The sequence below is a fragment of the Podarcis melisellensis genome (genome assembly GCF_964234715.1).
Source record: "Podarcis melisellensis genome assembly, chromosome: 4".
In the NCBI taxonomy this organism is placed as follows: domain Eukaryota; kingdom Metazoa; phylum Chordata; class Lepidosauria; order Squamata; family Lacertidae; genus Podarcis; species Podarcis melisellensis.
Window position 1 is genome coordinate 91,281,747 of NC_138531.1, and position 50,794 is coordinate 91,332,540.

The 50,794-nt window shown below is 46.4% G+C and overlaps 1 protein-coding gene across 4 annotated transcripts; it reads right to left on the bottom strand.

The window, feature by feature from the left end:
* Window positions 1-3,992: 3,992 nt before the first annotated feature.
* On the bottom strand, window positions 3,993-33,589 carry PRSS23 (serine protease 23). Of its 4 annotated transcripts, none has more exons than XM_081909994.1 (2): window positions 33,546-33,589; window positions 3,993-5,142 (listed from the first exon to the last, which is right to left on the bottom strand). In XM_081909994.1, exons 1-2 carry the CDS (start codon window positions 33,551-33,553, stop codon window positions 4,011-4,013), a joined length of 1,140 nt encoding a protein of 379 aa, XP_081766120.1. In that variant the 5' UTR covers window positions 33,554-33,589; the 3' UTR covers window positions 3,993-4,010. The 4 variants fall into 4 exon arrangements, with proteins under 4 accessions (XP_081766120.1, XP_081766122.1, XP_081766121.1 ...); XM_081909996.1 differs by lacking the exon at window positions 33,546-33,589 and adding an exon at window positions 22,799-22,805; XM_081909995.1 differs by lacking the exon at window positions 33,546-33,589 and adding an exon at window positions 22,623-22,645.
* Between the last annotated feature and the right edge of the window lie 17,205 nt (window positions 33,590-50,794).

The window sequence follows — 50,794 nt, forward strand, 5'->3', positions numbered from 1 at the left end:
ATGGAACAGACCTCCTGGTGAGATGGTATCTGCATGAGACCCTCTCCTACCAAACGATATTATTACGTACTTTTGTATTTTACTTTACTTGTATATCACTTTGAGACTCCCTATTTGTTGTGAAGCATTAAATAAATTTGATAAACAAAAGGGATGGGTCTCATGTGATAGGCTTTTTTTATAGTGGACAGGTGAGGAATTAGAAGTACTTTATTTTCTGGATTTTTCTATCTTTCGCTTTTAACCTCTTTCCTACTCTTGTTACGTCTTTTCTTTTTCTTTATTTCTCTCTCTCCCCCTTTTTGTGTTTTTTTCCAGATAAAAGTTTGTTTGTTTGTTTGTTTTAAAAAAAGGGAAATATATTACATTTGGTATTTTTCTTTATAAACCTTAAGAAAATTATTATTTTTTTAAAAAAAAGATTGATCAAATATTCTTAATGTCTGCTGGTTTCCTCTTTCATTCCTTTTGTTATATTTGCCGATATGTTTTTTAAACCAGGTGGGAGGGACTAACATTGACCGCGGTCTCACTTTTTCACCACAGCTCTCATGCACTGCAGGGGTGTTTGAGAAACCGTGGTTTGTACCAAACATCGCTAGATGTGATAACTGAGCTGACATACCATTGTAATAACCATCCCTGCACCTTGGAGGCTGAGGCACCACATAAATGGGAATACTGAGCAGATGGGAAATGAAGCGAAATCTGCTCCTGCTCACCATGGTTTGGGGGCAATGTCTGAACTGAGCTGCTTAAATGGGGAGAATCCATTTGAGCAACTGTCTGCGTGTAAAGGCCTGGGGGAAAGGCCACCCGCCATGCCCAAAGCTGAAGATGCAATGAATCATAAGTTGGTGAGGTGCTACTTTGGAACAACCAACAGTTTCAGAGCTTTTCTCTCTTTTTGACACAGACCAACCCAGAGTCTTGCCTGCCAACTGCAGGGGTCAGTGATGCTTGCTGCAGTTCTCTTTCATGCCTGAAGAGGGCACTGAGGCCGGTGAGTCCACAGCAGCTCAGTCCTTTATGTTCCAGATGGGATGAAGGAGAATCTTACCGAATGTGAACTTACCTAATTTGCATTTCCAGCATCAATATGCGAACCAAAACACAGCTGCCCTTCGAAATTCACATTTTGAAGGATCTTGCAAGGTGGTTCTCTGGCCAGGTGACATGCGCAAAAATGCATATGCATTTAATTGCACTTATTGGCTGGAAAATGCACTATATTAATGGAAATTGCATTGCAAAAAATGTGGTTGACAGGGAAGACTGCATACAAAAATGTGCAAAGCAAGAACTCAGCCCAATGTAAGTTCCACTAGTGGTCCCTACTCGCAAATCAATGGTCAATAGTAACAAAAACTAATCTATTCAAAACTCAAATAGAGATTACAAACTCTAACAGAGATTACAAACTCAAACTCATCAAGATATGTATAACACAGAAATTCGTTACAGAATTAGAGATAAGAGTTTATGAGTAGAGATAAGTTCATGTTAGTCCATAGTCAGATTCGACGTGGAGGTCTTTAGAGCAGAAGTCAGAAGTCAATTCTGGGTTAGAAACTCCCACTATTGAAACTTACATTGGCCTGAGTTCTTGCTTTGCACATTTTCGTGGTATATTTAATAACAAGAACTCCAACTTACAAAAATGTGCATGGAGAAAGTTTGCATTAAAATGCTGACAAATTTTCACAGGGATTCTGTGAAAATTGCAAAATGATGCGGAAATGTGGAGAACTCAAGATGGGGAAAATGAGAGATTGAGAGAAACTGAAACAGACATCTTCTGCTATCCCTAATTGCGAGGCACCAGCCCGGCTTCCGAGACTGCACTGTGCTCTGGAAAAACAGCTGAACCCTGGAGAGATTGTGTTTGGCAATCTTGGTGTGCGAAAGCTCAAATGCCCTTCTCAGTTTGCATCCATTATGCTAAGGGATATCAGTGCAGTTAAAAGGGAAAAAAGTGGGAGGGGGGACCTCACTAAAACTTGTCTGCTCTCTAGTTGCTGAGAATCGCTGGAGAATTTGGGGGGGGGGGGGACAAGAGGAAAGGTAAAACCACGGGAGAAAAAAGAAAGGCGAGGCATAAATAAAGGTAACAGATCCCACACAGCAAGAAGCACTCAGTAAACTTACTTCTGAACTCCGCATTGGCATGGCCTACCCAACGAAAGAAAGAAAGAAAGAAAAAGAAAGAAAGAAAGAAAGAAAGAAAGAAAGAAAGAAAGAAAGAAAGAAAGAAAGAAAGAAAGAAGCTGCTTCTGCTGCAAAGCCCAGTTAGCCTTGCCAGTCCCTCTAGCTAGAAGGAAACTTTGCTCCTGGCTTGAACAGACTCGGGACAGTTGAAATTTGATGCTATTGGGAGGTGCCTCTCCTCTCCAGCTGTTCTCTGGGTAAAGGTAAAGGACCGCTGGACAGTTAAGTCCAGTCAAAGGCAACTATAGGCTTGTGGCGCTCATCTCGCTTCACAGGCCGAGGGAGCCGGCATTTGTCCACAGACAGTTTTCTGGGTCATGTGGCCAGCATGGCTAAAGTGCTTCTGGCGCACAAAGGACTGTGACAAGTGCCAGAGTGCACGGAAATGCCATTTACCTTCCCACTGCAGTGGTACCTATCTATCTACTTGCACTGGTGTGCTTTCGAACTGCTAGGTTGGCAGGAGCTGGGAAAGAGCAACGGGAGCTCACCCCATCATGGAGATTCGAACCGCCAACCTTCCAATCAGCAAGCCCAAGAGGCTCAGTGGTTTAGACCACAGCGCCACCCACAGAGACAGGGCTCCATGTTAGTGCATCTGCTGTTCATGCTGAAGGTCCCAGGTTCAGCTCTCCATCCGCAACTCCAGGTAGGGCTGGGAATGTCCCTTGCATTTTTTTAAAGGTTGCCATATATATATTTGGGTGAAAACAATGGGAGAGGGAAGGAGTGGCTTCATGATCAGTGAGGGCCAACCAATCAGAACCATGTACAGCACAGCTCCAAGAAGGGAGAGGTGGTTTTGCGATTGACACAAAGGAGCAGCCAATCAGCGCTGTGCACAGCCCTGCTCCAGCTAAGTGGGAGGTGACTTTGTGGGCTAGTCGAACCAACATTGTGCCAATCCAGCTTTGGCTGCAAAGCAGAACAGGTTCGTGGAGAAGTCTGTGCATATGGCCGAATATGGTGGGTGTGTTGCCGTGGTGGACTAGCTTCCAAAACACCTTGAGATTCTTAGGAATTTACGGTAAATTCTGAAGCTGTTCTGTGCTCCCACAGACTCACAATATCCCCCGCTCTTGAATATAATAGCTTCCAGAAATAGAAATCAGAGCTACCGACGCTAAATACATTTCAGACAAAAAGCCTTTTTCAGGGAGAAGTTGACTGATGCAAAGTATATTGTCTATCTACACGGGAGCATCAAAGCTGAGAGTTTTCCTTCTCTTGCTTGCCTGCAGAAAGCAGCCACGGCAGTGCAACAAAAACCAAAGCCCACAGCCACAATCATGCCTACCCCTGTCTCACTTCAACTTTAAATTGGCCACCATCCCTGGTTCAGCTCCTATCGACGCCGTGCTCTCTGACTTGACTTGAGGGCCAGGAGCACCAGGAACAAGTTTGCAAAAATCAAATACAAAGCACACAAGTTAGGCAAAGCGCCTAAGTTAGAAGACAGCCAAAAGGGGGGGGGGAGAGTGTTTTGCCATGACATGGGCACCAGGAAGGGGAGTTGTGGGAGAAGGGCAGGCCCAGGTGTGCACCCCAGGATGCCCCAGTATCTAAGGCCAGCCTGGCTGAGCACAGTATGTAACACAAAGCACCTTTACAAACAAGACAGACTTCCCTATTGATTCCTGCATCCAGGTATTTATAAAAAAGAAAAACAGAACTGCGCCCCATAGCACCGGCAATATAGAAGAGTTTCGCTTCCCCTTTCCCCCCACCCCACCCTGCCCCCGATTCAGCAACCGAGGCCATTTATTTTCTTTCTTTTTTTAAAAAAAGGATGCCCATTGTCTTTAGCCGTCCCTGCAGTGCTGATAGTTGCCTGTAATCCAGTAGCAAATCTGCGCGTATTTGAGGGGAGTGATGCGAACGGCCACATTGAAATCCTGCGGGGAGCCGTTTGTGTCCACCCACTGGTGCCCGGAAAATATCCCAATGATCTTGCGCTCCCACTTGCGGCTCTGCCTCTTCCACATCCGTACGTAAACTCCCGAGCCGCTGGCGCCCGGCTGGGCGTCACACTGCTGGTACAAGAGGTCGTACGTTTCGTCTTTGACGTCGCAGAAGCGGTAGACCAGGTTCCCTGGCCGGTCGTTGTCATACCCCGAGAAGTGGATTCTCCCACCAGGCAGTTGCTTTGCGGCCGGGCTCACGCCAATCTTCATAAACTTCCGTTTGTGGGGTTTCTTGAGCTCCAAGAGGGCATAGTCGTAATCCATGCCAATGTCGTTGGCATTACCTTTGATCCACCCTTTGGGGACGTGAGTCCGTTTCACTCGGATCCACTGGAATTTCATCCTTTCCGGCTCAGGGGAGCTGCTGATGTTCGCCCCCTTGCTGCCATCTTTCAGCTTCGGCCGCAGGAACCCCACACGCAGTTTCCTGGCCCCTTTGACGTAGCTTTTGCCATCGTGGATGCAGTGGGCGGCCGTGAGGACATGCTTCTCGGCCACCAAAGTCCCGGTGCAGCCCGTGGACAACTTCACAGAAGTGGAAAAGGGGTAGTTGAGCAAGAAGTCCTTGCCGAAAATGCTGAACCTCGTGTCGTATCCGTAGATCTGCCTCTTGGCCCGAGATCTGCTCTGCGTCCCGGCGCTCCCACTGGTCAGAACGTAGATGCCGACTTCCGTCTCGGTTCGGGAGCCATTGGAGTACAAAGTTTCGTAGGACAAGTAATCCTTCACCTCCTCATAAGTAGGTAGTGGGGAACTCTTGTGGCAAGACGGGCTGCAAGACGAGACCACTTCCAGCTTAGCTTCGGCATCAAACTGTGGTTTGTCCAAATAAATGGTTGATTGTGGCAGAACGACGGGGACTCTGTAGGCTGGCCAGGTGGGCCTCCAATGAGAACTGGAAGGTAGAACACCGTTGATGGTCCACAGGAGTAAGAGAAGGCATGGTAGGCTAGCCATGGTGAACCCTGAGCTGTGAAAAGGAAGGAAGATGTTACTTATTTATCATTTATATATCATATTGTGATTTATTACAGAACATCAAAGTAGATCATAGAACAGTAGAGCTGGAAGGGACCCTGAGGGTCATAAAATCCAACCCCTTGCAATGCAGGATTCTCAACTAAACATCCAAGACAGATGGCCACCCAATCTCTGCTTAAAAACCTCCAGAGAAGGTGAGTCCACCATCTCCTAAGGGAGATCATTCTGCTGTTGAATAGCTCTCACTGTCAGAAAGTTTAGTCGGAATCTCCTTTCTTGTAACTTGAAGCCATTGTTTTGAGTCCTACCCTCCAGAGCAGGAGAAATCAAGTTGGTTCCCTCTTCCACGTAACAGCCCTTGAGATATTTCAAGGTGATTATCATATCTCCCCTTAGTCTCCCCTTTTTCTGGGAAACACACCCAGCTCCCTCAACCACCGAGATCCATGCATTGGTAACCTCAAGACTTGGTTACTACAAGATGGTTATTGAGACGGAGCTACTCTTGGGCCTCGTGTGGAGACTCCAGCTGGTGCAAAATGCCGGGGCGAGACTCCTGAGTGGAACAAACTACCTCCAACGCATAACTCCAGTGTTCAAAAGTCTACACTGCCTGTCCAGATACTACCAGGCCAGATTCATGGTTCTTGTAATTAATTTACTAGGCCCTTAACGATTTGGGTGGATACCTCAAGGCTCACCTAATCCCTGCCTGATCACTGGGGTCTTCAGGGGAGTCACTGTTTTGTGGCCCCGCATGGCTCCTATGCTCCACTCATTTCCAGCAGTATTGTGGGCCCAATTCTATGAAACTCCATTCCCAGTGACTAGCCCAAAGGAGTTCATAACTGAAATCCCCACTATCTCCAGATAGGGCTGAAGAGGTCAACCCTGCCTGGAGAGCTGTTGCCAGTAAGTATTGACAGTACTGGAGATGGCAGGGATGGAACCTGGGACCTTTTGCATGCAAAGCAGATGTACTGCGACTGAGCTATGTCTCTTCTGCAGTCCACACTGCATCCTAACTGGTCCTAACTTGTTAGCAAGAAGGATCCCACAGCTGAAACAAACAGACCTGAGACGAGAGATGCATGATCTTGTTTATTCTGCTCTTGAGGTCTAGGGGCTCCTTTCCTTCACAGTCGCAAGCGGTGAAGAAGTCCAATTAAATAGCGTAGCCTTTCAGATTTGCATTGGGGAAAACGGAGTGGATCTACTGTTGCAGCTAAATTGGACAGTGTGGGTGGGTGAGAATTGTAGACTAATAGCAGCCACCATTTTCCATGTTAAATTAAATCCCCCAGGAAACCCAGGGGAGCGTTCTTCCTCAGCTCGGATGATAAAAGCCACATCGTATGGTGTATTTGTAGATGACAGGCAGATTAAGTGAGGTCTCCAGTAGCAAAGAGCCGCAGGTACCACAACTGTGCCAAGGAAATATACAGGACTTTGGTTTATTTGAAAATTAGCCAGGCAGCTGAATCTCTGCAGGAGCCCAAGTGCTCCCTTGCGAGAGAGGAGGAGGGAAGGCCTGCCCGTTCCCGATAAGGGATTACTCAAACAAATCACAGTTATTAGACGCAGCTTATGCATATTTAAACCCGGCTGGGGTTAAACCAATAATGGCCGGAGCAGCTTAGCATCATTCTTGAAATGCCTCAAAGGAACAGAATACAACCGGCTCTTAGAGAAGGTGTCCGCAGCTGTGCGAGGGAGGAATGGTCCCTCCTAGCATTCACAAAGCAGCCCTCTGTGCTGCAACCCACAATCCAACCCCACACTGCCTTCAGTCTGCAGATAATCAGGTTACCTGCTGTACCTGGCCAGAGTCAGGCCACAGCTCTGCTACTGCCAGTCCTCAAAACTTCTCCAGATGGAGGCCAAGTGGGTGCATGCCTGCTTCTCTGGTTTGTTTTCTGTACCACATTTATTTCCTCCTGCTGCTGCAAGGAGCTCGGGATTCACCTCCAATTATTCCTCTTAACAACCCTGTGAGGTAGGCTGGACCAAGAGGTGATGACTAACTAAAGTCAAGAGATGAGGTCACTAACTAAGTGTTATTATTTGAGCCCTGGTGAAATATCTGTTTTGCAGGCTGCGCAGCACAAATCCACACAAATTATTTGATCCAGGTAACAACCTGGAGGGATGGGAGGCATAGCTAATGGCACAGAAGACAGAATCAGGGTTCAAAAAAGACCTTAACAGACTGGAGAACTGGGCCCAAGCTAACAGAATGAATTTCAACAGGGACAAATGTAAGGTTCTGCACTTAGAAACAGGAAGAAGCAGATGCACAAATATAAGATGGGGGACACCTGGCTTGTCAGTAGAACATGTGAAAAGGATCTAGGGATCTTGGTGGACCACAAGCTTAACATGAGTCAACAGTGTGATGCAGCAGCAAAAAAGCTAATGTTCTTGTTGTTGTTGTTTAGTCGTTTAGTCATGTCCGACTCTTCGTGACCCCATGGACCAGAGCACGCCAGGCACTCCTATGTTCTTCTAGACTCCATCAACAGAAGTCTAGTGCCCAGATCAAGGGTAGTAATACTACCACTTTATTCTGCCTTGGTCATACCACATCTGGAATACTATGTCCGGTTCTGGGCACCACAATTTAAGAAGGATGGTGACAAGCTGGAAAGTGCAGAGGAGGACAACCAAAATGATCAATGGCCTGGAAACCAAGCCTTATGAGGAGTGGTTGAAGGATCTGGATATGCTTAGCCTGGAAAAGAGGAGACTGAGAGGAGGTACGATGGACATCTTCAGATATCTCAAGGGCTGGTTTAGATGCTCCAGCTGGTGCAGAGGATGGCAGCCAGATTGATGATGGGGGCATGTGGCCAAGAACATGTGACGCCATTGTTAAAACATCTGCACTGGCTGCCTATCTACTACTGAGCCAAGTTCAAGGTCCTTGGAGGAATTTACAAAGCCCTGGACAACTAAAGTCTAGGGTACCTCAGAGACTGCCTGAACCCCGATATCCTGGTTTCTAGGTCGTCGGTTGTTTCCCAAGTTGGTGAGGCTAGTTTGACAACCACAAGGAACCAAGCCCTAAGCGCCACCAGCCTCCTCTTGCGGAATGGCTCTGCCAGCAGAGATTAAGCGGGCGCCTTCCGTGCCAACTTTTAAATGCCTGCTGAAAACATCAGGCTTATGCAGGCAATTAACACATCTTTCCATAACAGTTAGCCATTTCTGATTTTACCTTTCTACGTGGTTTGGTACTGTATGGCTTTAGATAAAATTCTTGTATGCTGCACTGGTATTTTTTTAATGAATAGCAAAACTTCAGGAGGCAACAGCTGGTGTGTTCATGTGCTTCGTTTCCCTGATCCAGGTGGCAGGACGGCATGGAAGGAGCTCTCTCTCAAAAAACAGAAGCAACACTCAAAGCATGCCTGTGGTGCATTGTATCCAACTGACTATGCAGCAGTCCTTCAGGGCAGATTACTAGGTGAGCCTGTTACAGCTGCACCTGCTTTTTTCCGTCAGCTTCTCCATCAAATCAAAAACAACAGAAACTTGCAAGAAAATGTGCTTCAAGAACTGTGCCTACCGATGGGAGTGGTTGGCATGTGTGTGTTTTCATCTGCTCGAATACTGTTGTTTTACCTGGCTTGCTAAGTTTGCTGCAAATCTCCCTCGCCTGTTGGCTTAGCTAGCTTGGCTGAATTAAAAGAAAGGGAGAGGAACGAAGAATATTCAGCTTCCCGTTTTTTTGCCTCTAGGCACTGTCATGTCCAGAAGATGTCACTGTCGCTGGAAAACACGACGGCATCAAGGGAACTGACTAGGGAACGCTCTGTATCAGATGGTACATCTGGCATATTTTTCTCTACAGGCCTTATTGCAGAGATAGATGAATGGTAATTTGGGGGTTTAGGGAAACCAAAAGGAGGAATACTGCATACTGAAGGTGTATAAAGGAACATCATCTTGCATAAAAAGTAGGGCAGGTTGGACAGTCTCCTCCTCCTCGCATAGCAAGAAGGGTTCCCTGATGATGACGACAACAACAACAACAACAATTTATTATTTATACCCTGCCCATCTGGCTGGGTTTCCCCAGCCACTCTGGGTGGCTTCCAACAAATTGACTTGCTATAAGTTAAGGACAGGCAGAGGAACACACTTCTTTGGGTATCCCATCATGGAATTTGGAATGTGGAATTTACAGCCCACCTATCTATGTTGACTTGGATGGGGTGTTTAAAATGGGACAGACAGATTCGTGGAGGACTGCTTTATCAATGGCTATTTGCTACATCCTTGGAGCTTTGATGTTCAGGGACAGGGAGTCTTTGCATTCCAGGTGGTGGGGGTGAAGAGTGGGGCAACAGCAGGAGAAATGGAAAGATAATGCTGTGTTAGAGCCGATGTGGTGTAGTGATGAGAGGGCTGGACTAGGACCTGGGAGATCAGGGTTCGAATTCCCACTACAGCCACGAAGCTCACTGGATGACCTTGGGTCAGTCACTTTCCCTCAACCTTTTCTACCCCACAGAATTGTTGTGAGGATGACATTGCGAGGGGGGGTGGACCCATATATCCCACATTGGGCTCCTTTGGAATATGGAATATGCATGTATTAATAATAATAATAGTTCATTTCCTCATCTTTTTCATATTTCTCTATTGGTACCATTACCTCATGCTACTTAATGATTAAGTTCCATCTTTCTTTCTTTTTGAAGCACGCACTGGGTAAATGAATTTTATTACAGTGGTACCTTGGGTTACATACGCTTCAGGTTACAGACTCTGCTAACCCAGAAATAGTACCTTGGGTTAAGAACTTTGCTTAAGGATGAGAACAGAAATCGCGCAGCGGTGGCACAGCAGCAGCGGGAGGCCCCATTAGCTAAAGTGGTGCTTCAGGTTAAGAACAGTTTCAGGTTAAGAACGGACCTCCAGAACGAATTAAGTACGTAACCAGAGGTACCACTGTATTATGGTCACAGACCAGTTCCGGCTCACTTACCATATCAGGAAAATCATAAAACACAACAGGAATACATTGAATTGCAATTGGGTATAACAGAGACTGGGGGACGCAGGTGGCGCTGTGGGTTAAAGCCTCAGCGCCTAGGACTTGCCGATCGAAAGGTCGGCGGTTCGAATCCCTGCGGCGGGGTGCGCTCCCGCTGCTCGGTCCCAGCGCCTGCCAACCTAGCAGTTCGAAAGCACCTCCGGGTGCAAGTAGATAAATAGGGACCGCTTACCAGCGGGAAGGTAAACGGCGTTTCCGTGTGCGGCTCTGGCTCGCCAGAGCAGCGATGTCACGCTGGCCACGTGACCCGGAAGTGTCTCCGGACAGCGCTGGCCCCTGGCCTCTTAAGTGAGATGGGCGCACAACCCCAGAGTCTGTCAAGACTGGCCCGTACGGGCAGGGGTACCTTTACCTTTACCTATAACAGAGACAATTCAGATATAGCGGCAGTTAAAAATATATATTAAATCTTGATCACTAAAAAATAACCTAAAAGTGCACTGGGTAAACTCTTACTTAAAACAACCACCGCTCCTGATTTTATTCCTTGGAAAAGGGTCAGAAACAGTCCTTTGACTGAATGAGTCCTGTAGAATCCAGCAAGGCCATTAGAATAGCCTACAGAGGGAACAGCATCCTGTTCTTACAGTGGCCAACTGGATGCTCTCGGAAAACCAGCAAGCAGGATTGAGCACAAGAGCACTTTAACCTCCTGTGGTTTCCAGCAACCGACATTCAAAAGCCTTGCTTCTTCTAGCTATGGGGGCCAAGCACAGCCATCATAGCTAAGAGCCACCAACAGCAAGGCAACATGGCTGTCTTCACCTCCTCCATCACTTTTTGGTGAGCTTATGTTTAGTAGGCTTCACAGGGCCGAAACCAGGGTTTCTGTCACCTGGGGCAAAGACCCAGTTTGTCACACACACCTCAAGTGTGTTTGCCTGTACACACACACACACCCGTCAAAACAATTGTTCATAAAGGGCCTAAAACGGAGTTTGAAAGAGGCTGGAGAAGACATAAGTCTCTCCAAAGAGTAAAATTGTCTCTGTGTGTATCTGGCTTTCATTCAACCTTAAGTAGATCTCATCAGAGAGTAATAGATCATTTGAGGAATTCTAAGAAGTATTATGGACGCGGGTGGTGCTGTGGCTTAAACCACAGAGCCTAGGACTTGCCGATCAGAAGGTCGGCGATTCGAATCCCCGCGACGGGGTGAGCTCCCGTTGCTCAGTCCCTGCTCCTGCCAACCTAGCAGTTTGAAAGCACGTCAAAGTGCAAGCAGATAAATAGGTACCGCTCCAGCGGGAAGGTAAACGGCGTTTGCGTGCACTGCTCTGGTTCGCCAGAAGCGGCTTAGTCATGCTGGCCACATGAACCGGAAGCTGTACGCCGGCTCCCTCAGCCAATAAAGCAAGATGAGTGCCGTAACCCCAGATTCGGTCATGGCTGGATCTAATGGTCAGGGGTCCCTTCACCTTTTAAAGAAATATTATGACTGTATGATATAAAAACAACAACAACAGAAACTGTGTAAATGATCAGGCACATACCAGAGAGTAAGCCCCATTGAACTCAGTGGGACTTACATCTGAGTAAAAATGCTTCAGATTGCAGTATAAGACTGCAGCATCTTTACACAGTTACCTGGGAGTAAGCTCCATTGCATTCAGTGGGACTTACTTCTGAGCACTAAAGACTTGCAGTTTAAGGCTCTAAAGCAGGGGTCAGCAAACTTTTTCAGCAGGGGACGAGTCCACTGTCCCTCAGACCTTGTTGGGGGCAGGACTATATTTTGGAAAAAATATATGAACGAATTCCTATGCCCCACAGATAACCCAGAGATGCATTTTAAATAAAATCACACATTCTCCTCATGTAAAAACACGCTGATTCCCAGACCGTCCGCAGCCAGATTTAGATGGTGATTGGACTGGATCCGGCCCCCAGGCCTTAGTTTGCCTACCCGTGCTCTAAAGAATAAAATAAAAGAATAAATACTCCACAAGTTTCCTTTAAAAATTGCTGGCTGCTGAACCATTGCAATTAAGGAATTTTAAGTGGATTGGTTACATTTTCATTCCAAATTACAGGAAGGGATAAATACAAAGTGCTCCGCATGTCAGCATCACATTTCTTTCATTGCAGGTATTTTATTTTCAGTATAAAGAGGACTCAGTGTTTGCAGCAGATTTTATGCAGCAGTGCCCTCTTTATATATTCACATGGTTTAAAAGTGTGTGTTGTCACTTAGATCCAAACACACACACACACACACAGAGAGAGAGAGAACACATAAGCAAGCAATACTCCCAAGTGCTTCTGTTTCCAAAAAGGACAGGAGGTGATGTTCTGATACCATAAACAGACGGGGAGGGGGTATGATCATTTTCCTGGTTTCCCTGCTTCTCCTAGATCAGGGACACTTTTAGACTCTGGAGCCCAAGGAGGAAGCCACTGGCAAGTTGGGAGCCTCAGTGGTTCCCATATAAAGGCTTCACCCAGGGCTGATGCTGAGAGCCAGTCTGGTGTAGTGGTTAAGAGCGGTAGTCTCGTAATCTGGGGAACCGGGTTCGCGTCTCCGCTCCTCCACATGCAGCTGCTGGGTGACCTTGGGCCAGTCACACTTCTCTGAAGTCTCTCAGCCCCACTCACCTCACAGAGTGTTTGTTGTGGGGGAGGAAGGGAAAGGAGAATGTTAGCCGCTTTGAGACTCCTGAAGGGGAGTGATAAAGCGGGATATCAAATCCAAACTCTTCTTCTCTTCTGAGACCCCAGCTGGCTCCCCCACTTAGCTATGGCCCTGGGCTCCAAAATACGGGTGGTTTCCTTCTCTCCTGCTTTTAAAGTTGGGAGGTGCCTGTCTTTTGTCATTCTTATAATTACACACCGGAGCATGAGGGCAAGTTTAGAGAAAGGCCACAGCCTATGCAGGGTGTCTAATGGCCACGTCTCCATCCCACCCGCCTTCCCACCATAGATCAAACTAGGTTCTAGCCATAGCTGTCAACTTTTCCCTTTTCTTGCGAGGAATCCTATTCGGAATAAAGGAATTTCCCTTTAAAAAAGGGAAACGTTGACAGCTATAGTTCTAGTGCATTAGTGTTACTGAAGGCTGGATCAGAGGTGGCATTAGATGGGTCAAAAATTACTTTGGTCAATTGAGAGGTCAATGACCGTCAACTTTGGGTCAAGTCATTAAGGCACAGGGCACAGGTGTACTGGAACCCTAGGAAAGCACAGGCAGCCATGTTAATTACCAAAAAAAAGTAGCCTTCTGGAAAACTCTAGCATCTGCTCTCTGCACAGAAAATGATGCCAGATCATGGAGACCTCTTATTCTCACAGCAGTGGACTCGGGGGGTAGTTTCCATTCCCTGCCACTTGCCATCTATACCACTGCGATGGCTACTGGAGCGGGTTTACTTCCTGTTTCCTGCCGAACCATTTCCTCTTCCTGTTCAGAGATGCCTGCAGTTGCAATACCTGGCCAGCAGGGGATGCTAGGCAGTGAAGCTGACCCTGGAAGCCACTTCTCCTATAAAAGGGTGTGTTTGTGCACATGTAACCGCAACCCTGATTTCTGCAGAGTTGGGGATCCCCACACCTGCCATTGCGAAGAGACGCAGTAAAGCACTTACACAAAAGCAGCTTCCCCCAAATTACCCCTCACCCTCCCAAAAAAGTTATTGGTGGCACTCTTCACTCTTGCAACTGAAAAGGTTTAGAATAAATGGTTAGAGGTACCCGTGGGAACTTAACCTTACCCCTCACCTCCATCAGTGGAGGTAAGCCCACAAAACTATTATTTATTTTATTTCATAATAGTTATACACTGCTTGATTGAAAAACCAACCCTCAAAGTGACAAAGAGAAAAACCAATAAACTCAGAACTAAAAGCAGTTACCTATTTATTTATTTTTTAAAAACTTAAAATCAGCAACCAACCAAAAACAAACTGAAACACACAGAGATGGAAAGAAGATAAAAGTCCGTACCAGAGAAGAATGGCAGATCAAGTTGATGGCTAAAATAACCAGAAGAATCAGAAATCAGGAAGACCAAAATTTTAATAAGGAATGGAGGAAATTTAGAACTTATCTTAATTGTAAACAGTTAAAATCTTTAGTAGGATTGGAATATCACTTATAGTTGAATGGTGAATTTTGGACATAGTGGAGAGGTGAAAGATCTAGATTACAGTGGTGCCTCGCAAGACAAAATTAATTCGTTCCGCAAGTCTCTTCGTCTTGCGGTTTTTTCGTCTTGCGATGCACGGTTTCCCATAGGAATGCATTGAAAATCAATTAATGCGTTCCTAGGGAAACCGCCTTCAGACCAGGTCCGGGGACAGTCTGTCCCCGGACCTCTTCTGAAGGCTGGGGGGCGGGGACAAGGGCTTTTCTTCCCACCCCCAGCATTTTAAAAAACCTGCGACAGCGGAGGACTTCTCCGCTGTCCAGGGCGATTTAAAAGCCCCTGGGAAGGCAGGCAGGGGGGACAAAGACTTTCGCCCCCCGCCCGCCTTCAGAAGGTGTTCCCGCCCCCCGCCCGGCTTCGCAGCAGCGCTACGAAGCCCGGCGGCTGGGGCAGGTGTTCCCGCCCCCCCCTGCTTCGGAGCAGCGTTCCGAAGCGGGGTGGCTGGGGCAGGTGTTCCCGCCCCCCCGCCCGGCTTCGCAGCAGCGCTACGAAGCCCGGCGGCTGGGGCAGGTGTTCCCGCCCCCCCACCCCGCTTCGGAGCAGCGTACCGAAGCGGGGTGGCTGGGGCAGGTGTTCCCGCCCCCCGCCCGGCTTCGCAGCAGCGCTACGAAGCCCAGCGGCTGGGGCAGGTGTCCGGGATCTCTTTTGAAGCAAGCGGCTGCGGAGAGACGCGATCTCCCCGCAGCCGCTTGCTTCAAAAGAGGTCCGGGATCTCTTTTGAAGCAAGCGGCTGCGGAGAGACGCGATCTCCCCGCAGCCGCTTGCTTCAAAAGAGGTCCGGGATCTCTTTTGAAGCAAGCGGCTGCGGAGAGAAGCGATCTCCCCGCAGCCGCTTGCTTCAAAAGAGGTCCGGGGGCAGCGGGAAGAGCTGCCCCCGGACCTCTTTTGAAGCAAGGGGCGGTGGGGAGAAGCGATCTCCCCGCCGCCCCTTGCTTCAAAAGAGAAGACCCGCTGTCCCCGGGGCAAGCTTCGTTTTGCGAAGCAAGCCCATAGGGAAATTCGTCTTGCGAGGCAACTCGAAAACGAAAAAACCTTTCGTTTTGCGAGTTTTTCGTCTCGCGAGGCGTTCGTCTTGCGGGGTACCACTGTATATTAAAAGATGCAGGAGGAAATGTTTAACAATAGGACCCACCAAAGGGAGGAGGGAATTGCAAGAGATTCCTTGAAATCTTATTTTTATGTTGTATGTTGGATATGTGACTGTAAAATTCTAATCTGAAAAACCAAATAAATAAATTTTATAAAAAGAGAGAAAAGAAACATACACCAACATTCTACCTGTGCAGGTACAGCAATTATTGTGCAAACCTGAACACATCTGCTTAGAGAAAGCCCAATAAAATTACCACTAAAAACAGCTACATTGAAAAAAATTAAAACCAGCAACCAATAAAAAACAAATTGAAACATGCACCGATATCCTACCTATAGCAATTACCGTATTTTTTGCTCTATAAGACTCACTTTTTCCCTCCTAAAAAGTAAGGGGGAACGTGTGTGCATCTTATGGAGCGAATGCAGGCTGCGCAGCTATCCCAGAAGCCAGAACAGCAAGAGGGATCGCTGCTTTCACTGTGCAGCAATCCCTCTTGCTGTTCTGGCTTCTGAGATTCACAATATATTTTTTCTTATTTTCCTCCTCCAAAAACTAGGTGCGTCTTGTGATCTGGTGTGTCTTATAGAGCAAAAAATACGGTGCTGTGCAAACCTAAACATGCCTGCTGAGAGAAGCTGATCCTGTTGAGTTAACTGGGTCTTGCTTCTAGCAGATACAGTAGTGCAGCCTTCCCATCCCACAGACCTGGAGAGAGAAGGCCTCCTGTTTTTGGAAAGCTGTTTCTCCTGCTCACGGGAGACTTCAGTTGGATAATTTGCTTTATTTCTTGTGGCAGGCAATTTGGGTGTTCTTTGACCACATGGAATACTTGACTTACATCTGGATGAGATACAAGCAGCCTTTTTCACTTCTCAGGAATATGTCATGGAAAGCACATGGCCTCTTTTCCCCCCTACCTACAAACTCACTCTCTCTACGGCATGAATCACCTTTGCAGTAAGGACATCCATTCTAAATGCCTTGTTTTGGTTTGCTTTTTTAATGAAGGTCACTATTTAGGAGGTGTTTCTTCAATCCTGCTAATTAGAATATGTTCCTGCAATGTACAGGGTTTTTTGGGGGGGGAGGAGGGGGGGAACTGCGAGAAGAATAGTCTCCATTACATTTTGAAATGAAGATAGTTTTTTCCACAGGGCAAGGAGCCAGAATGATTAACAAGGAGAAGGGGGGGGCAGTGAAAGGGGAGGAGGCGGGAAGGCAGAGTGTCGTTAAACAAATTATTATACAGTGGTACCTCGGGTTAAGAACTTAATTCGTTCTGAAGGTCCATTCTTAACCTGAAACTTTTCTTAACCTGAAGCACCACTTTAGCTAATGGGGCCTCCCGCTGCTGCCACGCCATGATTTCTGTTCTCATCCTGAAGCAAAGTTCTTAACCCAAGGTACTATTTCTGGGTTAGCGGAGTCTGTAACCTGAAGCGTCTGTAACCCGAGGTACCACTGTACACACACACACACACACACACACACAAAAGCTACGTATGTTGGGACACAGCCTGTCGGAGATGCTGTGTTTCTTGAGCCTGTTCTTTCCTAAATCCCTGCTAATTTGAGGGTTACGAGAGAAGACATGCTGGAAAATCTGAACCAGGTCGCCAGAGCGTCCAGGGCCAGGGTACCTGCCAACGCATACAGTAGACACAGCAGGTACGCTGGCAAGCTGGCCGGAGTGCAGCCCCGCGCCAAAGTAATAGGATCATTGTGTGATTTGGTTACCAGCTGGCAAAGTTAGTTTAAGAATTACCGGGTCTGGCTCGCCTACATCCCCACTCTGCACACACACACCCCACACACTTAAAAAAAGGAATTTGGATTTCTTGACTATGCTATGCAGCCCACGGAGCTGTCCTCCTGGCCCCTGTTCTCTCATTCCCAAGTTCCTTTTGGGGAAAGGTTCTAATGCAGCCTCAGAACATCTGCCGGCATGCAGCAGGTCCTCAGGTTCAATCCCCAGCATCTCCAGTTACGGCAGGGAGAGTTCCCTGCTGGGATAGATCTATATACCAGTGGCAGCTTCCTATGTTCCTATGCTTAAGTTGCAGGATCATAGAATGGTGGGTTTTGGAAGGGACCCCTGAGGCTCATCTAATCCAACCCCCCGGCCATGCAGGAATCTTTTGCCCAACATGGGTACCAGTAGCAGAAAGCCAACAGAGCGCAGTGAACCGAGTGCTGGACTGGCAGGAGAGAACTTAGTGGCTCCCCTCCACTGTGGGAAGCGGGGAGAGGCAAACAGTATTGAAAGAGGCTTCATGCGTGAATGTTTAAATAATTATCTAGGGGATAAGGGTTCATCAATAAAGACCTGGTTATGTTTAGAATGATACCGCATAGGGAAATGTTCCCTGATACCAAGATGAGGGATTCTATGGAATGCAGATAGAGAGAATTGAAAAGAATAATGATCTGTTGTGACCTTGACGGAAGCGTACAATAGACGCGCCTTCTTGTGTTTTGGCTCATTTTCCTCTCTTTTTCTTTTTTCCCTTCCCCCCTCTCCTCCTCCTTTCCTTTTTCTTTTATCCTTTTTCTTTCCCATAATGGCTTATGTTCTATGCCATGTACTTAGATTTTTTTGTAGTTTTTTTTTAGCTCTTTCCATTATTATTAAGGATTTTTCTTTTGTAATTTTGGTTGTTTATACTTATCTGTATTTGTTTAAAGCAAAATTGAAAAAAGGAAAGGAAGAGGCTTCAAGCTTAGCTGCCCCATCATGAGCACAAATCATCATGAATATACAATACAAAGCAAGACTGGAATGGCTCTTTGGGCTGCCTATGGCATTTTCTTAGATTTTCGAAAACGTGTCCCCAAAGAGACTGGGGATCTCTCTCCTGCTACCTGGCACAGGGAGATCACCTCTCCTGTCCCTCCCAGCCCCTTGCCAACACCCATCTGATGTCTGTACAGTGGTTCCCAAGGGGGACAGTATTACCCCCTGGGGGGCGGTGGTATTACCTAGGTGGGTGCTAAGAGGCAAGAGTGCGGTTGCTGGAGGAGTAAATGACCATCATTTGTAAAGCTGGTATCACTGGATCAAGATTCATTTGTTGAATGAATTAAACTACCGGTAAATAGTTTTAACTGGATTTTGAGTGCATGTGCAATTCATTGTTACTGTTTTGGATTTCAAAGCAAATTTCCTTCGTTGAATTTTTATTCAGAATTCATTGGGGGCCAGGGCAGCTCAGTTGGCAGAGCAAGATGCTCTTGATCTCAGAGTTGTGGGTCCAGGCCCCACATTGGCCAAAAGATTCCTACATTGCAGAGGTTTGGGTTAGATGACCCTTCTGGTCTCTTCCAACTCTATTATTCTATGACTCTATAATTCTATGGTTTTATTGTGCTATTATCCTTCCCAGTGCAAACCACTATTTTGAATAATGCTTTTTATAGGGTAGGGGGCACTGAGGATAAGTTTATGGAGCCAAGGGGTCAGTGGCCTGGAAAAGGTTGGGAACCACTGCAGGAGACGAATGAAGAGCTTTCATACAGGCTTCTACATTTACTTGGGAGCCCTGGTCATGCAAGACTCCCCGTTGCGCAAAGCAGTCTGGGAACTATAGTTTAACAAAGGTGCTGGAAATGGTGGCTCTGTGTGGGGTAAACTGTCCTTCCCAGGAGTCTTTCAGGGGAAGCAATGTGCTTTAAGGGTCCTTTAAATGCATGCACCCTATGACTGCAGCCAACTCTCTTTCAGACTTTGCCAAAAATGCAGAGGCGAGAGGGGTGGGACTGGTCAGGTCTGCAGGGCAACTTCACTCTCCTTTCTTGAAATATCAGCCTTTCGCTAACTGTAAGCTAAAAGGGAGATATGGCTCATGCAGTTGTTTCATCAAGACACACTTGCCAATAGCCCAGGATCACATCATGCCAAAACAGTGCCCACACGACTTTGGGTGCCAGTCACTCTGGGAAAAGGATGGGTTTTTATAGGCTTTCGCACAGCAGATTTATGCAGCTGAGGCTGCAATCTCATGACGTTGCATGTGCAAGCTAGAGAGATCCTTCCCCACCATTGTACTGTATTTATATGAATTCCAAGAGACTTTGAAAGTCGTTCCAGGATACCGAAGCCCAACTATTTCACAACGAAGAGAAACTTTTTACAGCTGGTGGAAATAAGCGAGTATCTCCTGGGTGTCACCCAAGAAAGCAAGTATGATATTAATCAGCTGTTTTCATGTGAGCCTGTGTGCGCGCACATAGGCATTCTGTGCTGGAGTTTCCAAAAATATGCATTGACTATAATGTCCAACTAGGGCATGACTTTCATTACCTCATTAAAGCATGGATTACAATAGCTGGACATTTGCTTCCAGTCAGTGTTGCTTCTGTAATCATCAATCAGAATCCAAGAACAAAGAAAAGCCGGTCTATTTTTCCATCTGTTTTCAGGCAGGCTGAATTGAGAAAATGCAGGGGCAGCCCAGATTGGGTGTGCTCGCATGCATGTAGATAAGAAGTTAAACATTAATTGCTTTCCAAAGGCATAGCTTGATAGAATACTCTTTGAAAGTATCCAAATAAAACCAAGGCAAGGGCAAGCAAAATGAAGTCCATGCGTGGACTTGCCTTGTGTTCTTGGAATTCCTCAAACCACACACACGCACAAAGTTTCTTTCTGATAACTGCTTGCCAGGGAATGTTAGTGTTTATACTAAAAGGGCAAACTGGCTCAGTTTCACAGGCACACATAATAAACACATGCCCATCGCCACCCAAATTTATTTACACGTTGGACCCTTTGGTCTTGTTCTCACAAACGGCAAATGAGGTGTTAGATCAGCTTCTGGACTGCACATGAATAAATGTTCCTGCAGACAGAGAGAGGAATATAGAATTCCCTGCACATAGAAATCCAGTTGTCAAAGGCAGCTGAGCTAGACCCCCTTCTCCCTGGTCTCTAGGAGAATGGCCGTGTCTGCAATCTGAACTCCAAAGGACTTACTTCCCCACCAGCCACCAGTGAAATCTCAGGCCTAAGAGCTGCTTCAGAAGTGACAATGACACAGAGGGGGACAGAAAGCACAAACTCTCCGGTGCTTTCTGTTTCTTTGCCTCTCTTGTCCTTTTCCAAAATGGAACACTTGGGAGAGGCTCTAGCTGAGGGGTGTGGAACCCTTTACAGAGAGACGCATTCCCCTCCAGGCAACCTTATGAGAGCCACATGCCCATGGTGGTCAAAACACAGGCGGAAGTGGAAGGAATGTTGGATGGCAATGCCACCTTTGTGCAGTAGCAACACAGCATGCACATTTGTTCGGCCCAAGCTGATGCCCTCCAGAGTGCAACTTCCACCAGTCCCAGTCGTGTTGCCTGCAGCCCAAAGCATCTGGAAAGCACCAAGTCGAGGAAGGACACCATCCCATGTAACACTTGCACAAATGTCTTCTTTTGCTGAGTTATAGTGGCTCAGTGTAATCATGTCAAAAGAGGTCCTTGCAAAACTTCCCCACGTGGCCTGCATATTTTTCTCTTAACAGACCTTATCTCTATACTGGAGAAAAATGTACTTCTTGTAAAACAAACACACACACACAGCACCCCAAAACCACATTCACAGCAGGCACTGCAAAAGGTGCCAAGTTGGTCGCTATAAAATAACCTGGAGAAGCTACGCTTTGCCCACAGCACAAAGTCGGCGTGGTTTAATTTGCTGCTGCCTTATCAAACCTCTTTTGTTTTCTTCCAGCCTACCTTACAGGACTGTTGTGGAATTACATGAGACTACTTAAGCAAGTAGGGCTACAGGGATTTTGCACAGCAGGAAGAACTGCAGATGAAAGGATGGGCAATTGGGGAGGCAGGGGAGAGGGAGGGAGGGAGGGAGGGAGGGAGGGAGGGAGGGAGGGAGAGAGAGAGAGAGAGAGAGAGAGAGAGAGAGAGAGAGGAGAAGCTGCAGCTCCTGCCTCCACTCCCAATTCACTACCAAATTAAAAAGTACAAGGGGAGTATCCATGATGTGACTTAGCAACCGTACGTAAGAGGCACTTAGGTCTCACCGCAGAATAACCACAACTAGACCACCGGAGGATAACCACAACTGGGGGGGGGGGAGAGACTGTGGCTTAGCGGTACAGCACATGGGCTCAGCATACAGAAGCTTCCAGGTTCAATCCCCAGGATCTCCGAATAAGGCTGGAAAATACTTTTGCCTGAAACTCTGGATAACTGTTGCCAGGCAGTGTAATCCAAGTTCCACACACTTTCCCTGCAAGAAGCATAGCCCATGGTCAGGAAAGACAGAAGTCCTAGTCCAGCGATATCTGGCACATATGGAACCGTCATCCTTAGGACGTGGTGGACTCTCTTTCCTCAGAGAATGGATGGTCATGGATGCTTTAGCTGAGATTCCTGCATTGCAAGGGGGTCGCACTAGATGGTCCTTTGAGGTCCTTCCAACTCTACAATTCTGTGTTAGTAGAGAGGACAGAACATGATAGACCCCATAATTCAATAATTCGGTATGCAGGGACTGAGGGGGGAAATTGCTAAGCCCCGGAGCGTGCCTCAAAGGGTGGTGTTGCAACAGTGGTGGACGCAAAACAATTTAAAGAGATGGCTGGTCCGTGGGAATTTGGGAGGGTCCAAAGAGATTAGGCAAACAGCAAGTAGGAGAAAGTTTTCAAATCTTCTAAGAAGAGTTAGTTAGAATCAAGATCACTTGTCCTTGGTCTGTGCTTTGTACAGTTATGAAGGAATATAGGAAACACAAGAGTCATGCCATTGGACTGTCTAGCTCAGTATTGTCTACATGGACTGGCAGCAGTTTTAAGCCAGGGTTTCTCCAATAAGATAAGACCAGGGTTAGGGTTAGGTGTTGAACTTGGAAGCTTCCGTATACAAGGCAGATGCTCTACCCTTGAGTTACAGCCCCTCTCCACAATATGTTAAGTACAGAATAGGGAATCAGAATAGAGATAGGGAATCAAAGTTCAGGTAAACAAGAAAAAGGTAAAGGAGACAGGTACCACCCCAAAGAGTTTAAATTTTAAAAAAACAACAGGTTTTTGTTTCATCTCTTCGACTTGCCCAAGTCCCAAACATTTCACATGGCTCCCAGGAAGAGTAGCCATCCCAACACCTGTAATAATCCACTAAAGAGGAAAGGACCCTATCTTATTGAATTGTTCAAATCAACATCACCTATCAGGTGTGTGGCCAGATCATCTCTCAGATCAGCTGATGCTCTCCAAGAAGAGTCCCTTCTGGGCTAAAAACGACTTGGAAGTTGGGTCCCAGATGGACTTTACTTGTGGATACCCAGGGCTGCTTCCTTGGTTTAGAGCTCTACAGTTCTCTAGAACTCTTGATCAACTTACCTCTTCATGGCTGATTTAAGAGTTCTCAAGAGTCCTGGGAGCAAAGGTTTTTTAACACACAACTCAGACAGATGAAGACTGAAGTCCCATCACTCCCAGGTTCACGGCGCCGCAGGGGAGGAAGACTCGGACGTTGCCTTCCTTCTCCCCCAAATCGATGCAACCCCTTCCTCGCACCCACACAAAACGAGGTTTGCAGATAGATGTCCTCCCCGCCCTGCCCTCCTCTCCAAAGCTCACTCTCTCTCTTGCAAAACCTGGCAACCGGAGAGGAGCGCAGCCGAGAGCTCCCTGCAGGTGTCACCGCGGAGCCCCCTCCTGCCCAGCTGCTGCTCTCACCCCTCGGCGCGATGGGGCTGGCGGGGAAAAAGTCCTACCCAAGGAGGAGGCAAGCCGGTACTTCGGCGCAGGCGCCCTGCGACTCAAGCCACCCCCTTCTGGCTGCAGCCGAGGAGCCGCCCCTCCCCACGACGCGCACCCCCCTCATGCGCTGCCCCCCGTGCCCACGCCCCTCCGTGCGCAAACAGAGGCTGCCTCCGCGCAGCTCCAGCGCGCGCGGGGCGGGGGCAGGATTTGCAAAAGGGGACAAGGCAATTTCCCCCTTCCTCAAGCAGTGAATTGGGGAGAGGGGCGGAGGAAAGAAAGGAGCCCTCTCTCTCCCGTTTTCCCAGGCCAAAAGGGACTTAAAAAAAAAGTCCGCCCCCACCCCATGGGGTTTTTTGTTCCCTCGAGGGGGAGAGAGAGATGCGTTCAGACGAAAGAGCGCGCCCAAGTTTCTCAAAAGTTTGGCCAGAGAAAGAGAGAGGGAGGCAGAAACTGCCTGCGAGTGAAGGATGCGTTGCGAGAGCTGGCAGACGCGCGCGGGAGAAAAGGAATGGCCTCTGGAAGAATGGCTCGGCTTCTGCGCCATGTACCGAGGCGGACCGTTCCTCCATCTCTCTCCATATTGTCGGCACTGACTGGCAGCTGCTGACCAGCATTCCAGACATTCCCAGCCCCGCCTGGAGGTGCCTCGGAATGAGCCTGGGACATTAGGCGCACTGCCACTGAAGTGCCCCCCTTCACACTGGAGGACCCTGAGGCAGGCAGGCAGAATCACAGAACTGGAAGGGACCCCAAGGGTCATCTAGTCCAGCCCCTGCAACGCAGGACTCTTTTGCCCATGGTGGGACTCGAACCTGCCACCCTGAGATTAAGCGCCTCATGTGCTGAGTTACAAGCATAATAATAATTCCGGCAAAGGCACAGTACAGTATTTGGTTTTGTATTCATTTATCTAGGCTGTGATGCTGCCTTCCCCAACCCGGCGCCCTCCAGATGTTTTGGACTACAGCTCCCATCATCCATGACCATTGTGGGTATTAACTGGTGCTAATGGGAGTTGGAGTCTGGAACTTCTGGAGGGTCCCTGGTCAAGGGAGCTCAATGGGGCTGTCTTCTGAGCAGACCCGCAGAGGGTTGCACTGTTAGCCAAGCAGTCGTTCAGTTACAAGATGAATACAGTGGTACCTCGGTTTAAGAACTTAATTCGTTCTGGAGGTCTGTTCTTAACCTGAAACTGTTCTTAACCTGAAACACCACTTTAGCTAATGGGGCCTCCTGCTGCCGCTGCGCCACCAGAGCACGATTTCTGTTCTCATCCTGAAGCAAAGTTCTTAACCCAAGGTAATATTTCTGGGTTAGCGGAGTCTGTAACCTGAAGCGTATCTAACCCGAAGCGTATGTAAACCAAGGTACCACTGTATTTGAAACTGCCAGGGTGTTTCTTTTATAAGAGGAAGCTTTGGACTAGGACATGAGAGACCTACAGTCATGGCTTTGCCCTGGCAACTGTAGCTTATTAAGAGTGTGCCTGCATGTCCCCAATCTCTCCTCTGTCCTTTTTATGTCTCCTCTCGTTCTGGGAGACCGGGGGTGAGGGGTTGGAAGAAGCTGGTCACCACAGGAGGGGGAGACACCCATGACTCTTCCCCAGCCTGACTCATCTCTGCCTCTTGACCTCCCTCCCACTCGCCTCCTTCAGCTTCTGCCTCTGATTCTGAACTTCTCTCTGCCACAGACTCTCCCAGCTCACTAAGCCCTTGGACTGCCTCAGCTTCCGACACCTCCTCTTCCCAATCTTCTCCCTCACTCATCGTCATCCCGCCACCAACCCTCTGGCCCTTGCGGGTTCCCTAGCTCAGGGGTCGGCAAAGTTTACCTTGCCTGGGCCGGTTCACTCCAGTGGAGATCCCTCTGTGGGCCGGATCACACGTGAGTGTGAGTGACCACAATTTCCAGCAAATAATAATAATAATAATAATAATAATAATAATAATAATAATAATAATAATTTATTTATACCCCGCCCATCTGGCTGGGTCCCCCCAGCCACTCTGGGCGGCTTCCAACAAAACACTAAAATACAATAACCTATTAAACATTAAACGCTTCCCTAAACAGGGCTGCCTTCAGATGTCTTCTAAAAGTTTGGTAGTTATTTTTCTCTTTGACATCTGGTGGGAGGGCGTTCCACAGGGCCGGTGCCACTACCGAGAAGGCCCTCTGCCTGGTTCCCTGTAACTTGGCTTCTCGCAGCGAGGGAACCGCCAGAAGGCCTTCAGAGCTGGACCTCAGAGTCCGGGCTGAACGATGGGGGTGGTGATGCTCCTTCAGGTATACTGGATCGAGGCCGTTTAGGGCTTTAAAGGTCAGCACCAACACTGCGCATCTGCACAGACACGATTTCCAGCATCTGAGCATGTGCAGACGCAATTTCCGGCACCACGGAAGTGAGTCCCTGCGCTGTGCTGCGCCAGTTTAGCGCAGCATGCGGGGACTCGCCAAGCAGGCGGCTCAGTTTGGGGGTGGCTCGTGGGCCGGTTAAATGACCCCCATGGGCTGCTTGTGGCCCATGGGCCTAGGTTGTTGACCCCTGCCCTAGCTGGTTCCTCCCACCATTCCTCTGTGATCCATGGCACTCTGACGGGTGGGGCAGTACCCCATTTGCCCAAACCCACAGCACCAGCCTCCACTGATTAAGCTAAGCATCTTCTCCCCCCCCCCTAAAAAATGATCTTTTCTCTGTCACAAGGACATCACAATTCCCCATGTTTGCATGGAATGGTGTAGATTTGGTCCTTACGAACGCAGCTATTGCTCTTGGCTGCCTGTAGCTTCCACCCACTCCCTCCCTCCTCACCGGGGAGTTTGAGCTCTCAATGCTGTGCTGTCTGGGCAAGTTAAACTGCTGGCTGCAGGGCCAAAGGCTGACGTCACTGGCTCCCCCGGGAGTGCTGTTGGGATGCCATTCCTTCAACAGCATTCAGACACCAGTTCAAGAGGAAGGGAACGGTTTTGCCGGTGCTCACCAAGGTTTTGTGTTTTCGGGGCACAATAATCCGTCTGCTGGTAGTGGCAAGCTGTCAGCGTTTTATAAAAAAATGAGAGCACACACACAAAATTAATCATTGCAAAGTCTAAGAGAGCACACTCACAGAAATTTCCTTTGCTTGGAAATCAATAGGATCTGAAAGCATTTTAACTTTGGATCATGCATTGGCATGCACAGAACCGGATTTAGGTTTGATGAGGCCCTAAGCTACTGAAGGTAATGGGGCCCTTTAGATGTCCAGCTGTCCTTTGTCAACAACAAATGGTTGCTTTTTTTGTGTTGAATATATGCTATATAGCAGCCTTTCTCAACCTGTGGGTCTCCAGATGTTGTTGAACTACAACTCCCATCACCCCTAGCTAGCAAGGCCAGAGCTCAGGGTTGATGGGAGTTGTAGTCCAACAACATCTGGGGATCCACAGTTTGAGAACCACTGCTATATGGTAATTTATGGACCTAATATGTATCTAAAGCCATTTGCACATAACAAATAGAAGCCTACACTACACAAAACACTGTTGCTGTCTGTAGGTTTTATTTTATTTGTCTTTCATCTTATATTTTGGAAATGTACATCCAGTGGTTTTTTTCCCCCTTTACATTTTTTGGGGGCCCCCAAGAGAGTGGCCCCCTAAGCTATAACTTGTTTAGCTTATACGTAAATCCGGCACTAGGCATGCATGACTAGGATCCATTCTAAGAAACCCCAAAATTGTTGCAGTTTTGAAATACTGTAAGGGGTTAAAGTTAGCCCAGTTCTGAAAGGTTCTGTCTGCCATTCTGATTCCAAACAGCATCCAAACATAGGTGGAAAACTGCTTCTTGATCTCTGTAACATTTGGGTAAAATCAGTATCATTTTAAAAGGTTCAGTTTGCCAACTTGTACCAAAAGGCATCCAGTTTTGCATTCAGAGATGGACAAAAAAACTATCATGCAAAATTTTGTTACAGTATTCTAAGAGGTATCCAAATGCATAGTGAACAAACAACTTTCCTTTTTAAAAAAGTATTTATTGATACTTATTCAAAGATACAAAAAAGTTCATACCCATTACTAAGTATCTTTTTATAAAACACTGAAATAAAATAACTACTTAATCTTAAAAAAGAACAGAGGCAATAAGAAGGAGGGAGGAAGGAAGAATAACAAAGATTAAATTTTTAAAAAAGAATTCTGGTTCTCTGTCCTGCAGCTAAATATAGTATTCACTCATTAAGATGCAACCATTCTATCTTCTGTATTAGCAACTTTCCAGAAAATATGATAGATGAATGACAGAATTGGAACAAATTTGAGGCAACATCTCTGATGGACAGCTATCGAGTCCAAACTGCAGGAAAGGGTGCCTGCAGGCTGTCACTATTTTGCATAAGGAATTCAAGCACAGCAGCAGAACTTTAGGTTTGTGCAGTTTAAGTGGATTAAAGGGCTTGGTTGCCCAGGTGCAACAAATCCACTTTTAAAAGGAATCAGACTTTTTTTGCAGTTAAAAAATTGCTGGGGAAATGTGTGGAAAAGTGTGTGATGAAGGAATGACTAACATGAAGATGTGCAAGCAAATTAAGAGGAAAGCCGGACAAAGGCTCAGAGCTTTATAACTGCCCCTCAAGCAAATCAGAATAAATGCTCAATAAAGTCCTGGATATAATCTAACCTCCGTGTAAGCTTTGTACAAGAAAACCAGAGCAAACACTCAATAAACAGGTTGTCTGTAGGGGGTCTGAAGTCAAACAGCTCCTTAGGGAGTTTCTCCTGGTGTTTAATCAAAATAGGATTCTTTGCTATTTCTATGCACCATGTCCTGTGAATCAATGAAAAAACCAGCCTGCTCCATCTTCTCTTTGCCTGCCCTTCAGATATTTGAAAACCTTTAATCTTCTTTCTCTTGGCTAACCATACCCAACTCTTTTAATAGTTCCTCAAAGGATTTGGTTTCCAGACAACACACCATCCTGGACACTTCCCAGTTTTTAATGTCCTTCCTAAAATGTGGCACCCAGAACATGTTCTCAATATAGTTTCAACATGGAAAAGGAGAAATGCAGAATTCATTGTCAATGTTGTCACAGACACTGGCCAATAGGTGTCTGACATCTGTGCAACTACAGCGTGTTACTGGTCCAAACTACAATGGATATGCTAGCTAGGAAAAAGGTGAGAATTGCATTGGTCCATCAAAAATTAAAATAATAATAATATATATAATGCAATTTAGTACAGTGGTACTTCTGGTTACATACTTAATTCGTTCCGGAGGTCCGTTCTCAACCTGAAACTGTTCTTAACCTGAAGCACCACTTTAGCTAATGGGGCCGCCGTGCCTCCGCCGCACGATTTCTGTTCTCATCCTGAAGCAAAGTTCTTAACCCAAGGTACTATTTCTGGGTTAGCAGAGTCTGTAACCTGAAGCGTATGTAACTTGAGGTACCACTGTACTAAGAAAATAGTATTCTCTCCTTTCTCCCAGCAACAGATCTATAAATGGACACAGAGTTCCTGCAACAACTGAGTTGAAAGGGTCATGTATCATGCTATAAAATACTTGTCTGGAAAGCAAAACTGTAAAAACCAGACAACTCTGGGATTATCTGAGTTCAGCAAAGTGGTTTAGTTTTCAAATAACACTGGCTATATGTCACACTTTACCACTATATGCGAGTCATTCCTGTCTGTCATTCCTGATTCAGGATGCAGCATATATTTGAGTGGGGTTTTTTCTCTCTCCCAAAGATCTAAGTCAAGCTTGGAACTTAAGCAGGAAGCTGCCCAGATTAATGTTCTGGCAAGTGCTGAAAAGTAAACAGGTAAATGGCATTGTTCTAAGCTGCCATCTTTGCTAGCGTGGAAAGAATCTGCCAGTGCAGATTGACAAATACTCACAAATCCCTCAAGTATCAATAGCCAGCTAATCTCCTCCACTGGGGCTAACAAGTTGGGTTTTGTCATGGTGGTACCGACGGCAGATGAATCACCAACTCATCCTAGACATCAACAAAGTGCCGTGTTCCATCTCAAGAATGAGCAGCTACAAGCCCTGGCTGAAACCACCAGCATCTCAAGACATGTGTCTCTAATATAAAGTCTTGCAGCTTACAGTGACTTGGCAACAAAGCTAATCAAAGCAGGAGACAAAAACAAGCACTATTGGGATGTATAGTGGGAGAGAAGATGTCTTGATTATGGAGATTTGGATTTCTGGGCCACGTTCCCCCTTCTTCTGCCACATCATAAGAATGTAACAGCCGAGTGGATCCATTGACTCCAGTATCCTCTCTTACAGTGGGCAAGGAAGACCCGAGCACATGGAGTGCTACTCAGAAGCATTAGGGGTGCCAACTATAGGGGGCTCTGGGTGCCTGAGCACCCACAAATTTTTTGTTGTGAGTGCTCAGCACCCACACCACAGGGCTCCTGATGCAGCTTCTGGTGCCTCAAGAAGCACCGGAAGTCATGCCCAAGGCCTCAGAGATGCTGTCTGAGGCCTTGCAAGACCTCAGAACCCGACTTCCAGTGGCACCGGAAGTCAGGTCCCAATGTGACCTCATGACGTCATGTGCAGGGCACCCATTACCTGGGGCCCATAAGTATCTTGGCTACTAGCCGCTGACAGCTGTATCCAGCCCTTTTTTCTGGGGGTACACGGGGTACACATACCCCTAAATGTTTTGTGGATCAAAGTTTGGTCTCATTGATGGGTAGTATTTCATTATGAGTAGGAAAATGAGAGTACCCGTAAACACACACACAACACACACACACACACAAAGCACACACACAAAGCACACACACAAAGCACACACACAAAGCACACACACACACACTGGCTGTATCCTCCACAAATTTGTCTAGCCCTCTTTTAAAGCCATCCAAAGTGGCCTTTGGTGACCTTTGGTCACCTAGATGATCTCCTATCATTCCATGGTGGACTTTTCAACCTTTATAGCAGGGATGGGGACTCTTAGGACCTGGAAGAGCCATAGGCAGCCAATCAGGCTTCTCTCTCCAGCCACTGGAACTCCCTAAAGCCACACCCTTCCTTTGATCACACACACCCCTCTCCAGGCCATACCCAACCTGGGCCCTGCTCTGTCCCCCTCTCTATTATTTTTGTGGGGGCTGGAATGTCTCCTTGGACTGTAATCATCTGTGCTGCTTGCTTAGAATGAATGTGTATTGTGTGTTGCATATGGAAACCTCTGACATCTGCATGGGTAGAATATAGCCTATGATTGACAGGTCATGTCTGTTGCTCCACTTGCTTGTGTCTTTGGACTTGCCTGCTACTGGCATGCAGGTCCCAGAAGGTTGCTAATCAAGGAAAGTGGCCTTCAAGATGAGAAAGGTTCCTCACCCCCTACTTTATAAGTTAAAGGGCTCCCCTTCTCTCTTCCGGATCGAGCCCGCAATGAGAAGGCAAGGGTGATGGCATTGTTGAGAAGGAAATTTGTTTCCAACCTACCTGTTGAATTATTTGTGCAAAGTCAATATACTTGGGGACAGCAGAACCACCAGCAAAAGCCAAACATCATAAAAGGCATGTAATTGCTGGATTAAAATGCTGTCGAAAGCAAGACAAAGGGGAATGGAAAAAGCTTCAAAGATACTCAGATGGAATCAAAACCCTGGGTAAGTGAAATTTCCCTTCAAAAAATGTCTCCGGGGATTTCAGCTGGGGTTCATTTGTTCTGAATCTGTTTCCAATAGATTGCTAATTGAGAAAAATGAACAAAAACCCACACTGGGCTGGATTCAACCAGCCGAAACCAGTGCAAGGGCTCCTGCTAATGCAATGGGACTTTCATTCCCCTGACTCCCTCCATGGGCTCCCAACCTCCCCCAAATTCACTCTGGAGGACCCCCAGGATGGCATGTGGGGAAGGAGAGGGGAGGGGGTTTCTCATTGCAAACAGATATGCTTGCATGGGTGGAATGGTGACATGGCTGCCCTGCAGCTCAGAGCATCTACTTTGCCTGCAGATGGTTCCAGGTTCAATTCCTGGCATCTCCAGGGAGGGCTGGGAGAGATCCCTCCCTGAAACCCAGGAGCGAGATGGATCTATATTCTGACTGAGTATAAGGCATCTTCCTCTTAGTGCGATGTTGAATTCCACCCATTATGACACTGCGAACAATACATAGAAATTACTGTTATCCTGATACGTATTATTTCTCACTCAAAGAAGTCTGCGTCTGTGAAGAAGTATGTCAAATTAATCCTGAGCACAAGATTTTTCGAAACCAGACAGTAATTGGACGTCGTTTTTTTAAAAAAGGCAACAGTTGTCTTTGCTCCTGTTAATAAGTCAACTGTTAGCTCCAAGTCAGTTCAGTCACATGTCTGAATTAACAAAGAAGTATATTTTTAAAAATTCAGCGGGATTTGAGAGTCTTGTCATCTCATGGATGACTTTTAGGAAACTTATCCAATCTCTCTCTCTCTCTCTCTCTCTCTCTCTGTCTCTCTCTCTCTCTCTCATAGCAAACACAGGCAATGGATGGTTTTGCAGTCCAAACAAGGCTGTTAAGGAACACGAGGGAGGTTTCAGCATGTGTCTAGTTTCTGGCAGGTTTATTTAAAAAAGAGACACAGAAAAGACACAGAAAAATGGGCAGGGAAGAAGAAAAAGAGTTTGGATTTGATATCCTGCTTTATCACTACCCGAAGGAGTCTCAAAGCGGCTAACATTCTCCTTTCCCTTCCTCCCCCACAACAAACACTCTATGAGGTGAGTGGGGCTGAGAGACTTCAAAGAAATGTGACTAGCCCAAGGTCACCCAGCAACTGCATGTGGAGGAGCGGAGACGCGAACCCAGTTCCCCAGATTACAAGTCCACCGTTCTTAACCACTATACCACACTGGCTCTCCACAGGGAGGCAAGGAGCAGGACTTCTGTTCCCTGAGCCCATCTAAATGTGGCGTGCCTTGATGGCACTCAAAAATGTGTGCTCCTTCCCTCATGAAACTATGTGAGATCAGGCCATGCTAGATCATTTATAGAGCATTTAATTGTTTATGAATAAAAGCATTGCCATATTGTAAAATATCAGGGCAGTGCACAACATAAAAAATGCAAAATACCATTAAAACAGTAGGGATAATAATCAAAGTCATTGGCTAGCCAAAGAAATAAAATAAATAAATAAATAGCTACACAGGCCTTTTGACATTTTAGGAAGTTCCTCAAGTAATGCCTGGAAGTCAAAAGGGAAGGTGCCTGCGAATCTCTGGCAGATGAGAATTTGACAGCATGGAATTGGCAATGCTAAATATCTGACTTTTGGATGAAGCCAGCTGGGCCTCTGTAACAAGAGTAAGAGTGCTTCTCTGTAAGATCTCAGAGATCAAGCAGGGATAGATAAGGGCTTGTGCCATCTTTGTGTCTCAGTCCCAAGTTGTTCAGATCCTTGAACCTGGCCGCGTAGGCAGTGCAGATGTTTCAGTGGAGACACCCCATGATGTCAGCTGTCTGTCTACTTCAGCAAGTCAAGCTGCAGCATTCAGCACCTGCTAGAGCAGGGGTCAGCAACCTTTGTCAGCCGTGGGCCAGTCCACTGTCCCTCAGACCTTGTGTGGGGCCAGACTATTTTTTTTCGGGGGGGTGAACGAATTCCTATGCCCCACAACTAACCCAGAGACATTTTTTTTAAAAAAAATATTTTAATTTTACCAACAACCAAAACACAACAGTGACACCCCCCAGGCAGGCTGATACATTGAGTACACTTAATCAATAATAACATATTCAATTCAATCATAAGTACAATTCTATATACATTAACACTCCTCCCTCCACATGGTTATTTAACTTTTAACATTTTAATTGCTCCAAATTGTTCAATCCTACCCAGATAATTCAATATCTTCTCAATCCAATCCTCCTCTTTCTCACTGACCTTACACCCTTCTGTGTATCTTCACAATTAGATATTCAAAAATTATAATATTATTCAATTTTTTCCTTCATTGGTTCACCCCTAGCTCTTCTGTGTTTTTCCAGTTACTCACTATAACCTGTCTGGCTGCAATTACCATCAATTTTACCCATTTACATTCCTCTTTTGTTTTTAACTCGGTGCTACTCAGACTAATAAGAACCATTAATTTAGATATTTCCACCTTCCTACCCAGGCAGGCCCCACTAATAACCCAGAGATGCATTTTAAATAAAAGGACACATTCTACTCATGTAAAAACACCAGGCAGGCCCCACAAATAACCCAGAGATTTTAAATAAAAGCACACATTCTACTCATGTAAAAACACGCTGATTTCCGGACTGTCCCACGGGCCTTAGGTTGCCTACCCCTGTGCGAGAGCTTCTGGAGCAGACCCAAGGCCAACCCCAAAGGGAGCGCATTGCGGTAGCTTACCCATGCATGGGCTGCAGTGGCCACGTGGCCCCAATCCTGACAGGGCCATAGCTGGCATACCAGACAAAGCTAGCAAAAGGCCACCCTCCATGACTGCATGTGCGACTTGACTACATCCAATGTCATCTCGCCATATCAGATGACTGATAGGAACACTGTTTACCCACGGGAAGGAAACAGGAGCAGCGAGAAACCATCATGTGTTATAAGGCGTCAACAAGGACCAGCCTTAGTACTGATAAGCATTGTATATTGACACAGAGAATTACAACATGTTGTTCTGATCATGAGGCATGGCTACTCATTCTGATAATGCAGTAAAAGTGACTGGCCCATTTGTATGGGGGTGGGGAACCTTTTCAGCCCGACAGGCCAGATTTTAATCTCCCCAACCCAATGGGCCAGTTTTGGACCACCCATCTGTCAAAGTTGGTCTGCTGTTGGTTCCACTATCTAACAGTTCTTACCTTCAGAAAGTTCTGCCTAAACTTTCTTGTAACTTGAAGCCATTGGTTCGGGTCCTACAAGATTGTTCCCTCTTCCATGTAGCAGCCCTTGAGATATTTGAAGATGGTTGTCATATCTCCTCTCAGTCTCAACTTTTCCAGGTTAAACATACCCAACTCCCGCAACCATTCCTCATAAGGCTTGGTTTCCAGACCCTTGATCATCTTGGTTGCCTTCCTCTGCACGCATTCCAATATGTCAACATCCTTCTTTAAGTTGTTTTATTATGCTCAATGACCAGTATCAAGATAAAAACACCAAATACAAAATTTAAAAGCTCAGAACAAAATAAAATAGTATGAAATCACATATACATAAACAAGCAGTTATCTGTCAGTTATCTGCCATCCGTTGATATATTATACTACTCCTGGGTGCTAGTCAATATGTTGTATGTAAATTTTATCTTGATACTGGTCATTAACCATAATAAAACAGCTATACTATACTATAGTTACCTGCAGGGACCTTGCTAGCTCACCCACATCCTGCAGAAAGGGGGAGTAAATGGTTTTGTAAAGGTAAAGGGACCCCTGACCATTAGGTACACTCGTGGCTGTGGGGTTGTGGTGCTCATCTTGCTTTATTGGCCGAGGGAGCTGGCGTACAGCTTCCGGGTCATGTGGCCAGCATGACTAAGCCTCTTCTGGCGAACCAGTGCACGGAAACGCTGTTTACCTTCCTGCCGGAGCGGTATCTATTTATCTACTTGCACTTTGACGTGCTTTTGAACTGCTAGGTTGGCAGGAGCAGGGACCGAGCAATGGGAGCTCACCCCATTGCAGGGATTCGAACCACCAACCTTCTGATCGGCAAGTCCTAGGCTCTGTGGTTTAACCCACAGTGCCACCCGTGTCCCAAATGGTTTGTAGCACCTGCTAAAAGCATTTTAGTTTAGACAAACCTGTAGAATGTTTGATCTGTTTCTAAACTTAGCGTTGATTTTAAGTATTTTTGAATGTTTTTAGTTGTGTCACCACCAGCCATACTTCTGATGTTAACAGGACTGAGAGAAGGTGCTCACCCAAAGATCTTAGCACACAGGCAGCTTTGTATAGTGAGATATGATCTTTCAAGGAGCCTGGGACAGAGTCATATAATATAATACATACAAGTACAACCATAAAGTCATTAATAAAAGCCATCAATAAAACTAGCAAACGTCCCCCTCCCCCAAAAATACTAAGGGTGCAATCCTAACCCCATATACCTGGGAGTGAGCCCCACTGAATTCAATAGAACAAGAATGTGGAGAATTTTGACTGGAAACTTTGGTGGGGCTTTTTAATTTGGCTCCTGACTTTCACTCAATGCTCTCTATAGCTCATCCATGACAGGTAGGTCACCACCAAACCATAGAACAGCATCTTCCAGGGAGTCCTGCTGGGGATTTGTTAATGCATTAACAGATAAGAAATACTTGCTCTCTTGTCGAGGAGGCAGAAGGGGGGACAACTTCTGAAGCCATTCAAAAACATAGCAATACAGATTCCAAGGCAGAGAACTCACTGTTCAAATCCCCAGCGGCATCAACGGAGTGATGTCATTTAAGCACTGAGAAATGCAAGGGTTCAGATGAGTGTTAGCGCTGCCAGAGCAAAGTCTGTTCTGTCTCTGGAGCTGTCCGAGGTGCTGCAGAAGCATGACGGCGAGAAAATGATTTTAAGTATTTTTGAATGATTTAAATTGTTTTTACTAGTGGGGGGGTTGTAAACCGCTTTGAGGTTTTTTGTTTTGAAAGTCAATAAATGTTGCAAGCCACCTTGAATCCCAACTTGGGAGAATGACGGGATATAAATACAGTAAATAAACACATTATATATTTATATTTGTAGGCCATCTTGGGGCTTCTGCCGTTACAGAAGAACATAAGAAGAGGCTTGCTGGATCAGGATCAGGAGTCAGGGCTGACCTACTGCTGAGTCCAGCTCCTGATATAACATCAGTTGCTCATCTTCCCCAGCATCCTGCCCTCACAGTGGCCAACCAGATGCCTGTGGGAAACCCAGAAGCAGGATTCAAGCACAGGAACACTTTCACCCCTTGTGGTTTCCAGCAACTGATCTTCAGAAGCATTGCTGCCTCTTTAACATATACACAATGTCACCGTTTCTCTTATTTTTATCCCGTTTTCCATGGAGTTGCTGTTTCTCCCCTTCTGCTGCACCCTAAAAGGTAAAGGTAAAGGTACCCCTGCCCGTACGGGCCAGTCTTGACAGACTCTGGGGTTGTGCGCCCATCTCACTTAAGAGGCCAGGGGCCAGCGCTGTCCGGAGACACTTCCGGGTCACGTGGCCAGTGTGACATCGCTGCTCTGGCGAGCCAGAGCTGCACACGGAAACGCCGTTTACCTTCCCGCTGGTAAGCGGTCCCTATTTATCTACTTGCACCCGGAGGTGCTTTCGAACTGCTAGGTTGGCAGGCGCTGGGACCGAGCAGCGGGAGCGCACCCCGCCGCAGGGATTCGAACCGCCGACCTTTCGATCAGCAAGTCCTAGGCGCTGAGGCTTTAACCCACAGCGCCACCTGTGTCTGCTGCACCCTACCTTCTATCTATTACGGTACATCATAACTACAGTAGTATAATCTTACTACTTCTGTTGGTCATAACTCAAATCCTGCTCACAAGTTCATCATAATGCAATATTTCTTTAAATAAGGTAAAGGGTAAAGGGACCCTTGACCATTAGGTCCAGTCGTGACCGACTCTGGGGAGTCGGCGTACAGCTCGAGGGAGCCGGCGTACAGCTTCCGGGTCATGTGGCCAGCATGACTAAGCCACTTCTGGCGAACCAGAGCAGCGCACGGGAACACCGTTTACCTTCCCGCCGGAGCAGTACCTATTTATCTACTTGCATTTTGACATGCTTTTGAACTGCTAGGCTGGCAGGAGCAGGGACCAAGCAACGGGAGCTCACCCTGTCACGGGGATTCGAACCGCCAACCTTCTGATTGGCAAGTCCTAGGCTTTGTGGTTTAACCCACAGCGTCACCCACGCCCCCCTGCTGCATCCTACCTTCCATCTATTAAATCATAACCACAGTATTATAATCTAATTACTTTTGTTGGTCATAACTTAAATCCTGCTCACAAATTCACCATACTGCAATATTTCTTTAAATAGTCCCCCCCCAAAAAAATGCATCTGTTCTGGCAGCCATCACCTTAAGGGGGGCCTAGGTGCATTTAAATATGAGTAAATCAGTTGAGAATCCTTCTGGCAGGGGGGAAGACTTGGACATAACAAAGAAAGAGAACAGGTTGCAAAGTTTACTTGTTATGTGAAATATGTTATGTGAAATAACTTAGTGAAATATGGCAAGAGGGAGGGGTTGTGTTTGACCGCCGTGGTGAAAACAGCCCATACTGTGGCATAAGCTGTCTTAGACCAGAACTTTGTGCATCTAAGCAAATTAATGCCTCAATAAATCTGTTTGTCTTTATGGTACTGCAAGACACATTGTTCTGATTAGCGACATAAATTCCTCGAATACTTACCTCCGTGAAATGTCCCAGGTCAACATCACCATGGCCGTTCTTTCCCACATTAAGATCGGGGCTGAGAGGGGTGGGGATAAATTCAACCCAAATGTTTATTCACTGGGAAATCAAAAGCACATCACAGTTTATTCTCAAATAATTTTATGACCAATAAAACTCTGCAGGCACCAAAACGCCGTCGAATGTAAATAACTCATCATTGTGAATAAACACATTATTCAGTTGGCACTCGACAAACGAGCAAGAATGCTTCACTTGCTGCCAGGGAGACAGCTTTTCCCAAGCTGGTGCCCTCCAGATGTTTTGGACTACAACTCGGCCTGGATAGCTCAGTTGGTTAGAGCATGATGCTGATAACGCCAAGGTTGCAGGTTCGATCCCCATGTGGGACAGCTGCATTGCAGAGGGTTGGACTAGATGATCCTCAGGGTCCCTTTTAGCTCTACAATTCTATGATTCCGTCAGCACAGGGGCTGATAGGAGTTGTAGTCCAGAACATTTAGAGGGTGCCAGTTTGAGGAAGCCTGAGCTGAGAGAATCCAGCTGAATCACTCACCCAAATTTCCTAGCCTGGTGCCAATGAGCATGGCAGAATTTCTACACCCATTTCTCAAAAGAAAGCAAAAACAGTTGAGAATAATTTCACAATTGGCCATGGCATCAAAACAAGTATGGCACATGTTCATTTCCAGCCATGCCTCCTGCTCAATTTGTTATAATAATATGGCATGGCCAGACTATTGGACGCATGGGACAATTGTCCCAGAGCTCCAATTCTGGGCTATGAACTGCACTGCTGTTTCAAGAAGAGACAGCTGGTGTGCCGTGACAGTTTTATCTGTATTCTTCCCCCAACTTCCTGATCTACTCAGACTTTATCATTGCTTGTCTCCAGCCTAGTTCCTAGCAACACACTATATGGCAGGAAACCTATAACCACAATGCGAGCACTAAGGCCTAAATCCAATACAGAGTTATGATTGCAAACACCCATTGAAATTAATGGGGTGAAGCATGTCGAATTCTGTGCTGGCCTAAAGTTATTGCTGAACAGCCAAGAGAGCTGTTGGAGGGAGGGGGGGATACCCTGTGGGAAGCAAGGGCAAGTGGAAACATTCAGTTACTTGGACCCTGTCAGTGCAAAGTTCCTAAAACGCCCAAAAGAGGATATTTTCACATTTGCATCTGGTGATACCTTTTCCCTAAATGTATTCTAACCAAATTACTATGTTAAGAAGAAGAAGAAGAAGAAGAAGAAGAAGAAGAAGAAGAAGAAGAAGAAGAAGAGAAGAAGAGTTTGGATTTGATATCCCGCTTTATCACTACCCTAAGGAGTCTCAAAGCGGCTCACATTCTCCTTTCCCTTCCTTCCCCACAACAAACACTCTGTGAGGTGAGTGGGGCTGAGAGACTTCAGAGAAGCGTACTGGCCCAAGGTCACCCAGCAGCTGCATGTGGAGGAGCGGGGAAGCGAACCCGGTTCCCCAGATTATGAGACTACCGCTCTTAACCACTACACCACACTGGCTCTTGAAGGGTTAGGGTTCTAGCCTAACCTTCTCCCTGACAAGCTACTTTACTACATGCAGGGAATTAGTTTCACTGTGGAGAAACATTCCAGCATGCAACACCTTCATTCTGAAGGACGGTGCCATGTAATATTTCTGAATTCGCTTCCTACAACTGCAGATGTACAATGTGCTGCCATCTGCCTTATTGCAGGGCAGATTCGAGGGTAAACCATACGCAGAACAAGTCTGCCCCTGCGGTTTGATGGAGGTAGAAACTGTCTCTCATGCCTTGTTACGCTGGCATTTCTACGGGGATACACACTTGGTATTTATTACCCCTGCTATGCAAAAATCTCCAAATGAATCCGAACTTCAATGTCTAAAATCCCTGGTAGAGGACAAGGACCCCGAGATCACGTTAAGGGTAGCCAAATTCTGTGCAATTGCCATAAAACTTAGGGAACAAGCTGTGCTATCATAATGATTAAGGTTTTAAATGATAATTTTAGGTTATATGTTAGTGACTAAGTTTTAATTTAAATATTTTTTAACTGTTGCTATATCTGCATTGTCCCTGTTATAGCTAATTGCAAATTCAAATGTATCCCTATCTTTTTTTATGACTTCCTTGATATTGTATGTGGGCTGGAACTGGTCTGTGACCGAAATAATAAAATTCAATTCAATTCAACTGCAGATATAGGGAACTGGATGTAATCATCCAGTATCTATGATCTTCAAGGGCTTCTACCCCTTCTACCCTGGCCATCTATAGCTGGTGGAGATGCCCGTTGCTGTTTTTCTAAATGTGTAAATAAGGGATGGGGAATGGGAATGAACCTGTGGTTCTGAAGATGTTGCTAGGCTACAACTCCCACCATCCCTGACCATTGACCATGCTAACTGGGTGTGTAGAAATGCCATCAGTAGCATACTGTGGATGGGGCGTTTTGACGGCAAATGCCAATCGTATTTTCCTGCCTCATTTCCATTTCTGTTTGCAGAAGGACATGTGAATTGAAGCAATTACTGGTTTTGTTGTTGTTTAGTCGTTTAGTCGAGTCCAACTCTTCGTGACCCCATGGACACAGACACAGTGGAAGTGAGGAACAGGTTTAAGGATTTAGATTTGGTGGACAGAGTGCCTGAAGAACTATGGATGGAGGCTCGTAACATTATACAGGAGGCAGCAACGAAAACCATCCCAAAGAAAAGGAAATGCAAGAAAGCAAAGTGGTTGTCCAACGAGGCCTTACAAATAGCGGGAGAGAGACGGCAAGCAAAATGCAAGGGAGATAATGAAAGATACAGGAAATTGAATGCAGACATCCGAAGAATAGCAAGGAGAGAAAAGAGGGCCTTCTTAAACGAGCAATGCAAAGAAATAGAGGAAAACAACAGAATGGGAAAAACCAGAGATCTGTTCAAGAAAATTGGAGATATGAAAGGAACATTTCGTGCAAAGATTACCATGATAAAGGACAAAAGTGGTAAGGACCTAACAGAAGCAGAAGACATCAAGAAGAGGTGGCAAGAATACACAGAGGAATTATACCAGAAAAATAGGGATGTCCCAGACAGTGTGGTTGCTGACCTTGAGCCAGACATCCTGGAGAGTGAAGTCAAACGGGCCTTAGAAAGCACTGCTAATAACAATTATTGGTCCCTTTCCCATTTTGACAGAATTCTCTCACATCCCTGTAGCAGAGTGAAAGCAGATCAAATAGAGTTTCCCTTGCAGTGGTAAAACCTGCACGCACTGCTCAAGGGAGGCATTCAGCCAAATAAACCTTTCCCTTACATCAGAGAATAGGTTCTCTCCTGAGAACCTATTTATTGAGCATTCAACCAGCTTTGCTTGTACAAAGCTCCCATGGAGGCCAGATTATATCAGGTCCTTATTGAGAATTCATTGTTTTGTTTACAGGGAGGTTATACAACAATATCTATTCATCTTGATTTGCTATTCATCTTCCTGTTGGTCAGTCATTCATCCTCCACTTTTCAATGCATCTCCTCACTTTCCTAACAGCAAAAAGTCATTTTCTTTTTTTAAAGTGGATTTGTTGCAAAGCATAGAGTGCTTTAATTGACTTTATTTGTGCAAACCTAGATTTCCCACTACGTGCTTCAATTATTCCTGCAAAATATCGACAGGTATCTTCATGGTTGGATTTCTGTAAAACAGAAAAGCTAACCTGTGGCTCTCTAGATGTTGCTAGACTTCAACTCCCATTAGTCACAGTCAGCATAGCCAGCGGCCAGGGATTCTGGGAGGTGTAGTCCATTAACATCTGGAGGGCCACAGGCTAGCCCTCCCGTGCTCCACTGTAAAGCAATATAGTGGTACCTCAGGTTAATAACTTAATTCGTTCTGGAGGTCTGTTCTTAACCTGAAACGGTTCTTAACCTGAAGCACCATTTTAGCTAATGGGGCCTCCCGCTGCCGCCATGCTGCCACCGCACAATTTCTGTTCTCATCCTGAAGCAAAGTTCTTAACCCGAGGTAATATTTCTGGGTTAGCGGAGTCTGTAACCTGAAGCGTATGTGTCCTGAGGTACCACTGTATCCTAAAACATTGTTTCCCAAACTTGGGTCCCCAGCTGTTTTCAGACTCCAATTCCCATCATACCTGACTGCTGGTCTTGCTAGCTAGGGATGATGGGAGCTGTAGTCAAAAACCAGCCAGAGACCCATGTTTGGGGAACACTGTTCTAGAACTTGTGACACCCCTTTCTCATGAGATGGCACAGTCCCTCATCGACAAACCTTCTGTTTTGCTTTTGGGGGTCAGAGGGAGAGAGTTGTCAAGACTGTGGTAGACCTCACTTGATGGCCAGCGGGCTGAATTCTTTTTTGCTGGGTCAGAAACGCAGGCCTGTACTGTATATGTCCCAGTTAGTGCAGAACCGCCACCAGAAACATGTCACCGCAAACACACAAATCACTCCCAGCAAGTCAACCCCACCTTGAAGCGTTCCTCAGACCTGGCATGGAGGCAGCGCTTGGAATGAGGGCTGGACAGCTTCCACTTATGATTTAAGGCTTGCTTCGGTTAAATGTTAACAAGCAGCTCACGATGGGACTTTCCGAGCGCAGCCAGCGGAAGAGTTGATCCAAGAGTCAAGCGAACAAGAGACTCTGAGAGAGGGCGATCTGGAGCTACAGAGCCAAGCCACTGGAGCTGATAATATCTTCTGTAAAGGAGAAAGGGAACAACAAGGCTATTAAGAAAACAAGTCAAGCATTTCCTTTTCAGTTCCGTAGCTGCCGGGGCAGGTGTCAGCCTCCTGCTCTCTTTCTTGAAGACAGGCACACTGACTTAATTGTGTGCCTTCCCTTTAAATACAGCCCAGTATCACTCCCTGTTTCCCTCCATAGACTAGAAAAAGCCCTGCTGCAGGCCTGTATTTAGAGCCCTGCCAGTGGTGTGTTTCACTCTTTATTTTTTAAATATAGAACACCTGCTCTTTACTTACTTTAATGTTCAACATCTGCCCCGCTAGCTTGTTTTCTCTTTGGTTGTTTATTGACTCTATATTAAGAAAAAAAGGGCCCTATCATTGCACCCCGTCCTTTTACCCAAAATGCTGCCAGAGAAACTTACAAAAATCAGCAGTAAGACATTGGGAAATGATTAATAGTGAATTGAAAAAAATGTTCAAAACTACCTTCTCCCCAAAAACCCAGAGTCCTTTTTGTTGGGGATAACACAGACTGAAATTCCCAGGTATCAGAAAAGGTTATTTAGGGATGCAACAACAACAACAACAACAATTTATTATTTATACCCCGCCCATCTGGCTGGGCCTCCCCAGCCACTCTGGGCGGCTTCCATAAACCAAAAATACAGTAAAATATCACATGTTAAAAACTTCCCTGAACAGGGCTGCCTTAAGATGTCTTCTGAATGTCAGATAGTTGTTTATCGCTTTGACATCTGCTGGAAGGGTGTTCCACAGGGCGGGCGCCACTACCGAGAAGGCCCTCTGCCTGGTTCCCTGTAGCTTTGCTTCTCGCAATGAGGGAACCGCCAGAAGGCCCTCGGCGCTGGACCTCAGCGTCCGGGCAGAATGACTGCGGCCCATGTTTTGTTAGTCCAAAAATGGAAAGTGAGCGAGGTCCCAACTAAAGAGAATTGGCAACTTAAGTGGACAGAATATGTACAACTTTCAGATTTAACATATAAAATAAGAGAAGCAAGAAAAGCATGTGTTTAAAGAAGATTGGATAACATTTATTGAATATGTGGAAAATAATTGTATGCAGATGAAAAAGCTGGCAGCATTAAGATAAGTTCAACAAGTAAAGAATTTTTGATGGATGTAAAAGTGGAAAACTGATCTGAATGGTTATATTAACATATGCAGAGATGGCTAGCTCTTGTTTGTTCTTAGCTACCAGCACAGCAACTTGCAAAGCCTTCTGGGAAATCCAATCAGGCTTTGCACCTGAAGCCCTATCCTTTTAGAAGTGCTGGCTTGGGTCTCAAAGCTGACCTTGTTTGTCTTACTCTCTCCATCCCTACCCATGAATCCCTTCAGGCAACCAGACCTGCCTCGTCTCTTTCTCTGTCCGTTTGGTTACCCTTGTTGGAGAGGTGGAATTGAATCCAGTAGGGCTGGCTGACAGGAGTTCCGGCCTTGGATTGCTTTTCTTGGAGTTCCTGGGATATCCTGCTGTAAAAATGGCTAACTTTGGATGGAAACTGCAGTATATATGGAAGTTTTGGGTGCTGTCCCTGGAACAAACTCTTGCTCTGAGGCTAATTCTTGCCAGCATGCCTCAGAAAGAGGACTCCCTTGACGGGCCGGATAATTGTCCATGAATGTAAGCAGTTTTGAAACACATCTATATAGCACACTGAGAGTAAAGTTGAAACACCCCAGTCCTGAGAACCAACGTACCAAAGTCAAGCTGTTTGTGGCTTCTGATGTAAGAGATAGGAACGTGCATTCTTTTCTGAAAAATGTGACTAAGGTCCATCTGGTTCAGTTTTCATGTGTTCTGAAGCAAATGTCACAAGTAAAAGGAGTGGGTAGTTTCATACCCTCCAACATGTTGGAGCAAAACGCCCGGATGCCATCTTCTGAGGGTCACATGAGTCACATGACCCACGCAAGACTGAGGCCCTGAAAAAAGTGCTTTTTTGCGGTACGGAGCCCCAAAAGGTACGTTTCGGGGCACTTTGCTAAATCGCAGCCCCGAAAAAGTGTTGTTGTTTTTCAGGGCAAGATCACAGCGTGAAATTGTGTGAGTTTGCAGCACCCCAAGTGGCTGTCATGCTGTCACAGGAAATAATGGGATGTCTTACTGGGACAGCTGAGGGGTGCATCTGTACCTAGGGCCAGGGCAAATAGGGCCAGGGCCTTTTCAGTACTGGCCCCGACTTGGTGGAATGCTATGTCACAAGAGACTAAGGCCCTGCGGGACTTGATATCTTTCTGCAGGGCCTGCAAGACAGAGCTGTTCTGCCTGGCCTTTGGTTTGGACTCAGTCTGTCCTTTATGTTTCCCTCCCCTTATGGTTTTCATCTATGGGCTACTTTTAAAATGAGGCTGCATTTTAAATTGCATCTTAACCTGTATTATAAATTGGGTTTTCCCCCCTATTATGTTTTTACTGTAATTTTACTGGTGTTAGCCAACCTGAGCCCAGCTCTGGCCTGGGAGGGCGGGGTAATAATAATAATAATAATAATATATTGGAGGAAGAGCCTTAACAACATAAGATGAGCCTGCTGGTCAAAGCCCCATCTAGTCCCACATCCTATTTTCACTATGGCTGTGGGAAACCTTTCAAACAGAACTTGAGTGCCTTAGCAATCTCTGCACTTGCGATCCCTTGTAACTGGTTTACAGGGGCCATAAAGCCTTGGATCGTGGAGGCAGAACATCTCCACTGTCCCTGTCACACAGAATGAATTTCCTGCTGCACAGCTGTACATTCAGGGAGTCTAGATAAACATGCGCGGGTCATGCCACAGAGGCTGGGAAGATTTGGGGTTAGGGAAGGGGGTCTTCTTTGTTTTTGACCTGGATCACCACAGCCAGGTGCTGAACAAAGTGGTCCAGCTGGGTGGATGAAAGTTAAGAGTCAAGGCCTCTGAGATCAACTTCTTATATTCCCCTTTGCAAGGAAACGATGGCGAATCTAGGCCTGAAAGTTTCCAGTCCCACCCCACCCCCCATCCATTTCACATCCTTACATATGTTACAAGCATCTAAAATATGCCTCTTGATCACCAAAGGCTTAATTTATTAAAATACTTGTATGGGAAGAAAATCATAAGTACAAGTCGTTTTCATTTAAAAATAACCCAGTATGACCCAGTGTAGGACAGACAAACTGTTCTACTGTTTAATACCCTCTGAACTTCAGGCTGATGTGATTCATAATTTAGGCATCTTGGCCACAGTCCAGTGCATATAAGCCTCATGAAGTTTAATGTCATGGATGCCAGTGAATGAATGAAGCACCTTTCGCCCTGAGGCTCCTAGAAGCTGTCAAGATGCATCAGCAGCCACACCCCGGGAATGGCTTCAACTGGCCAGCTAAACCAAGTGAGATTAGTTGATGGTTCACAAACCCTTGGTGAGTTGGGGACTAGGTAAAGGGTAAAGGGACCCCTGACCATTAGGTCCAGTCGTTACCGACTCTGGGGTTGCGGCGCTCATCTCGCTTTGTTGGCCGAGGGAGCCGGCGTACAGCTTCCGGGTCATGTGGCCAGCATGACTAAGCTGCTTCTGGCGAACCAGAGCAGCGCACGGAAACGCCGTTTAACTTCCCACTAGAGTGGTACCTATTTATCTACTTGCACTTTGACGTGCTTTTGAACTGGTAGGTTGGCAGGAGCAGGGACCGAGCAAGGGGAGCTCACCCCGTCATGGGGATTCGAACCGCCAACCTTCTGATCAGCAAGTCCTAGGCTCTGTGGTTTAACCCACAGCACCACCCACGTCCCTTGAGTTGGAGACTAGCCCTGCATATAAAGCCAGGCTCCAGTGGTTTGAGCAGACAAGATCAATGGTGGATCCAATGGTGAAGAAGGCAGTTTCTGCACATGTTGTGGAGGGAAGTGAGGGGAAGATGGGGTTGTTAACCTGGGAAGGTAGCCAGCCCATCTAGGAGAAGGGAAATTTTAGTCCTACACCTCCACCGCCTTGTGTGATATCTTCGGGAAAAGAAAAGACTAAGGAGGAAACCATACAGAAATCTGGGGTGGAGTTCCTAAGGTGGTTGGATGGTGTCTTGTACGCCTCCTTCCAGCAACTCCTGTAGCCAAGCTGGTGCCAAACATCTTGCTCTGCTTTCCTTTGGACCATACCAGCGAGGTGGTGGGGATGTCTTGGCATCTTGGCATCCCAGGACCTCCATCAACACTGCCCAGGCTTGTGCCCTGCGGAGGTCACTTTGTTGTTGCTAATGCAGCAAAAACAACGTGGATGGCAGCAGTTACGAGTCACTGGTCCAGACCTCCTTACTTGTAGGGTTCACATGGTGGAATGGGAAGAACTAAGGCTTGATAGACCCTTCCTCTTAATGTGAGGGTGGGCAACCTAGCTAAGTCTGGCAGGACAGCTTACTCTATGGTCTTAACCCCTTCATGCATTAACTAGACTTAAGCTAATTGGTTAAATGAGGTTGCTTATTTCGCAAGTTTTTTCAGTCTTCCAGTCTTAGATTGTGTCTTTCACATTTCTGCAGGACAGGAGTTTGTGGTTCTTCTTTAAAAAGAGAAAGGAGTTCATGTCGGTGTGCTTGCACTGTGCTGATCTCACTGTCGCCTGGGCCTTCCCAGTATGCTCCTGCTTATCCCCACTCTTCGGAACTTTGCTACCAAAATTGTTCAGTTCTGTTAGATTTTAGAGCAGGGATGACACACACAACAGCTCCCACCTGCCTGGATAGGAATACCACTTCTCCTTCCTTCAATCTCCAATTCAAAATTCCTCTCTCTGGGAAGAATTTGGCTTAGCTCCTTAGTCTCCCCCATCGCCAACGGTGTCTGAAACTGGGGTTGATGAGTTGGTGTTGCAGTCCAACAAAACCAGGCGGGCAGGAGGTTCCTTATCCCGATCTAAATTTAAACTGCAAGTTCCTTGGCAATTTTTGGCTTTATTTTTTCCAGAAAACGCCATGTAGATTAATTGCGCTGTTGTGACAATGATGATTAATTACAGTAATTTGCATAATAATTATTGGGTCTTCCAAGGTTCCTGGTCATATCAGCAACGGTAGAGCCAGATTTAGCACTGTCTACTGCCAGCTTAGGGACGCGGGTGGCGCTGTGGGTTAAACCACAGAGCCTAGGACTTGCCGATCAGAAGGTCGGCGGTTTGAATCCCTGAGAGCCCCTGTTGCTCGGTCCCTGCTCCTGCCAACCTAGCAGTTCAAAAGCATGTCAAAATGCAAGTAGATAGATAGGTACCGCTCCGCCGGGAAGGTAAACGGCGTTTCCGTGTGCTGCTCTGGTTTGCCAGAAGTGGCTTAGTCATGTTGGCCACATGAGCCGGAAGCTGTATGCCGGCTCCCACGGCCAATAAAGCGAGATGAGCACCACAACCCCAGAGTTGGCCACGACTGGACCTAATGGTCAGGGGTCCCTTTACCTTTTTACTGCCAGCTTTAGAGTGGTTTGGACCTAGCTTACGAGGAGGATAGACTATATGCTCAGTCTTTATTGAGCTTTCCTTCTGAATTGTTTGTGGGGTTATTGTATGACGATGAGCACTTATTCAGATTTGCTTATGAGGCACTTATACATCTTCTCATTCATAGAATCACAGAAATGTTGGGTTGGAAGAGAGTCACCCCTGGCAATGCAGGAATCTCAACTAAAGTGCATGACAGATGGCCATCCAGCCTCTGCCTAAAAACTTCCAAGGAAGGAGAGTCCATCACCTCTGATGAAAATAGGGGCATCCTATTTAATAATAATAATAATAATAATAATAATAATAATAATAATAATAATAATAATTGCCATGGGTTGGACTAGATTACTCTTGGGGTACCTTCCAACCCAATGATTCTATGATTCTATGAATCATTATTTTTATTTTTTTTAATTATTATTATTATTATTATTATTATTATTATTATTATTATATTTATACCCTGCCCACATGACTGGGTTACTCCAACCACTCTGGTTGGCTTCCAATATAGAAAAAATCCTAATAAATCATTAAACATTTTAAAACTTCCCTATACAGGGCTGCCTTCAGATGGCTTGGGGGTCGGATAACTCCATACCCTCCAACATTTCTCTGATGAAAATTGAGATGCCCTAAGGAAAAGTGGGATCAAATCCAGGATCAAATCAGAAAGTGGGATGGCTTCTATAAATCTGGAACTGTCCCTGGGAAATAGGGGCACTTGGAGGCTCTGCTAGAGGCAACCCCGAAGTTCAGGTCATGCCTTTGGTGGAAAATTTGCCAAGCAAATAAACTTGTGTGACAGTTCATGTGGCTCAAGGCTGACCGGGTGCGTGTGTGCTCACTCAAGGCATCTTTAATCAGAACCTGATTTATTATGGCAAAATGGGGGAGAGGAAAATGAAAAACGGATTCCAAATCAAGTACGACGTATTCCATGGCACGCTTTATGGAGCTTGTGGGAAGCCCTGTGTGGATTAAATTATCAAACGCAGCCATAGCCAAGAATTGCAATACGGTCTCTCTGTATGTTCCCAAGGAGATTTTATAATAGTCGTATCTGTTGCTAATGTGGGACATGGAGAACAGAAAGAAAAACACTAGGGGAAGCCAGCGGTGGCGAGCTGCTGAACTTCTTCCCATTTCCTCTCGCAAGGAAGACAGCCCAGCCGTCTGCTCATGGGAAACGCAAGGAGAGAAGTTTCTGACCCCAAATGATTCATGCAAGTGAACGTTCTTCGGTCAGTCCCCACCCAAACCCTCCTGATCCACAGGCACCTCTGGTCTGGGACAAAAAGGGATGGTAACGCTCATCACTTTCCCATATACAACAGGGATGAGGAACCAGAAAAAGCATCGCTGCCTCCATGGCAGAGAATAGTCATCATGGCTAGTAGCCTACAGACATATAACACGCCTCCTTAAATGCCTGTTCCTGTCACAATATATGTGGTGGTCTTTAGAGTCCTGACAAGACAGAAGTACTGTTCTTGGGGGACAGGGGGCGGGCTGGTGTGGAGGACTCCCTGGTCCTGAATGGGGTAACTGTGTCCCTGAAGGACCAGGTGCGCAGCCTGAGAGTCATTTTGGACTCACAGCTGTCCATGGATGGGCAGGTCAATTCTGTATCCAGGGCAGCTGTCTACCAGCTCCACCTGGTATGCAGGCTGAGACCCTACCTGCCCGCAGACTGTCTCACCAGAGTGGTGCATGCTCTAGTTATCTCCCGCTTGGCCTACTGCAATGCGTTCTACATGGGGCTACCTTTGAAGGTGAACCAGAAACTACAACTAATCCAGAATGCGGCAACTAGACTGGTGACTGGAGGCAGCCACCAAGACCACATAACACCGGTCTTGAAAGACCTACAATGGCTCCCAGTACGTTTCCGAGCACAATTCAAAGTGTTGACCTTTAAAGCCCTAAATGGCCTCGGTCCAGTATACCTGAAGGAGCGTCTCCACCCCCATCATTCCGCCCAGACGCTGAGGTCCAGTGCCGAGGGTCTTCTGGCGGTTCCCTCACTGCGAGAAGGAAAGCTACAGGGAACCAGGCAGAGGGCCTTCTCGGTAGTGGCACCCACCCTATGGAACGCCCTCCCATCAGATGTCAAAGAGATAAACAACTACCTGACATTTAGAAAACACCTGAAGGCAGCCCTGTTCAGGGAAGTTTGTAATGTGTGACATTTTGATGTATTTTTAATCTTTGTTGGAAGCCGCCCAGAGTGCCGCTAATAATAATAATAATAATAATAATAATAATAATAATAATAATAATAGAGTGCCACCAGACTCCTTGTTGCTGTTCCTTTTAGAGATTAAGGGAAGGCTTGCGGTTGATGGGAGTTGTAATCCAAAACAACTGGAGGGCACAAGGTTGGGAAAGGGTTTTTGATATAGAAATGGATTCAGCTTCCAGGGGCTAGAAGAAATTGATGTGCCATACAACACACAAACACAAACACATCTCTAATCGATTTTGTGCCTTTGTGCTGGATTCTAATGTTGCAAGCCATTTGGGGAGCCAGCCAATTACTGCTGAAAGGTGTGTTTCGTTCCTACAGCAAACCATCAAGCAGAGCTCATTCGAAGCCTGAGTGCCTTTCTAATGTGTAGTGGGGGAAGTCGGCAGAACGACACTTTGCACAAATATCGCAGGGCGAACATGTCAATGTGTGATGAGCTCCCATACAGAAATGCGCGTAAGAACATCTCCCCCACCCACAGCGTCTAGACAAACTCAACTACGGCAACACTTTTCTTTTGTGGTGTGTGACTAATGCAGGTCTCAGAGGCTATTTGAGCAATGAGAGGCCCAAACATTCACTGATTAGGAAGGAGAGAGTAGCCAAGCATCGTTCAAAATAAGCAGTTATAAATCTATCAGGCTCTTTTGAAAATATCTGTAGCCATTTTAGTATTTCCAAACTCAGCCATCAGATGAACACAGGTAACTGTTCTAGTCAGGCCATTCATCCAGCTAGACTGGCTAAACCCCAGGGTTTTTTGGGGGGGCAGCCCCTGCTCTTAAGCATTTTTTTTTCTGGGCTCCTAGGACATTTTATG

Coding starts and splice junctions, on each gene's coding strand:
- PRSS23 (XM_081909993.1), bottom strand. CDS start 21,561: ATGTGCTGTACCGCTAAGCCACAGTCTCTCCCCCCCCCCCAGTTGTGG. Junction 5,143..21,478: donor CTAGTTGTGGTTATTCTGCG/GTGAGACCTAAG, acceptor TCCTTTTCACAG/CTCAGGGTTCACCATGGCTA.